The sequence below is a fragment of the Taurulus bubalis genome (genome assembly GCF_910589615.1).
Source record: "Taurulus bubalis genome assembly, chromosome: 4".
NCBI classification, from domain to species: Eukaryota; Metazoa; Chordata; class Actinopteri; order Perciformes; family Cottidae; genus Taurulus; species Taurulus bubalis.
The window spans coordinates 7,672,005-7,737,144 of record NC_136592.1 but is presented as its reverse complement, the minus strand read 5'-3'; the positions used below and the strand labels follow the sequence as shown (position 1 = coordinate 7,737,144).

The window sequence follows — 65,140 nt, the reverse complement described above, 5'->3', positions numbered from 1 at the left end:
ATGTTTGCAGCTTTTTAATTAGTGAGCCGTAGAGATGACTTTGATCAAAGTATTTCTCTGAATGCTTCTTAATAGTGTTAACTTGCAGGTTATTTATGTTGGATATGAGCTGCTCTACATAATTCATTTACATTTAATTGACTTTTAATATCGTGTTAATTATGTATACAAATAGATAAGAAATGGTCTTAAAAATGGTCCTAAACTTAAATTCATACTTGAGCCTATTCAGACATGATGTATTATTTCAGTTTTTTCACAAGTCTGGAATCTTTCCACATTAATAAAGCCTGCAGTTATTTAGAGACACTTTGCATTTTAAAAGTGTTGATACATATATTCTGTTTACTGAGTTTCATTAACTTAGCTGTCAGTGAGACAACTGAAATAATAGAAAAGGACGAGTGATGAACTCGTTATCAGTCAACTCACACAATGAGGGAAAGAGACATTACTGGTGAATAATGCTAATATTAAAACTATCCCTAAACCCCTCGGTGATGAAGATTTTTTAGTTTGAAGTTTTTTACTGTAGAATATAATTGCTTATTACATAACCTGCTTCTGTCATTAACCTAAAATACCATTTGGAATTTCTTTTATTACGTAACATTGATCATTTTATTGATCAGCTTCAGTTTAGTTAAAATCACAACCAAACAGATACTTCTTTATAGTCACCATCATGTCATGCATTTGTATTAATATTGAAATCAGAGAGACAGAAACATTTATTTGATTTTAAATTCAGTTTAATTCATGTATGAAAGGGAGACACCTGATCACCAGGAGAAACCCTTTCATGAACGATTGAAGTTGATAATTTAGAGTTTCTAATTAGCCGAAAGGGAATATTTTATTTAGCCAGCCAGCCATACAGCCAGCCAGACAGCCAGCCAGCCATACAGCCAGCCAGCCAGCCATACAGCCAGCCAGACAGCCAGCCAGACAGCCAGACAGCCAGACAGCTAGCCAGCAAGACAGCCAGCCAGACAGCCAGCAAGCCAGCCAGCCAGCCAGCCAGCCAGCCAGCCAGACAGCTAGCCAGCCAACCAGACAGCCAGCCAGCCAGACAGCCAACCAGACAGCCAGCCAGCCAGACAGCAAGCAAGTCAGCCAGACAGCCAGCCAGCCAGACAGCCAGCCAGACAGCCAGACAGCCAGACAGCTAGCCAACCAGACAGCTAGCCAGCCAGCCAGCTAGCCAGCCAGACAGCCAGACAGCCAGCAAGCCAGCCAGCAAGCCAGCCAGACAGCCAGCTAGCCAGCCAGACAGCCCGCCAGACAGCCAGCCAGACAGCCATCAAGCCAGCCAGCCAGCTAGCCAGCCAGACAGCCAGACAGCCAACTAGCCAGACAGCCAACCAGCTAGCCAGCCAGACAGCTAGCCAGCCAGACAGCCAACCAGACAGCCAGACAGCCAACTAGCTAGACAGCCAACCAGCCAGCCAGCCAGACAGCCAGCCAGCCAGACAGCCAACTAGCCAGACAGCCAACCAGACAGCCAGACAGACAGCCAGACAGCCAACCAGACAGCCAGCCAGACAGCCAGTCAGCCAGACAGCTAGCCAGCCAGACAGCTAGCCATCCACCCAGCTAGCCAGCCAGCTAGCCAGCCAGACAGCCAGACAGCTAGCCAGCCAGCCAGCTAGCCAGCCAGACAGTCAACCAGACAGCCAGACAGCCAGACCGCCAACTAGCCAGACAGCCAACCAGACAACCAGCCAGCCAGACAGCCAGCCAACCAGACAGACAGCTAGCCAGCCAGCTAGCCAGCCAGACAGCCAACCAGACAGCCAGACAGCCAGACCGCCAACTAGCCAGACAGCCAACCAGACAGCCAGCCAGCCAGACAGCCAGCCAGCCAGACAGACAGCTAGCCAGCCAGACAGCCAGCCAGACAGCCAACCAGACAGCCAGACAGCCAGACAGCCAACTAGCCAGCCAGCCAGCCAGACAGCTAGCCAGCCAGACAGCAAGCCAGACAGCTAGCCAGACAGCCAGACAGCTAGCCAGCCAGACAGCTAGCCAGCCAGCTAGCCAGCCGTTGACTACGGAGATCTGAGTGTCTGCTGAGTTGATTGCTAGATGGAGTTTATCGCAGGTTGCAACGGGAATATACAGATCTAGGGAGGAGACGCGGAGACATTCATTCTGACCATTCTAAAACTCATAGCGCCCTCCAAATGAAATATGAGAGGCTCTGCTACGCGCAAGGAAAGCCCCGACCGCACTTTAGCCCACCTCAGTTCACAACTGAACTGTAATCCTTCTCCATCCTTTTTTTGGGGGGGGACTAATGACAGAATGTGTTTTGTGATTGTATGATTGTAAATAGTTGATTCGTTATACTGGATATGTACAAATTGTAAACAGTTGATTTGTTATACTGTATATGTAAAAAATGCCAATGACGAAAAAAAATAAACTTCACTTTGTACAGACAATTATCTTTTACCTTTGATAAAAAACATGGACACAGCACAATACAATGTTGGAATCAATTTCTAATATCAAACTCTCATCTAACTCTTGGTAAGAAAGTGATAAGCACATGTCCCAATCCGTCAACCTCCTCTTTATCGATTCATGTTTCTGAGAATTTGTGTTACCGCCAATCCACCCATCTCTGTCCCTCCTCATTCCTTGATTGTATTCACCAAATGTACAATCATCACAGGAGTATGACTAAATTAAGCAGATCAAGCAGGGAAGCTTCAGTTAAAAAGTTAGAGAAAAAAGCCCTTTCCATGACGATGATCACTCCAGGCGAAGCAACGTTTTGCATGACTTCAAAACTGAGTTGATATAGAGTTTGGCTTGCAGTGAACACTTGTGATGGACACACGGTACTGTTCCAGCCTAAAATGGGAGGTGGAGCTGGAGGGCAGAGAGGAAAGCCAGTCGAGATGGTGACTAAGTATGTATGGAATGGTGAGAAAGGAGGATGGGATGTTTTCGTAGTAGAAAGTCTGTAATCATGTAAATAGGAAGAGAACAAACACATAGCTGTGCTTGTGCCAACCATACAGCCAGCCGTGTCTCAGCATGCCCAGCATGCGTTTGGGTGCAGGAGCGGTGGAAACAGATGGTACGCTGTCTGCACGTCAGTACGCTTACTCCCACCGCCGTTTGGTGCTAGAATGAACTGGAGAATAAATGCTCGTTTGCGACTGGCAATCAATACAAGGATCAATATTCAATATCCTAATGCATGCTGCGCTTTCTATCTTGGAGCTTCAAAGTGTGTGTCTAAGCATAAAATGTGAAGAAAGAAATTAAGACAGCTTGATGAATAATTCTCCATGCGGCACAACGTGTTGTCTCTTGGTTGTGTCTCTCACACACACACACACACACACACACACACACATACACACACACACACATACACACACACCCGTCACTCCCATCACTGCATCACAGTTAGAGCCCACCAGCTGGTCTCTAGCAGGTCACACAGTTGTCACCATGGTGACAAAGCCCGGCAGATGAGGACCCATGTGTGTTTGGTTTATTGCTTGTGTGTGACGTTGGTTTAACAATCTTTCAATAATGCATAAAGGCAGACTGTGTGTGTGTGTGTGTGTGTGTGTGTGTGTGTGTGTGTGTGTGTGTGTGTGTGTGCGTGCGTGTGTGTGCCTTCACATCTTCTTGACCGTATTCCAGACAGAGACAGACTGTACAGAGATGAGAAATGATACTGGCGAGACAAACACAACATTGATGTTGTGTGTTTCATGTGAGAATCTGACCCAACCAATTGTTGTCGGATTGTGAGCATTTTATACAACAGTATAGCGCAGCACCCCATAGCCTGCCAGGATACACGAGGGAAGGAATGTTCTTAAAATGGGGGAGCTTGAAAGAAACAGGTTGAAGGGAACAGAAAAGGGAGAGGGGGTTATACAAGGTGCCGGACTGAGAGGGATGCCGGTGGAAATATAGGGGAGAGTGACTCCTAAATTACTCCCAAATGGTGGAATGAGCTCCCCAATGACATCAGGACAGCAGAAAGTCTCTATCTATACATTCTATACATATCAGGTGGAACTGCTGTAAACTTCTCATGGTAACAATTGTATTTCTGCTCGAGGGTAAAAAGACCAACAAAACAACTGTGGAAGCCGAGGAAGACCAAAACTATTTAAATGATATACGTGTCTGCCCGTGAGTGCCTACTTGTGAAAATGAACCACAACTGAACACTTAAAGGAGCCAGATCTGACATTGGGAGCCTTTCGGTTGCCTTTTAACAGGTCGAGGGCATGCCGGTGGCTCATAACCAACGGTGCTAACAGCGTTAGCGCTGAAAGAGCTAACGGCGTTGGCCTCAAGGTGAGCTGGAGGCAACAGTGCTGCCGGGTTGGGACGCCGTTATCAGCTGTTACTGCCTTACGAGAGCAGTGCACAGGGCGGCCTCAGTGCATGTCCACGCTCACATCCACTGAAAGCAGCCCAGAGCCTTGTTACGTCAGAAAAGCAAGGAGAAGCACGGGTAACACACTGATAAAAAAATGTACTCAAATCATTAATCAGGACAATCTTTAATCTTTGCAAAGAGGAGCAGAGTCATAATCACAACATGATATGTCAATTGCGTATCCTGGACTGCTCAATGAATGAACAGAGAGTTACCTCTTAAATACATTAATGACACAATCACAGAAGCTTTCATGACGTCTTTAGATTACCTTGCATCGGCATGGTCATAACAAGGAACACAACGTTCTTCAAACAGAGACATGAAGGCATTCACAGTCTCATGACTATCAGAAGGTTACTTGAAAAGCATACGTATGTTTTAACAGGAAAGTAGGTCAAATGAGAAGCCACAAGCCTTTACACAGTATATGATTAATGATTTTATAATATAACTGTGAAACAGTAATTGATTAAGAGTAAATACGTTTTTTCTTCCAACACACACCCAGAGGGACAGCAGCATTATTCTCAGCTCAGGTAGCCATGCCTCCATTACATCTTTACGTTGAAAATAGTTGTTGTAGATCTTTTTTTAAATCTGTAAATAAACTCACTTAATCTTCAAACAAAGATAAACTTAAACCCATAATAATTTCAGCGGTATTTAACTTTTTCTGCTTTCCAAGCCTGGTACCAAACTTGGTAAAAAAGCACTTGAGCAGAAGTTCGCTCCGTCTAATATTCTGTTCTGGGACTCAAAGACACCTGAGGGGCCTCAGGGAACTACAACTAAACTAAACTGTAGTTCCTCTTTTGCAGACTTCAGAGGCCTTAAGCAAGTTAGTCACCCTTCAGAAATTCTCTCATGATTTATTCTGTATGCTAGTAAGACATACATTAGGACTTTTATTCTACTGGTAATAGTTGTTCCTTTTGTTTAAACTTCTTTTACAAAAGTTATTTTTTTAAGTGTTGACTTATGTCTGTATACCTTTGTGTGAACTTAGATTGTCAAACGTTATAAATACAATTAGAATGTGTCCTTTATGCTTCCAGTGGAAATTAAAGGATACCCACTGTAAAGAAAGTAACACCGAATTATCTATAGGTCGATGTGAATGGTTGCTACAAACATTTGAAATTCACCTGAACACAAAACTCCCAGGATGCACGGCTGAACTTGTAACAGGGGAGAGCTGATTTAAAGCCCCGTAAAGCTGTTGTGTTGGTGGGGAATGCTGGCCTTTTCACATTTATGACCGAGCTGGAAAGTCATTTAAAGTATGGAGGGTGGCGCGCTGAGGTCCCAAGAGGCTCGAACTATTGTTGGTGAATTTAAATCAGAATCAGAATTTTTATATTTGCCATACAAGGAATTTGCAAATACAAGGAATTTGACGAGGTGAAAGGTGCATAACAATAAACAAAGACATAACAAAAAATAAATAAAACAATCAATCAATACAAATAATAAAAACATTAGACAATGCAATAATCAAGGCAAAATTTAAATATGGTAAACAACAAACAGATAACGACACACACAGAGGGAGAGTGCTCAGGTAGACGTGACTACTCAGCGTAGCCTCATACGAGGGTTCGTATGATGTACTACGAAGAGTTACTCATCTGGAGTGCCTTTTACTGTGAAAGCCACGGCTCAATTTTGGCTCGTTACATGCATACAGTCTTTTTTTTATTTTTTATAAACTTCCACAGGAAACTCAGTTTGGTTTCAGCAACAAAGCCACTTAGTTAGGTTTTTGGAATAGATGGTCGTTTGGGTAATAATAACCACGGACGTGTTTTTACTGAAGTAGACAACTTATGTGACAAAAACATTTACGTGGAACAAGCTTCGGTCTTTTGCTTGTTGGACGCTTCAGCTAGATCACGTGGATAAAAGGGCTCCTGTGAGCATCTCCCAAAAAAAAACAAAAGAAAAAAGAAAAAGATACTCTTAAAGGCCTTACAAAGTGTGTTGTAGTTTCCCAGCACACAGTGTATCATGGGTAATACTTTTGGCAATGTTTCACCCTGGGGTGTGTGCGGCCCTTCACAGTGCGGCTTGTTTGCGCTGTAAAACAAAAACACACACATTCACAGACAGAACCCTGCTTGTATAAGCGTGTGATATTTGACGCAAAACATTGCGCGCGCAGACGGGACGCATTTAAGAAAACTGGCTTTTGGGAGTTATCCTTCAAAGGTTGTCGGTGGGAAACTATAATTACAGGATGTTAGACCGGCTAAGTGACTGAATCACAAAGGCGCTGTGTTTTATGTCCTGTCGGCCCCGCACCTGTCACCTGATGGCACAGTTGGGGGGTTTTTGGACAGGAGAAGACGTTGCACAATAAAATATAGGACATACTTGCACTTTACCCTACTAACGGCAGGCCTAATGGTTCATCTATTAGGGAAGGAGTGCTGTCACTCAGTGTCTGCCATGTTTGTTTGTTTTTTATTTTACAAGGAGATGGATGGTAAGATAACTAACTTGTGCTGAGTGTCTCATGCTGCTGTTTTTTTTTTTTTGCTGCCGTCAACCTGTCTTTCACTCTCACTCTGTGTGTGTGTGTGTGTGTGTGTGTGTGTGTGTGTGTGTGTGTGTGTCAACACGGAGACAGTGGGCCCTTTATTACCCAAGCCCTCGCAATTCAACTGACAAATCCTGCTCCAGACAAACACACATGCACACACACACACACACACACACACACACACACACACACACACACACACACACACACACACACACACACACACACACTTGCACAGACACATGCATACTTTCAACCACTTACGTAGACAGTTGAAACAGAAAAGAGGAGGCAGGTGCTGAATAGACATCCCCCCCCCTTCCTCTTTCCACCTCCCCCTCTCACTAAACCTCCCCCCTCTCTTTCTTCTTCTTCTTTAGCACAGAAGAAGATATCAGCCTACATCAGAGAGTTGAAGTTGTTGTTGGTAAAATGTGCTTTAAATCGTCGGTTGAGCATGAACAATGACATTGAGATAGCGCCCTGGGCTTAAACATTAACCTGCGTTTTCAACACCCGCGGCTGCAGGTGCGTCACGGATACTTTAGTGCAAAGCAGAATACAAATATATGCACAGGTCTTGCAAAACAAATTCATAAAAGGTCCTTCCCACGAGGCCAAAGACTACTTTGGCCTTGACTGGAAGGCTGTGTGGCCAGAAAAAAATGGTTTCTCATTCCGGAAAAAAACATAAAAAACACTGCAGAAGAGAGGATCAGGAAAAAACAGCTATATGTGAAATAACAGGAAATGCCATACATCATGTGCAGTGTTTAAGGGGTCCCAGTGATGTTTGTGATTCTGTTTGGGTTTTTGTCATGAAGGAAGTAATAATCTGAGATGAAGCTGATAGCAAGTTTCAATTTTCCATTCAGACTTTTTGCTATCTGACTACTCGACACTGTTTTCACATGGGATTTCACACTTCTCCCAACGGGGCTTCATGTTTTCTAGTCAATGCTTGTTTTTTCGGAAGCAAAATATTTTTTTGCTGCTTTTGTTTTTTTGGTTCAAAGCCGAACGAAAACGAAGCTGTGGTTTGTGGTAACATTTGAAACCTGCAAAGGTGCCAGCTACCTGCATTGAAGTAGTGGAGCTCAAACACTATCTGATATCAATGCCACAGACAAAAATGAAATAGGCTATTACATCAAGCATACTGCTAAGGCTTTTGGAGATAATCGAGTCAACATGTTCCACTGGGATAGCTCCGAAAGTGTTCAGGGACTCATGAAGCACTTATTTGGGAACGTGCAACATCCTGATGAGCTCTTAACTAATAATCCAAGGGCCTCGACGGAACGGAGCCGGAACCTCATGCATTTTAGGGGATCATAGAATGTGAAGGGGTTCAATCACATAAATGGTTATGTCTTCATTAATAAACAAACACTGCCATGTCCTTCTGAGGTGTCTACTTCTGGGGTTGAGAGTGGCTTTGAAAGTGAACTGACTGATTGTACTCTTACTTTTCCACACTTCTATCTATAATACTTGTTTATTATTATTATTATTATTATTATTATTATTATTATTATTATTATTATTATTATGTCTCTTGTGTGCACTGCTGCTGTAATCCTGCAATTTTCCCACTGCAGGACTAATAAAAGATAATCTTATTTTATTTTATCTTATTTTACCCCCCTATGCTCCCAGACACACTTGTCCGTCTGACCTCCCGTTTCACACTTTACTCGACAGCCATCAAGTGAGAAGACAATAGACCATAACCAGGAAATGACTTTGACTTCAAAATAAAGGCGCAATATGTTTTGACAAAACCCCCAGTGCAGTGAGAAAGTGCAGTGAAAGTGCAATTCAGCCAAATTTGAATTGGCATAATGTAGGTGTTAAAGAATAGGTTACACCTCGGCTAAACAAGGGAGTGTGTATTCGTGTGCAGTGGAACATACATGCAGGCTACAACCTGTACAAACTGGTGGTAAATCTGTAACATTATAGCCGACAGATTCAAGAAAGAAAACGTTTCTGGACAGGAGGGAATATTAAATAAAATAAAAAAGTGAGAAAAACAAGCAGATTTCTAAAGCTCCCACACTGGTATTATTATATTGCTTATTGTGAAAATCCTAACCGGAAGTGGAACTCCTTTCATTCGAGCTGCCTTGACTGCATGCTCCGGTCTCGCGCCTCAGTCCCGCTGACAGTCCGCCCGCGAGCTCAGTCTCTCTGTGTGTGTCTTTGGACTTTCCTCTTAAAAAAAGAAAAAAGAAGAAGAAACAAATATATAGAAATAACCCGAGGAAGAGCAAGTGGACGCGAATTAAGTTTTTTCTTCTTCTTTTTTTTCTTCTTCTCTTTGGGCAACCTCAGTCGTTTTATGTGGGTGACTGAATGAGCGCGTCCATCCCCGCGGCGTGTAACGTGAACACCACTTCTTCTCTGATCCGGTTTGTGTGGAGTAGTGCGTGGAAGTTTTAACCTGAGGCTTCAGAAAGTATTGTAGGAGACGAGACACCCTCCACGGCTCCCAGGAGAAGTCTTCAGAGGTGAGGCTCCACAGCCCGAGGGCACGACACGAAAGTTACGTTACACCTGTGAACAAGCTAGGCTCTAACATACATGTTACACGTTAGCACGTTTTTATTTATCGCGAGCACCTCCACCAGAGACCTTAAAAATATAGGATATCACTTTTAAATTGTGTTATTGTTTTATGTTTAATATATATAAATATATATATATATATTATATATATATATACATACACACAAATATACAATACATAATGTAATGATCACAATGTGGTCTATAAAAACATCAGCTAACTGTCTGTTATATATATATATATATATATATATCTAAACAGACAGGTAGCTGATGTCTTGTGATTATTAGATTATCTATTGTATATTTGATATATATGCACACACACCACTGTTATAGTTTAGATTTTTTTCGATGCAATATGAATCAAAATAAAATAGCCTGGTCCTCCATTATTGGTGCTAAATCGCGATAATCCCATGGATCTTATTTATTTAATCCGACAATACGGTGTTTTTATTTATCTGGTCATGTTTCTGGGGTCATGAAGGAATCCTTATCCTCATTTACAGTGAAAGGGTTGTACCAAGGGGTTGTGTATTATTGTTCCCTTCATACGGAGGTTGGTGTTCGGGTTCATGGTGTTGACAAAGAGACAGTAAAGGCGGAGATGCTCGACCTCGTTCTTCTTCCAGTATGCGGTTTCCTGACTGCACAATCAAAACACCTCACTCAGTAAAAAAAAAAAAAGAAAGACTGAAAACGAACCTGTTTAAACATCTGTAGACCATGCAGATCAGATGAGCACTGGAAATGAACAAATGACTATCGTGGAGTTTTTCTTAACATCCCCGTCCCTTGAAATTGAAATGTAAATGTTGCATAGGATGTGTGACTCATTGCAGAAACCTCTTCTCCGTTGTGCTGACTTCATTTTTTATAATGAGGAAAAGAAAGCCCCTGATGGCAGACTAAACCCAGTGACCCACACCTAAGGCCACGCTGGGGGTGAATTAGGCCCTAATAACATGCGGGCTGTTGTCTGAGCATGTGTGTGTGTGTGTGTGTGTGTGTGTGTGTGTGTGTGTGTGTGTGTGTGTGTGTGTTGTTTTATTGATTTATTCACAGCCCCCAAAGGACATATCTGCAGCATTCCACCTGCTCCTCCAATTTCCTCACAGAGGACTGCAAGATCCAGATAAAGGAACACAAAACGTGCATCACTGTGGCGCTTTTTGCAAAGAATGCAAGTTCTGAACACAAAGCGTAGCCTCGGGAACATTCCACATCAGCCACATTACATCCAGTCTCCAAGTCGATACGTTGCTGCAGAGCCGCGTTTGATTTTGGTTGGCTTGCTGCATTCTGGTGTGAAGAGGGAAAAATAAATCAGAGTTATTGTGAACACTTTCAATTGGATGTCACACGTTTCACTTTCAGCTGCTCGGTGTGTGACCGTCACCTTATTCCGCTTTTCACTCGCAGGTCCTGAAGTGCGTACGCAATGCCTAAAACGGCAGACACAAAAATGCCAGCTGCTTCTCGCATTGCGCCTCAGGAAGACAAGCACATTATCTTATCTCGTAACCGTGTTGGCAGCAGCGCATCGACACAGTGTGGCACAGTGCAATGTTCCCACAGCAGCGGCTTTGGCAACGAGACAAATGAGGTCAGCCTTTTTCTTCAGAGGGAAAAAGTGAGAAGAGACTTCATTTCTGACCGGTTTGGTCAAGGTCGTGTTTTAAAATATATATTTTGCTTCTCTGATATTTTGGCAGTTTTTTCCAGAGAGCTAGAGCTGTTAAATGGCCTTTTAACCATTGGTTTAAACAGCCTCCAAAGCAGCCAGTGATCTTTGACCCTTATTCACGCTCCCTGTCACTTCAGCTCTGAGGCTTGACAACAAAGAGCAGCTTTTGTTCCTTGAATTCCTCTTCCGTGCGCATTCTTTGCTCCCTCCCTCTGCTGCTTGCAGAGCGAGTGGGACGAATGCGAACCGAGACTCTCGCTGCAAAGTCAATCTACTGTAAACGTTGTTGCAAGACAATGTGTGTGAACTCTCATTTGAGTCAGGATTCGTCAGCTGAAATGCTGCGCAAGCAACAATTTATTCCAAGAGAGAACTGAGACACGATGAGCACCAGCAGAACGGACAATATGTTGAGCAGGGGAGCAGTCAGCAGCAGACATGAACAGCAGTCAGAGAAAACGTGACATTCAGATGCTCTAACGTCTTGGAGAACAGCAGGAAGTGGTATTTTTTAAAGGTAGTCTACTCTACTGTACAGAAAACAAGTCCTCTGTATCGCATGAATTGAAATTTAGAATCCACAGTCAGATCTGGCAATTATCTCTTAATTACCTGGGTCCACTTAGCTACCTGCAGCACATTCGAAGGTGTGTGACGTGCTAGCAGCTCTGTGAGGCTGGAATCTTGCACTGCGCGATAATATCACAAGGACGATGCTAACATGCTAATGTTTAGCGGGTCTACCATGTTAACCATTGTGTTTTTGTGTGTGACAGTGTTTGCTAACATGCTAAGACTAGCACGGGACACAAAAGATGGTTTTGCAGGGGGGGCTTTGGGTTGTAAACACAACAAACCACTGGACATCGATTTGAGTCAATTTGGTCGACTAAAAATGTTGTTCGGTTGTACTTAACTCCACCCCCTCGTTTCACTTCTGGTAGCAAAATACCATGATGGCGACGGCCAGTAGTCAACAAACCGACGCCTGACATCGGATTACCAGGTCCACTTCTTATATACAGTCTGTGGGTGGTGACCAAAGTCATGTCATGGCAACCCATCCAGTAGTTGTTGAGACATTCACTAAAAAAATAAATAAATAAACAATGCGAGTAAAGCGCATCCTTCGAGATCTCATGGATGTTTGTGGCAATACATCCAGTAGTTGTGGCTGAATATGAAGATTAAAACTCAAAAGCTCCATAAAATGACTCAGACATTACTCGCTGATTCATCATTCGTCTCTGCCATCTGTGTCACCCATTGTTTTGGCTGCCGAAGTTCCACTTTGCACGCAGTCAAACAAGACGGTGTGAGTCAGACCCGTATATGAAGCCGTGCAGCGATGGGAAGGCAATATTTTAGTTTTACTGGAAAATGCAAAGCGACAAGACTGAGAGGTCGGGGGTTCACGGTGGCCCGTCTCATTCACATGTGCGTGGGTTGCTGGAGGTTATGCGAGTATCAGCGTGTCAAGGGCTCTGTATCCTCCTGTACGTGCGGAGGAGTGACGAGTGCAGTGAGGCAGCAAGTTTCGGGAGCGTGGGCCTCACAAAAAATGAGAAATGTTAAGTCTACGAGCGGTGTTCCAGTCTCGCACACACATCCGTTTATGCCAGTCTTTGCTCTGTGCCTTTTCTCACACACACACACACACACACGCGCGCACACATGCACACACTGGGAAGTGAAAGAAAAGGGGAAATTCTTGTGCTGAATTGATGCCTGGGCGCCGCGCAGGGACAATAGAGAGGGTGTGGGGGTAGAGAGAGAGTTAGCTTACGCGTCAGTTCAGCAAATCCAGAGAAGGAGATTATTGTGGTTTGAGCTGTTCGTAAAGTTCTGTTTTCGAGGCCCATACAAAGGATTGGACACTTTTAAATGTCTGCTACACATACATAAACGCTACGGAGTGGCAACACCTTTTATTCTTTTCTTTTTTTTGACATGTTGGGCATGTGCGCGTACACAGAAGGGGTTTGTCTTGGGGTTGAGGACATTCTCGCCATCTCTCGAACACTTCTAGAGAACTGAAGCCATCGCTTGTAGCTAGCGGCCTGTAGCCCGGCCACTTCCCCTTAGTGCATTTGCGAATCTTGTTGATGAGTAACGTAGTTCATCACTTCAAACCCAAAACACGGCCGTGTGCGCCTGGGTCGGTCAGAGGGTTGTCTAATGAGTGAAAAGGGGTTGATCCTGAGATTTGTTTATCGAGTGTTCGGGTTTCATGTCGGTAAAGTGAGCTGTGCGGACAGTTTTGAAAACGTAACTGTCAGAGATGTTGGTACACCACTTATACGGAGGAAGCTCTCTCTTTACCATCAAGTTGATGAATTACCTTGATTTTACATGTATTTTACATTCCAATTCAACTGTTGTCTGAAACAGTTTCTGACTTTAATGAACCAAAAAAAAAAAAAAAAAAGGTTTGCTCAGCTGACATGGAATTGAGAGTGCGCTTTTGCAGCCCGCCTTTACGTAATAGTTTGTGAAGGGCAACCACAGCAAGTCTCTGCACGTTCGAGCCTAGTAGACCGCCACCACATTTGTAGGCCCCTTGGCTGCATGCACTCTTTTGGTTGTTGAGAGCCGATCGGGTCGGAAACAATTCTGTTCTAACAATATTACATTAGTAATAACGATAAATCATTGTTTTCTTTGCAGCTGAGGCATGATATTGGTCACGGGTGAAGTCCACTGCACCTTGCTAAACCGCAACAAGCTGCGAGAAGTGTGTGTGTGTGTGTGTGTGTGTGTGTGTGTGTGTGTGTGTGTGTGTGTGTGTGTGTGTGTGTGTGTGTGTGTGTGTGTGTGATAATAGTGCTATCATAAAAATTCATGAAGGCGCACCACAACACCTTGCTTTTTAAGCAAGCGTTATATTGACGCCCTTTAATTATCAAAAAAGGGAAGTGCCAAAACCACAAAGATCCAAGTGATGGCGTGTCAAGTATAAGAGGTTACAGTTTCACACGGGCTCTGTGTGTTTTTACAGAAGTGGAAGTAATATCTGTCATGTTTTATTATAGTGTTTTGCTTTCATTCATTTATGTTGTCCATTATATTGTCATGGAAATGATAACACTATAAATGTGAAGTCTTTCTGTTGGAGACGGTCAGTGCAACCGAGTAATTTACATTGAAAAGTCCAGGGAAACAGTCAATGTATGCTGCGTACGAGTTTTATATTGAGCCCGATCCAAGAAGTCGACTCGGAGCTTAAAACCGTCTGATGTCAAAGCTGCATGATCCAAATGCACGTTATCAATTCGTAATGAAAAAGACAGATGACCACAAAGCAACAAATGGTCCTCTTTTATTCTCATTCATGTTTTAACATGGATCCAACGTATTTACAGTATTTATATTGGTTCCAGTAACCCAAAGCCAGTATATTTTATGTTAGAAGGCCATATTTGTGCAGAAGCTTTCTGTTGGATTGACACATATTTAAACCGTGGCCAATGCCAAGTTGTGAGGCCTGTTAAGACTTGCACCTGATCGCTGGCCTCAACGGGACCAGGTCAAGTGCTGCAATGCAGATAACTCCCCGACTTCATAAAGACGCAGTTGTCTGACGTCGCACAACAATGTAAAACCTGATCTGCATGTCAGTTATTATCCAAAAATGTCTCCCTAGTTATTGGGTTGCTGCTTACTGTCAACGATCTCTTCTCCGTTTATCTTCCCGGCCCAAAACGTCAGTGAGACTGTTTGTATATTTTGCTGGATGGGAGTTTGCAGACAGCTTGTTGAAAGATTGCTTTTCTCGGAGCAATTAGCCCACGAGAACACTACACCAGCTAAAAGGTCGGCATGTCACCCGGGAGGCCGACGAGAGCGCCGCTGAGGCGACACACGACATCGCCCCCTGAATTACTTTGATCACAGGGAAATATAGAACTTGTTGAAAGTGTCCACGCGAGCTCCCGCCATCCGTTAAAGTGCTCCGTCGCAGCTCGTTGCTCTGTGTTGCTCTGTGTTGCTCAATGCCCATTTTTTGTTGTGTGTGTGTGTGTGTGTGTGTGTGTGTGTGTGTGTGTGTTTGTTTATGAGTCTGTCTGAGTGGTTGTCCAAGGCTCAGGTCCTTCTCGAGTATCAGGTGTGTGTTTCAGAGTCCATCGTTATAAATAGACACCCCCCCCCCCCTCTCCTCCTTTGCCCCTCCAGACTTTGCAGCTTGATGTTTTCCTCTGTATCTTTTTGTCTTTTTCTGGTCCGTTGCTGTTCCTTTCTGCTGTGTCTATGTCCATCTCCCCCCTTCACCACAACTCCCACCAAATCAGCATCTGCATCTCTACGCCACACGTTTGTTCGCTGTGTTTTGAAGTTGCGACGTGTGGGCGATGACCGCTGTCTATACTGAGTCTGGTAGAAACCAAAATGTGTGCCTAAGGTTAATTGCCACACGTCTGTGCAGAAACAATCACATGCGTCTTAGTAAGTCTCACGTAATGTTAAGTGATCTGTTTGTTTTTCAGGGAAATCCTTACTGTCTTCTCTTTTTATCCAATTAATATAACATGTTTATTAATATTGAAACGGGCCACATTAGCCATGTTTTAAAAAAAATGTTTTACTTGCTACAATAAAATCCACTTGCTAAAGGGAGATGGAAAGACTGTGTGTGTGTGTGTGTGTGTGTGTGTGTGTGTGTGTGTGTGTGTGTGTGTGTGTGTGTGTGTGTGTGTGTGTGTGTGTGTGTGTGTGTCATTTGAAGGGGAAAGACTGTTTCCATTGATAACAGCACAGAGAGGTCCCTGTGTGTATTTTGAGCAGGAACTCATTGGTATTCATTGATAAGAGACTGTAGATAACAAAACAGGCATCTGGGTAAGAATAGTATCATTAAAGAAATAATAAAAAGTGTGTTATGTCAAACCTGTGCGGCCTCTAGATAGGGACTGTTTGTTTTATGTCGGATGTGTGTTTGCTCGTAGAAATAAAGTGAGAGATACGTTTGTCTTTGTGTCTGCCCCCCTTCTACTTTGCTGTACTGCCAGAGAGACGATACAGACACGTTCCTCTTTTACAACCGCATTTCTCTCTCGTTGTTTCCCGACGCAGTTGTTTCCAATGGAGCCCCGGCTGACAGACAATCTGAGAGGGGTGTTCGTCTTCATCGTCCTCCTCTCCACAGGTAAGATAATCACGCTGGGACAAAAACAAACACCTTTATCTGAAGGGGCTCTTTAAGCCTCGTGTTGATTATGTTGTCTTGTGTCGAGATATAAAAAAAAAAGCGACAATCTAACATAGCGTATGATTACAAACAGACAAAACACAACGACTTTAAGCGGCCATAACTTCTCTATATTTACGGACATGATGTATAAGTAACAGTATAATATATATTTGTCATCAGACTGTCCTTAATGACCCAGTTGCCATAGTGTGTTAAATTCATGTTTCATAATAATAATGTTGTATTCTGCCGACAAAAGAGAAAAACGACACACCTGTAGTGGGAAGGGTGTGGGCTCCAGTACGGGTCAGGGAGACTTCTAGCTTGTGAAGTGAAATTGTTCTGAATCATATCTGTTGTCTCTTTGTAAACTTGTGCCAAAACTTTAAGACTACAGACGGTCAGCAGAGAGCAGACTGTGAAAGTCCCCACGCAGATATATATCTATATTTAAGTTGAATTCTACACTTTAATTTAAATGTGAATGCGCGTACATAATCTGTAATATAAATTATAATAATAATAATGTTTTCTGTGTGTAAACCTTACAGTGTTGTTTTTAGTATGTTAACCCATGTGCCTCAATAGGGACATGTTTGGCTTTTTAATTTAATTTAAGCCACTGTGTCAATTGGCCTACGAGTGTTTGTTTTTTCAAATGTTGTTCCTCAGCTCCAATTATTATTATTATTATTATTATTATTATTATTATTATTATTATTATAGGTCTATAATAAACTATGTAGACAAAATACAGACCCTGAAGTACAAATCACAAGTATTGATCCCACAGCCATTAGAGTACAGAAACATGCATTGTGTTATATCAGGCTTTCAATCTAGAGCTTTGAGTTTGTAGTTTTTAACTATTTTCCACCAGATTTAGTAATTTTCTCATGTTTGATGTAATGCTTCAATATTAATGTTGCTAATTAAAAAACTATAATACAAATTCCCCTAGAATGACGCATACATAACATAATGAAATGTTTGAAACCTGTTTCACAACAAAATGAATGAATCTGTGGTAGTTATGAAGAGGGCTGAAGTGTGGTTTTCTGGCAGCATGTTGACACAGACATGTCTGTCCTCTTAGGAGCAACCTTCTTAAGGTTTGAGTCCATTATTCTTCAAGCAAACCAAACACAGAGCCACCTTTTGTCACTGTGTGCCTTCACATTTGGTCTCCTTCAGGTTCAAGTGAAAATGACACCGACTTGGCTTTTTGCGGGACCTGGCGCCATGGCAACGGCTCCCTGAGCCTGAACGTCGGCCTCTCCCCGGGCTGCAGCGAGATCTCCATCTCAGCAGATCAGAGCTCTCTGTCCGTCAACGGGGATATCACAGTGCAGTGCAGGCGGTCTGAAGTGATTCCCCTCGAGCAGCTCGGCCTCGACTCCCTGGAGGGAACTCCATTCTGTCTGTACTGGGAGCCACTGCTGGACCAGCTGAAGCTGCAGGTACAAGACGCTCCCATGCAGTGGAACATCTAAAAGCCAACCTAGCGCGGGTCATTTTGAAGGATAACGTGTTCCCTGCCTTTTTTTTAAAGCTGGTTCCCCGTGAGACGATGGCAGGGATTCACCCGTTTCTGTCTTCTTTCGCTGTACAGGTCGGAGGGAAGAACCTCACTCTGTGCTGGCCCGCCAGCCTGCAGGACTCCTGCTGCACCGATCTGTCTCACGGCGCCAACACACCCGAGGCAACCTACGGCATCGCCGATGGCAGGGTCAAAGGCGATCTCATCACGGACAAAATCATGACAGCCTACAAGTTCAGCGGACGTTCCATCGACTGCAGTAAGAGAGAACGAATGTGATCCACATGTGTAAATGTAATGTATTCAGAGGGACGAAGGGTCCACTGATTCTCTGCGTTAAGTCACTGTTTCCACATTGATCGTTAAAATATCCTTCAGTGCAGTCACATTCAGGTAAGACTCCAATCTTCATTCAAGCAGCTCTCAATGAACAGAAGATGTCTGGTGAAGTGTCACAGTTTAAAGTGTCGAATTTAAAACTGAGTTGTTTGCTTGCTTGTTTTTTGCAGAAGCATTATGTGATCAAGAGAACCAGGGATCCACCCAAGTCAACATGTAATTTCCTCTCTCTCTCTCTCTCTCTCTCTTTTTTTCTCAAATGCGCCAACAATGTTTTTATCATCACATTTTTTTCACATGACTTTGTCTTAATTGTCGATTCCACTTCATGTAATCGCGCTTCATGTAATCAGGGAACTTTGTCTACAAACAAGAAGCTAAAGTTAATACCATGTTATGGAGGGGGTGGGGGGTATACTCGTGCTTCTTTTTGAAAACCCTCTGAAGCCTCCATTTCACATTATGGCGGGGTGTGTGTGTGTGTGTGTGTGTGTGTGTGTGTCTGCGCAGGACTATGTCCTCTGCCGTCTGGAATATGGAGCATCCGTGCGCTCGCAGCTCTGAGGTGGACATGAAGGAGGATTTCAGAGGCTACAATGTCACGGCGCCGGTAAGGATAACACACACAAACACACAACCACACAAAATAATTCAAGTTTGCGCAGTCAAACAACAGTCGAGAAAAACAACCTCACGACCGGGTGTATTTGGCATGTATCGACGTATAAACTACCCTTCGCCGCAGTCGACACAGGCCACATCAGCAAGACTGTGGTGCCTTTCAGCTGCGTCGTCGAAAGCCAAGCGCATTTCCTCTGCAACGCAGACAGAAAGTGGAACACGCGCATACATTTTTGTGTGTGCTCCTATGTGTTTTGCTGGAACAACAGTACATATACTGTTGTTCCATGTGTAATAAGCAGAAGGGATCCGAACACTCCTTATTTCTAAGTAAGTGACTTGACATCTCTCCATGTCGCTAGTTTGGTTTTGGGGAAATAAAAGAGAACAACAACTGCTACAAAGATGAAATCAACAGTTCAAATGTCTGCTCCACAGTATAAAGCAGCTCAACTGAGGAGGCGGCCACACTGCTGTGTTTGTCCACATCCATTTTCTTTAATCAGGGGCTCCTTTTTATAGCAGGTGTTTAACCCAGTGAATGAGTAGCTGCCTGAACAGTTTCATTCAAGTCCGGGGTGGTGGTGATTCAGTGGAGGAAAATAGGTGAGAGGGTAACCACATGAAAAGCGAACGATGGCAGCGTTTCACTGACAAGTAGAGGACGGATTTTGATAGCTGACATTTTGCCTTAAAATAGGGGCGTGTGTGTGTGAGCGCCCGGCAATCCACATGCAGATCCACTGCAGTAATTACACACCCGTGTGACAGCATGGGGCGGAGCGGCAGGGTGGTTCAGCAGAACGCGACGCACATTTTACCTTGTTGACAATGTTCCTACATGCTATTCAATGGAATGATGGGGAGTCGGTGCCTCGTGGCGAGCCGGTTGGCGGGCAGTGCTTTTTCAGCTCTCTTTTCACGCATTGAATTGAGAGTTGAGAGGGATCCTCCTCTGTTGTGCTCCCAAAGGTTTCTTCCCTTTGTTCCCTTTCGAAAGTTTTTTTTCAGTTTTTTGGGCGAGTTTTTGGATGTGAGGTCCCGGGACAGGGATGTCGTATGTGTGCAGATTGTAAACCCCTCCGAGGTCAAATTTGTAATTTGTGACTCTGAGCTGTACAAAATAAACTGAATTGAATAGAGTAGGTCGACACAAAACCCTGGTGCGCCGTCTCTAACCGTGCAGTGGTCCGCTCTCTGTGGTTACTCACTTTAATTGTTTGTTTGTTTGTGTGTTTTATTCAGTCAATCAATACAATATTCTATATAATATACAAAACAGAAAGACTGAAAAGGTATAGGTAGAAGTAAAAAATGCTTATATATTCCTATCCTAAATTATTATCATTATCAATTAAATCAGATAATTAATTTGAAATAAAATAAATATATACATACATACATCTTCCATATACATACATTTCATTCACACTTGTAACTCTCAAAAAAAAAGGATATATACTTTTTTATTTTATTTTTTATTCAGCCTGTATATTCAATATTCTTTTTTATTTTGTTTTTATTACTGTTTTAATGTCTATTTCTATTACTTGATTTATCTTCTATTTACTTGTGAGCAATGCTGCTGTAATCCTGTAATTTCCCCATTGCGGGACTAATAAAGGATTATCTTATCTTATCTTATCTCTCTTATCGTATTCCGTGATATAGGCCACCAAAGGTGGAGCCGCAGAGTCCAGTACCGCCACCGTCCACCTCCCCACCGCTCTGAAGCGAGCTGCGAAAAAGACCAGCAGAGTCGTCTGCACTTTCTTCAAAAACAACTCCCTGTTCCAGGTAAGGATCCGTTTGCCCTGAGAGAGGCCAGCGTGACTTCACAGCACACGTCTGTTTATCCAAGCACCAGTTCTACTGACTGAAATACTTCAGTTCTTCTGTGTATAAATACGTGGGCTGCATTGTATCAGCGGTCGGGTAAAGGTGTGTGTGTGTGTGTGTGTGTGTGTGTGTGTGTGTTCCAGGAGGGTCACAAGGAGGTCAGGATTCTTGACGACGTGGTGGGAATCAGCGTGGAGAACGAGGTCATCGCTGATCTGTCTGAGCCAATCAGGATTGACTTTCACCATGGCGTCATACCTGTAAGTTTGTGTGCTTTTTGTGCCTTCATTGTGTCTGTGACCGTGTGATCGATTTTTCAAATCCGGTACTGGAATCTGGTGAAACTTCTTTCTTTTTTTTTTTTTTATGTATTTATTTTGATTTTACAACTTAACAAGACAGAGATCCAGAACTTTATGGAAACAATACAAAGTAAAAGGAGAAATTAAGAAAAAAATCGAATAAACAACCACAGCAAATAATATCACATTTGCACATCACCAGTCTGACATAAGTACATCTTGGTAATATCATTGGGTCAAGTCAGCATCGGTACCAGTGTTTTTAATCTGGCAGCGCAAAATCCAGTCCGGAGGGGTCGACCACGTCTAAGACCGGTTTCCATATCTTGACAAATCCATGACAACTTTTCCAGAGGAAGAACTTCCAACATCCTCTTATACCAATAGAAATCCAGAATTTAAGAATTGTCTTTTGTGCTATATACAACAGTATTGCAATCAGTTCAGCGTTGTTGCTACTCCTTGCACTGCTCACTTTAGCTGCCAAAATACAGGCACATTTTTTTTTAAATTTCAATTACATTTATTTTGCGTAGCCCAAAATCACAAATCACAGATTTGCCTCAGATATGTTTACAATCTGTACACATGCGACATCTTCTGTCCCGGGACCGCACATCGGTTCAGGAATAACTCCCCCCAAAAAAACATGGGTACAGAATGAACAAATAACAGAGTTACAACACATTGGATGCTAAAAACACACCTATCCCAAATTCAGCAAGAATTTGATGCTACATACAGTGAACTAATATCTATACATTTATATTAAATAATATAAATATTTTGATGGTTCACGTCTTTTTCACAAACTCCAAATGTGGGTTTGGTTGCGGAGACTGTTTAAAAAAACAAGACGCACTTTTTCATCTCTGTGACGTCTTCCTCGTGATAAACAGGGAACACGCAGAAACCACTTGTTCATACGCTGAGGCCATCTGTTGCTTCCCTTCTGCGATGGGACTGAAACTACTTGTGGTGGTGTTTAGACACGCAGGAGGCAAGACAGAGTTCAACTGGTAACGAGACGATGACTCTATATGACCCACAAACGTAAAATCCAGAAGATTGTACATTTCTATAAAGTTATTGTCATCTATGCCACCGGGTCGGAACACAAAATGAAAGTTTCTTGGAGTAACTTTAAGGCAAGGCAAGTTTGTTGGTATAGCACATTTCAACAACAAGGCGATTCAAAGTGAACATGAAACCATTAAACGCATCAAAACATAATGCAGAAGAAAACAGGATTTAAAAACAGTGAAGAACATTCATTAAAATATTTAAAAAAAAAATATATATATATATATATATATATATATAAATGGAATAGAAGTTGCAGTGCAGTTTAAGAAATAAAATGAAGTACTTCATGTGTCTATAGTAGCAGCCACTGAATCAAATGATGCAGTCAAAGTACCTGAAATGTTGTTCACATGAATACAAACAGGCAGCATCTGAATGGGAAATTATTCCAGCTCACATCTCTCCTTCCCCTTTTTTATTTCAGAAACTGCATTCAAGGAAATGCGTGTCATGGGACACCAGGAAAGGTTGGAACACTTTTAACAAAAACAATATTCATATATCTGTACTTCCCTGTTTATTTGGCTGTTACTCCCGTAGATGGTAATTAAGCATGTTTACGTCTGTATCTTCTCCGTGCAGATCCGTTGCTGGTCAATTGGTTGGTGGATGGATGCAAGACTCGACAGAAAGGAGTGAAACACACCGAGTGCCTCTGTAACCATCTGACTTACTTCACTGTACTGGTGGTGAGTCGTGCAAGCAGACACACACGCCGGGGAACTGAGAAATGAATATACTGAGCATGAGCAACATTGATGAGTCAAGGAGGTCCTCATAGATATGTGATGTCACACACATGTCTTGGGAACGGAAAACAGCTGTATTTTGATGTACGGGCATGTTTGCTCTGTCTATTACAGCAAATGGAGCCTCGCCCAGTGCGCCATCTCCTGGCCCTGACTGCCATTACATCTCTGGGCTGCGCCGTGTCTGCGATCAGCTGTGTCGCTCTCATCGTTTTCCTCTGCAGGAAGAGGTACTACTACTTTTACATATGCAGTTTCTCAAAAAAGATACTTTCTTATTTCATTTTTAAATGAGCTATTAACTAACCTACTCATTTCCATCCCACTCTCCCTCTAGCAGGCGCTCCAAGGAGCAGTCCATACCCATCCACCTGGGCTTAGCCGTGTCTCTCGGCCTCCTCAACCTGCTCTTCTTCTTCACTGCGGTCCTGGCCAACATGGGAGGGGAGAGCGTGTGCGTCTGGGTGGGGGCGGGCCTCCACTACACCCTGCTCAGCTCCTTCACCTGGATGGGCATAGAGGTTTTCCACACCTTCTGGTTGGTCCACATGGTTTTCAGCCCCTCCCCGAAGCCCTGTGTGTGGAACCTGGTCGGCTTCGGTGAGCGCAATGAAGTTGAATATTTCTTTCGTGGCACTTTAAGGTGAACGTGATGCTAATGTGTGGACGCTCGATCAATCCCCTTGCAGCTCTTCCTGCCGTTCCTGTAATCATCCTGGCTGCAGTCGGGGACATTTATGGACTGAGAGAGGTGGTGCCAAGCGATGACGTCACCAATCCTTATCGGATGTAAGCACGCTTTATTATTAGGACGAAGATATTTGCTGTGGAGAAACAGTGCCTGGATAGTGTATGAATAAAAACACAGTGAAGTCACACTCCCCACGATTACAGCAGCATTCAGCAGGAATGCAAATTCAATCTCAACATTTTCTTCGTCCTCTTTCGGGATCGTGCTTTTTCCTCTCTGAATGCATTTTGTGTTTCCAGGTGCTGGATGAAAAACACCCACAAGGCCTTGCTGGCCCACTATTTCACCAACATGACAGTCCTGGTCATCCTGGTGTCCTCGGGCATCGTGATGCTGTTCCTGGTCTACAGGAAGATCCACACCAGGGATGAATGGAGGCAGAACCGCGTGGCTTTTCTCAGCATCTGGGGCCTCAGCTGCCTCTTTGGGACATCTTGGGGTTTGACCTTCCTGGACTTTGGGCCCCTCTCTGACGTCGTCCTCTTCCTCTCCTGCATCCTCAACTCGTTTCAAGGTCCGTGCTCGAGGTGCACTGCGCCAGTTAGTCTCTCCAGACTGTTTTCAGCAGACTTTAAAACGGCATTGTTGTCACCTGGGCAAATATCCCGATGATTCAAAGGGGAGAAAAAGACATGAAATAAGCCACAAGCTACATATTTGTGTATTGTTATCATCATCTTATCATCACCACCTTCACAGAACTATATATAGTCAGGGGTTTGTTGGCTGTTGGCTCAGAGATTGCTGACTGTATCTGGAGCCAGCGGCCCATTGTATCAGTGTGGGAATGAGACAATGGTCGTGGTTAATCAAGGTTACTGGTGCCTATCAGAAGAAAAGCTGCTTCCCCTCTCATGCTGGTGCATTGTTTTGAATCAAGTCCAGAAGCTCAACTTGTGAACCCCGTTTTTGCTGCGCATTGGTAGTTCAGTAAGAGAATGCTCTCTCTGTGGCCAACGGGACAGTTTTAGGATACAACAGTTGTTCCATTTGAGTTTTATAGGAGGTGGGTGGTGTAATGTGAGCTAACCTGAGGCTCCAACACATTCCACTCAGCGCGTAAAGAAATACTTCATTTGGGAGAGACATTTTATTTGATTTCTTGGTAAGTTAGATGAGAAGATCGATGCTCCTCACAGGCCTTCAAGGTAAATATGAACCTGCAGCCAGGAGCCTGCTAGCGCAGTCACACACAATAAAAGTCTATTTGAGGCCGGCCTCGACTGTTTTTTTGTGCACAAGTGACCCTGAAAAAGTGATAACTAGATAGAGAAAACAAAGAGGGTGATTGAACCTTGTTTTATTTATTGTTTTTGTTGCCCTGCTCTCCCAGGTTTCCTCCTGATGCTGCGGTTCTACATGCTGAACTGGATGCGGAAGCAGGCCGGCGGCTCTTCTCTGGGCAGCACCAGCACCGGGTCGACCCGGCAGCACATGCTCCAGCCGCCGGAGAAGAGTTAGATGGACGGTGCGGTGGCACGGCAACGCTCCAGGACTCAAGCTTTTTATGTAAAAAACAAACAAACAAAACCAAATACAGTCTTCTTATCAAGGTCGAACTGCTCGCTGTAGATTTGTTCGCCTCAGCTGGCAGGGAGCGAGCTCTCCGTACGTCCTCCCCGCCTCACAGTCCTGCTCCACCTCATCGGAGCACCCGCTCAGCCAGTGTCGCGGACGTCGTCATCCTCGTGGGTGCAAATGGTGTTCGTCAGTCATCTCTCATCAGACGTTGGATCCATTTTGCAGTAAGTGTTGTTTGTGTCATTAGAGCTGCAGATTGCACTCGGATGAAGATGAGCTAAATGGGATCAACGCCTCGCTGGGAGAATTTTTAATCAACGCCATCCGCTTAGCGGTCCAAACCGGCTGAGAGGAGAAAGAAAGAAAAAAAGGACTTGATGGCTTGATTCATCTTCTCTGAAGAAGAGAGGAGAAGAGAGGAGACTGTCACTCGGGAAGCCCGTAAGTGTAGAAGGCCAGTGGGAGAAGGGAAAGAATTTATTTGAGATTCTAAATTATAAACTGGACGTAAAGTTAGACTTTGTATCCAGACAGGGAAACATTTTGTCTGTAAAGAAAGAAAAACATATATATATATAAATATATATATATATCATAATCATTATTATTATTATTATTATTGAAGCTCTCCTTGAACCTTAGATAAGCTTTTTATTTTTATATTTGTACTTTACTTTTTAGCACTTTAGATTTTCAATCTTTTCAAAAAATGAAACAAAAATAGCTCAGTGGTTTGTCTTTTGTATGGTTTTAATTTGCACAAGAGATGACATTTCATTTACAGTGTGTGTGCATAGTGGAATAGATACTAGCTGAATGTTTTGTAATAGATGACTCCAGGATCACTCCATTTTTTTATTATTATTGGTCCAGGCCATATTCAGACCACCAGTCAAAAATAATGAATGTCAAAAATAATAATTTTCTTGATCTTTGAAATGGACCAAACAAGAGTTCATTTAAACTCTCATTATGGAAGAATGGGGTCCGATTTTAAAATCAACGTTTTATCTTCATGTACAGTAAATATTATTTTGTTGAATATGAGATTTATTTTCGGTGAGTTTTTAAGATGCTGTGATATTTGCACTTTTTTATTATTTTTCTAAGTTGACATTATATTAAATCCCTCAAATGATTGTTTTTGTTATGCGAAAGCAGAATAAACCGAACATCTTTTGGTTAAAAGTAAGTCATCCGCCTCCTTATCTTTGCCCCGTGCATATCCTCCTTGGAGTTTTTATTTATTTATTTGTATTTCTTGTTCTCTTCACAAACATGCAGCTTGTTTGCGGCCAAGAACTCTCCATGTATCTGCCGCTCTGTGTGCACGGTACTCCTCCAAGATGCTGGTGCTGAGTGTTGCAATGAAAAGTGTCCTCTCTTATACGACGTGTATCACTGCCAACCGACCCAGACCCAGACACACCAGGCAAACGGGACCTCAACCTAGACCCGTAAATACGGGAACTCACCGGCTGTGCAGTGGCTGTTCCTCTGCTCCAAAGAGAATCATTATTGGTACTTCGATTAGTTTCGCTGATGAACCCGGAGTCCTGCACATTGAGGCCCACGATGAAAACAAGTCGTGCATTGTGTCCTCCACAGCTGTGTGTGTGTGTGTGTGTGTGTGTGTGTGTGTGTGAGAGAGAGATTTGATGTCCTTCCCCTCTCATGGTGGCAAATAAGCAGAGCAACGCAATCAAATGTACTTGAAATATCCACATAACAGCTCATTGGAAATTTTTGTGGTTCCCTCCTTATAAAGGAGCGGCAGCCGACGAAGCACGTGTCTCCTGGGCCTTCTTATTGTCCTGGTAAATACTGACCTGAGGTGGGAAACCCAGACCCTCCAACATGCCCCTGCACTCTACCCGTCATGTATCTTACCTATAGGACTGCCGACTGGGTCCTGTGCTCCGTGCACCCGATTGCTCTGCAAAACCTGAGTTTTGTGTGTGTACATCTTTGTTCCACCATCCCCGACTCCTCACTCACATGATAAAAGAACGTAGTGTCCAGGGGCCCGGCCCCTCGGCCCCTAGCAGGCCCGCTCTAATTACACTACTGCTCTCCAGCGCCGGTGGCACGGGCCTGTTTATGGGATGGAGGGGAACGTGATGCGGGCAGATGCGGCACGTTGGCCACTGACCACAATATGATGATAATGTGTAAAAAATTAAAAAAAGAATCCTGATTTACATTTTTAGAGAATGTACACTGTGGTGTTCTGTTATTCACAAGAGATTTGTCTGTTTCACAATGTTTTCCTTAGAACCATTTTTAAACATTTATTTTTTAGGAAGCTGTGATGGAAATATATTGCACAAATATGTCTCGGATAATATTGACTTTCCTCACTCGTGCAGCTATAAGTACAGCATCTCATTAAAAAAAAAGACAGACTGAATGCAGTGTTGTGTTCTCAAAATAACCCCGACCCATATGAACGCATCACCCACCGACGCGCCTATAGCAGCGGTCACGTGACGGGGCCCCTCTGAGCAGCGGCGCCGGGCCGCCTGTTCGCGGAGTCTGGTCTACGGATGCATTTGATCCGGGAAGCCGCGTTGGCTGGCTGTCAAACGCGCTAAAGGCCAGGAGGCGAAGCAGCACAGGTAAGACCGGGGACTGTCGGGGGAAAAAGATGTCTCTGACCGAGCAAGGAGGCGGCCGAACCGGGACGTCCGCGTGGGTCGGTGTTTTTCCACGCTAGACCTGTACGGTACCTGAGTTTAGACAACGGTTATGTCACCGGGACCGTTGGTTCCGAGTCGCGACAAGCTAACGGCAGGTAGCCGCGATGCTACCGGAGGCGAGGAGGCTCAAATTCAAAATTAAAGCCCAAATTAGCCATTCATCGCTTCTTTATTTTATTTTTGTGTGTGTGTATATATATATATATATATATATATATATATATATATATATATATATATATATATATATATATATATATATATATATATATATATTTGTGTGTGTGTATGTGTATACAAACGTGCCGACGAAAAAGAAAAAAAATACATATTATATTATTAATGTGATATAACGTTATTATATAATATGTATTTGTCTGGCCAGAGAATAAGCGAGTCGAACTAACGGTACTTAGGCTAGCTAGGAAACGCCCTCACGTTGTAAGAGTCGGTGCATGTCATTATTAAGAGCCTGCAGATATTATACTCATATTTAATGTTCGATGGAGGAAACAGTAAATGTCATTGTGTGTCACATAATGGCCTCGTGGTCCGTTGAGCCACGTTATGTGACACACAACGTGGGTTTGTTTTATACACGTTACATTCCACTTCCACATATTCATTACAACACTGTTTGAGAGCGAGAGATATAAACAATATAAAATAAACTCTTCTATATCTACTGTAGTTGCGACCGGTTTGACTGGGGCTTTATTTTGAAAGTCATACGCGGAAGTCATGTCTAGTAGTTAAATGTAACTTGACACCGGAGGAAACGCCGGCCCGGGATGCTTTGTTGCGTTAAAATAGTTTTTTTTTTTTGTTACGTGTTCCTTATTGTGTGGCATATACGGGTCTCCCAATACACATGTAACATTGCGCCAGTAAATAGACCGATCCCAACGTGAACGGTAACCACACAGCGGGCTAGTAGCAGCGGAGATGTCATCATCACTGCCCGCCCTTTAATTTAGCGTCTGTTGTTTGTTTTAATGATTTATCCGCATCTTTTTGGCTCATAATCTTCTGGCATACACTTGAGTGTGTTGCATTCGTACGGAGGCCTGTCATAACATGCCTTTTAGAATACATTTCATTATTATTGTCTATTTTCATCCACTTTTCCACTTCCCATGAGGCCCAAGTTGGACTGACCTCAGTGCTTCTCTCTGATCTCAGTAACAAAGATCAGAAGCTGGCACAGTTACACATTTTCACAGGTTAAACCTTCCATCTTATATAGAACATTGAAGTTACAATCGGAGGAAATGTGTTTTTTTGATTTAAAAAATTTAAAGAAAAGTATATAAGTAGAGGAATAGCTTTCATTATCAGGAGATGTGTCCTGTGTACCTGGCTGCTGCTGCTCTTCCCCCCCCCCCCCCCCCCCCCCCCCCCCCCCCCACACACACACACACACACACACACACACACACACACACACACACTTGGGAATAATAGAAATACAACATGACCAATGTAAGGAGGATTTTTATTATTATCTTCTTCTTTAGTCGATTGAACTTTGGTCTATGAATTGTAAGAACATTTTCTAATTAGTTTTCTAAGTCAAAACAAAACAAACAAAAAAAGACGGTTCAGAATCATTGTAGAATCTGGACCCATCACTTGTTTGACATGTCTGCTCAACAGACGACTCAGGCAGTTAATCGATTGTGGCCATTTATTGTGACCATTTATCAGAAGAAGTCCAAAAACACGAGGCTCCTCCACAAAGTGTGGCCTATTTTTCAGACAGGTGGTGAACGCTACATACGAGCGCCGGCCCTTTGTGAAATACTGACCCTTCAGCCCGATTTATAGTTCTGTTGTCGGCCTGTGAATTGCACACGATGCCGCGCTCTAGCCCCGCCCCCAATCGAGTTCTTCTTCTCTCTCCACATCACTCTTTGAGGTGGTATCGCCCTTTCACGCCATTGTATCCCTTTACAGCATTAAGTTAAAAGTTGTATGTGATCATCCAGAAGACGTCAAATGTCAAATAGTCTGACGTGTGTGTGTGTGTGTGTGAGAGTGAGAGAGAGTGTGAGAGCTACGACACTCGGTGACCTTGACGTATGGCTGTTGAGGTCATCACTCATGATTTTGCTCTAACAATTTAAATGGATCGACAGCATTCTGATGGACAGGGTTCGACACGAGATAAGGAACCATTGTGCTATGACCAGATTATTCTATAGATGTGTTTTTATTTTTTACTGGCAGTTAACTATTTTATTATTTCAGACTGGTTGCGTTCACATTGCGTTTTTATCCAGTTTCTGTTGATAAATACCTTTGTGGTTCATCCCATCCTGTTGCACAGGTTGTTCCTACGGTGACCGCAGTGTCCACAGCTGGGTCCTCAGACGGCACCATGGCCGCCCACGAGGAATCCAGGACCGGGGGCTCCCCCCGGCCCCCGGATGCCCCCAAAGAGAGCATGCAGCTCAAGAAGGAGATCTCGCTGCTCAACGGGGTCAGCCTGATCGTGGGCAACATGATCGGCTCCGGCATCTTCGTGTCCCCGAAGGGCGTGCTGATCTACAGCGCCTCCTACGGGCTGTCGCTGGTCATCTGGGCCATCGGGGGCCTGTTCTCCGTGGTGGGGGCCCTCTGCTACGCCGAGCTGGGCACCACCATCACCAAGTCGGGGGCGTCGTACGCGTACATCCTGGAGTCCTTCGGCGGCTTCATCGCCTTCATCCGCCTGTGGACGTCCCTGCTGATCATCGAGCCCACGAGCCAGGCCGTCATCGCCATCACCTTTGCCAACTACCTGGTGCAGCCGCTCTTCCCCACGTGCGAGCCGCCGTACGTGGCCTCCAGGCTCATTGCCGCGGCGTGCATATGCAAGTACTTCTGCTCTGTTTTTGCCTGCCGTCTTGTCTCGTTGTTGCCCGCCTGTGACGCGTGTCCTCTCCCAACTCCTCCCCAGGCTTACTGACATTCATCAACTCCGCCTACGTAAAGTGGGGCACCCGCGTGCAGGACGTTTTCACCTACGCCAAGGTGGCGGCCCTCATCGTCATCATCATCACCGGCATCGTCAAGCTGTGCAAAGGTGAGCGGGGATTCCTCACGGCTCACACAATTACGGGAGAATCCCGAGGACCTATCGTCCAGTCGGCAGAGTCACGGACATGTTGTTCTGTTTCATTGTTCTGGTTCTCTCTCTCTCTCTCTCTCTCTCTCTCTTTTAGGTTACACTGCCAACTTCGAGTCGTCCTTCCAGGGCTCATCCACAGACCCCGGGGACATCGCGCTGGCGCTCTACTCCGCCCTTTTCTCCTATTCCGGCTGGGACACCCTCAACTTTGTCACAGAGGAGATCAAAAACCCGGAGAGGTATGCTTTTCCTTTCCCCCTCCTTTTTTTTTTAAAAAGTCTGAGCGGTCACAATAATGACCCGGCGTCCTGTTGTTCCAGGAACCTTCCCCTGGCCATCGCAATCTCCATGCCCATCGTCACCATCATCTACATCCTCACCAACGTGGCCTACTACGCTGTTATGGATGTTAGCGCCATACTGGCCAGCGACGCGGTGGCAGTGGTGAGTAGACCCGGACTGTAAGACTGTAGGAGCGGATGTTGACCCGAGGCTGCTACAAACCGCTCTCTGTGTCCGCCCCCAGACGTTTGCAGATCACACCCTTGGCGTGATGAGCTGGACCATCCCCATCGCTGTGGCTCTGTCCTGCTACGGAGGCCTCAACGCCTCCATTATAGCTGCCTCCAGGTAGAACACACACACACACACACACACACACACACACACACACACACACACACACACACACACACACACACACACACACACACACACACCAGTTCAAACGGCACTGCATTTCATTTTCTTGTGAGCAGGGTAAGAGATCGCTACTTTGCAGCTCGGTGTTGTCCCTCTTAACAGAGGTTTGTCGTGTCCAGGCTGTTCTTTGTGGGCTCCCGTGAGGGTCACCTCCCAGACGCTTTGTCCATGATCCACATCCAGAGGTTCACCCCGATCCCGGCTCTGATGTTCAATGTAAGGGAGTGGAGCAATTGCTTGTTGAGGAAACCTCTACCTTATGATAGTTAAGGGTGTAAGGTGGAGTCTTCTCGTTTACTAGTCCTTGTATGAGCTAAAAAAAATTATTCTAAAAAATATATATATATATATACAAACACAACTGAAAATATCTGGCAGCTCTAAATAGAATACAAATTTAGAAGGTGGTGTTTTTTACTCAACGTTTCCTTCCTCCCTCCTCTGTCCAGTGTGTCATGTCGCTGATCTACCTGACAGTGGAGGACGTCTTCCAGCTCATCAACTACTACAGCTTCAGCTACTGGTTCTTCATGGGCCTCTCCATCGCCGGCCAGATCTACCTCCGCTGGAAAGAACCGGACAGACCCAGACCTCTCAAGGTGAGACCAGTTCAAACACACCTGTGGGAATCCTGTGCATCTATCTATCTATCAACCCACCTATCCATCCATCCATCAACCCACCTCTCCTGATTCCTCTCTCCAGCTGTCTCTGTTCTACCCTGTGGTGTTCTGCCTGTGCACTGTTTTCCTGGTGGCCGTCCCGCTCTACAGCGACACCCTCAACTCCCTGATAGGCATTGCCATCGCGCTGTCGGGGGTCCCCGTCTACTTCCTGGGTGTCCACCTGCCAGAGTCCAAACGGCCGCCCGTCATCACCAAGATACTGCGTGAGTATTTTTTTTAAACACGTCTTGTCCATGTTGAGGGGCATCACGCTCAGCCTCTCCAACCCGCTAACGTGCTGCTGTCGTCTCTCTCTCTCTGCAGGCTCTCTCACTCACTCCACCCAGTTCACCTGCTACTGCGTTCAGACAGATGCGGACAAGAGTGAATAGCGGGGATCCAGCATCCTCGCACAGCTGACTCTTCAGGATTCTTCTGTGGACGAGGGAGGGGAAAAGTATTTTGTCTCTCAGAATCCACAGACTTGTTTACGACACTGAAATTCAATTCAATTCAGTTCATTTTGTATAGCCCAGAATCACAAATTACAAATTTGCCTCTGAGAGCTTTACAATCTGTAAACGTACGACATCCCTGTCCCGGGACCTCACATCGGATCAGGGAAAACTCACCAAAAAAACTTTCACGGCGAAAAAAGGGAAGTGCTGCCGCTCTCAGGTTCGATCCCGGGATTCGAGAACATTGAAGACGGTCCGGCTGCTCTGCACACTGTGACACTTTCAGATTCTTCAGTGACCTCTTCTTGACGAGGGTTTTCCTCGTTAGGGCCGCAGGTCATCTGCATGCAAACCTTTCAGCAGTACGAGCCTGTGAGATATTACAGGGACCTGGGAATGATGCAAGTACATTTCTTATCGTCTGGATCGAAACCCATTTCAGCTGAAAGACGTCGTGTGCAGTATGTGAGAAAGTGCCGACAATTAAAAGAAGTTTGCTGAAGACTTTTTTTTTGTTGGTCTGCTGCTATGTGAAGACTTTAAGTCATCGTCTTAATGTTATTGATGTCAGTGTCCGGTATTTTCTGTCTGTCTTTTTATTTTCAGGTGGGTTAACTGCGTGCTGAATCTACTCCGTCCAGCCTTAGGAAGCTCTGAACTTCCTGTCCTTTGTTTCAATCTGTGTGGCATTCTCCAGTGTTCTATGTCCTGCACTGTTCAGTCACCTGACAGGGATTTAGTTTTTTTCTTTTTCTTCAAATTAAAGTTTCCCCCCCCTAATAGTGCGTACTGTTTTATATCCATGAAAGCAATACCTTGAACGGTGGAGCAGCGGATCTACATAACTGTTGTAGAAAAATGAAATGCAAAAGTATACTCAGTTCACTGAGGAAACGGCGTCTCTTGGTTTCAGACGAGTGCTGTGGCATTGGTCCAGTGGTCCAACCGTCTAGCGACATGTTGCATTAATCGTTGCCATTCGTTGTTTTCTGCAGCTTCCAATCAAACGCTCCCGTTTCAACCGCATGTCTGATGCTCTAACACAGTGGTTCTCAAATGGGGCTTGTAAAAAATATATTTAAAATTAGCATCCATTCAAAAATCCTTTAAAATGTGTTAAATTAATATTCAATAAAATATTCATGAACGGAATTTTAGATTCTATATTAAATCAGACTGATGGCACAGTGCTGTGCCTTATTTTCAACCCAAAAAGCTTTGCACTGGTTAGCTGGAAACATTTCACAAGGGATACATCACTGGAATAAGGTTGAGACCCACTGCTCTAACAGGTTGGGGGTCACTGAGCTTTTTCTAAATCCTGGACAAGAGGTGGTTCAGATTTGACTCCTGAACCTCTTTCTGCATCGACATGAGTCTCTGCTTGAGGCCGGCAGGGATGGAAGTACTCCAAACCTTTAAAAATAGCAATACCAGCGTAAAAGTCCTGCGTTCAAAATCTTCAAAGTAAATAATAGCATCAGAAGTGATCATGCAGGATGGCTCATTTTACAATATTAGAGTACTAATGTATCATTTATTGGTTTGTATAAACTCTTAAAATACCCTAAAAGTACCTCAAAGGTGTACAGTACTCGTCACCATGCTACCTCATGAAAACATGAGATTTGTGTTCCACCATGCAGGACAAACTCACACGAGCATGTTTAAAGTTTATTTTGAAAGCTTTCTTTTTATACACATCTACATATTTACAAAAAGTTTAATTCACCAAGCATCCAAGAACTTCAAAGGGGACCAAACTCACACAACAAAAACAATGTGTCACGCTTTCACATTGTGCCAAAAACCTAACACACACACTTATACCTGCACACGCACAAGCGCACACGCACACGCACACACACTACCATGCACAAAATGCAGCCTAAATTGCAACCCCGCGCAGTCCGAGACGTCTCACTAACGAAAGTGTTAACAGCACAAAGCATACAAGGCATATCACGCTAATGTGCAACATTTTTAAACACACGTCCACATTGAACAAACACCCACACACAAATTCACTCCACCACAATAAAAAAAAAAAAGACACTCTGGATCCTTCCGGAAATAACAGCTACTCCTTCACCCTCGGTGTGGGAGAAGTGGGGAGGGACTTCACTGTTAAAAGGAGATTTCAGATGTACGATGTGTATGCAATCTGCTGAACCAAGCTTTGATACTTGACAATTTTTTTTGTTGGAGTGTTGCCTCAAAGAAATGAGTCTCCCACAAAATGACCATTGAATTCTTGAAGAAATGTGTCTTGCTTGTGAGAATTAAAAAAAGAAAAAAGGTACTGCGGTGCGAGCAGCTAATGGTGATTTTGTGGGGAAATATTCCTTGAAATACAGGATGTCCTCGGTCATCTTGCAGCGTTCCTTAAATCTGATGAGTTGCTTCACTTTGAGACGGGATTTATTTGGATTTGCCGTTTCCCCTCCATCCTCGCCCACACAGAGGTCGAGGGAGTATGCCGTTATCTGTGTGGGGGGGAGAGAGATCCACTGACAGGTGCGGGTGAACCTGACGAATCAATCGGAATTATATTTGTCTCCGTCCTCCTCCTCCTCCTTGTCGGCTTCACCACAGCGGGCCAGCTCCTGCAGCACCTCCCTCTGGTAGCGACCCCAGCTCCTCTGGCTGTACGAGTGCTCCTCCTCCCAGTAACCTGCACAACATCAACCAGAGACCCAACAGTCACCTCGTTATGAATCCTGGAGATTTCTAGTCTGGTCTTCAGAGATACTTCTAGACTTCTCAGACTCATGTCTACAGCTCCTGTTTGGGTCAATTTTTTTTGATGGAAAGGAAACAATTTGCATGTTTCTGAATGGACAGAATCGTTTCCAATTTGTCGTCATCTCAATGGGGGGAAAAAAACATGAGATCCAGTAAAGATGGACAGGAAAGACCATCTTTACTGGATCTTATGGGACAAACCAGAAGAGGAGCTAGAACCTAGAAAGCCTAGAGAAACATTGTTTCCACCAACTGACAGATCTCTAGTCTTTAATAGTCAGACAGGAGCAAAAACCTCTCGTGCGAATTAAGACACTAGAGCGGTCCCAACCAAAGACTGGGTCAGGGCCCACAGGTGGGTCGCACCAGATTTTATTTGGGTCGAAATATATATTTTGCAGAATTTCTTCCATCGTCTTTTATTTAACATGAAATGCTGTGTGGGAGAAGGACCTAGCAAAGTAAGATTTTCATTGTATGGAGTAACTGCACATGACAAACAAATATCTTTAATATCTGCAGATCACGATGAGCCACATGAGGGAGCCAGATCTGCTACGATTATTGCAGCCCGCTTACAACATTCAACCTCATGTTTGTTTAACCTGAGGAAATTAATGAGAACCTGTTAACTGTAATGCGTTAATGAAACCATTCATCAAACAGCATCTCTTTCAAATGTCTGGTTTACCTATTCAAGATAATATAAAGTGATGTGGAATTTAAGCAATCATTAAAAATGACTGATTGATTCAAATCTGTATTCGTCTCAGCTGTCAATATAAACGGACCATGACAAACTATATAGAAATCTGTTTGGAGATGGGGCTCAGTCGTGCACGTATTGGGGTTTAATAATAATAATAATAATAATATTAATAAGTACAACCCTTCACCCGCCAGAGAGATAAATACGTACCGCCGTAGCGCTCCTCTCTGTCGCTGTCCCCATCACTCGCCTCATCAGGGTAGTCATTCCTCCAGTTGCCTTCCTCGTTTTCATCATCCTCGTCTTCATAAACCTCCTCTTCATGAACCACAAGGTCAGGCACCTGAGATAAACAACAAGCCATTTATCTGAAAGCCTCTTTTTTGATGGTTAATTTTTAGTTTAATGGTCTTCAGAGAAATTAAAAAGTATATCAAATGTAAGCCAGCCTCATGATTTAAGCCACAAAGAAGTATAAACACTTTGACAATCATTTTTTATTACCATAGTGAGTACTTCTGAGTGCTATGTTTTTTCTTTTTTTTCCTTCTTTTTTAAGTACCTTGATGGAAATCTTTTTGGCCCAAATATTACAACACAAATGTACTGGTATGCAAAGACCTGCTGCATGTGAGCAGACACTTGCTGATTTGTCCACATTTTGCGGTCAGTTAGCACGTGACGGATGTGAGACTTTCACCGAGTCTAATCGTTACTTCACCCATGTCTTCATTCACTCACTCCGAGTCCAGCACTCATTCATCTGTCCGTTCCATCCATCCACACACACCATCTCTCCCTCGTCGGCGTAGGCCCTGACGGACAGGATGTCCTGGATCCAGCCCGGCGTGACCGTCTCCTGGTAGTAAAGGTCGTAGACGTAGTCGTCGCCCCGGTGCTCCCCCCCTAGCCCCTCTCCGCTTATGCTCAGGCGCTCCCGCAGCATCTTGGTGCTGTTACACAGGATAATTTCCGGGTCCGAGGACGGCGCCTTTACAAAAAGTAGAGCGAGAGAATAAAATCAATACAAAGGTTATCCAAATTAGCAATGCCTTGAATTATAACCTCTAAAAGTTTAACAAAGGCTATTAACACATTCTACAACAAGGAGCTCAACAACTGTAAGACTTGGGTACCTTATGTACACAAGCACAGTTTTTGTATCCAAACTGTGTCAGTTAATTATTACATTATTTTGTTGATCCTCTGATAACGCAAGACAAAAAAAAAGAGAACATGTGATGAAGTTACAATCTTTTAGCAAACATGAAGAAATCTGCTGAAATCAGGATAGCCGATCTCCCCCTCCCCCCGTCATGTTGGAAATCAGCCGCAACACACCGCCGTCAACAAAATGTGATTGACACTACATCAGCAATAGTATTGGGTATTGTCCCACAATTACATACCGGTACCGATACTTTGAGTACCTGGCAGTACTTTTCCAAAACACATGTACATAAATCCATTTTACTAAATAAAAACAAAATGAATTAAACATTTCTTCTTTGTAAGGATGGGATTTGTATTGGTCATTAATACAACTAGTCATCTGTTCCTTTTCATGCCAGAAAAAGAAGAAACTTCGAACAGAAATGTCAAAGGGATTTACTGACGGTACACGCAGAGGGCCGGGTTGCTCTCAGCTTTAAAGTCTGCACAAACACACGCAAGCAAAACTCTGGCGACAGAGCTAGCTTTCATTTGTAGTTTTATCATAGAACATTTGATATGAGCCCTCGTATGGCTGTCGAAAATATACTTCCCATGTTGGGTACGTTACTGGAACCCAGCACACAAGCATTATTGTCACGTGGGTGTGAGCACATCAGGCACTTTTCCCCCCCACCAAAAATAAAAAGTATAATAAGGAGTATGATAATTGCATGAAAGGCCACAAAAAGAGCTCAGCTCACCTTGCCAGACGATTTGTCCTCTACGTCCTCATGCAGGAGATCAACCACCTGGATCTCACCCAAAACCAGGCATTTGTCCGGCTCGACCCCGGCACTCTCTGGAGCTTCCGTCCGCGGGGCTGGCTGCTCGGTGGGGCTCGACAGGCCTGACCGGTGACTGGACAGTATTCTGTAGCGCTCCTCCCTGCGGGTGCTCCACTTGGCGCTGCGCAGGTCCCCCGCTATCCGCTGCGAGCTGGCGCCGGAGGGGCGCAGCGCGTGGGCCATGCGAGGCCGTGCCAGCGCCTGTCGCACCTGGGTCTGAACGGGAGCATCCTGGGGAGGGAGACAGGTTGGGGTTTATGTCCAGGGTTCATACACATTTTGACCAATGGATTCCCATGACAGTATACCTTAAATGACCCAAATGAATGAGACAATAGTTTGATTAAAAGAATAAACATTTATATAGATGCCTGTATGTATGCCTGCTTATATTTTGAGCGTTTCTTTTAAACGCATATTCATTATTTCAAACTCAGCGTAAATGAACGACATGAATATAACACATTTCCATGACTTTTCCAGGCCTGGAAATAACCATTTTAAAATGCCATGACTTTTCCAGGTTTGCCATGACCGTAAGAACCCTGTATGTGGCTCACTTAATGACGGCATCACTAAAAGCACACGGTGGGGTAAGAACGTCACAGTGAGCAGAAACACGTTTGGCATGGGACCTTATGGTTAAATAGAAGAAATGAACGCTAACTCGTAATAACGTCATACCGAAAAGGTTTAGCGCTAGCTAGTCCCAGTGTACTAGCGTTGCGTTGTAATACAAGCTAGGCTAACGTGTATTAGCTTGCATGACAAATTAGTCTTTTTGACAGTGTGTTCCAACAGCTAAGCTAGCTAGCTACAGTTCCATGTTAAAGCTACGACCACTGTAAATTATGGATACGATTTATCATTTTTTGTTTAGGTCTGTAAATACGTCACAGCTCCATTCAACGTCAACAAAACGAGCGATAGCAGCAGCTAATGTTGGCGTATCGTGCTAACAACAATTAGCACAGCAGGCTCCTTGTTTCCCTGACAATCACCGCCGTTTAAAGTCGTTAACCTGAGTTCGATAACAGGCCAGTCACGTTTCCTCACGCGACACGTTCGTACCGACACGCCAGCTCGTGTTTATGTGCCTTTTCCACTCGCTGCGTTGACGCTGGCCCGCAGCGCTCGGTGAGCTAGCCCCGTCACAGCGGGCCTCTTACCTGTGTCGCTACGGTCGCCACGAGTTTGAAGACAGAGTTTTCCACCTCGGCTTCATTCGGCTCTGGCACCACTTCCCCTGAGCTCTGGGACGTCTCCGGCCGGATGCGCTTGCACGCCAACAGCAACGCATCCGCGGGGTCGGTGCCCCTTTTTCTCTTGACTCGCAGAATCGTTGTGTTCGGGTCCATGTTGTCCTTCTGTCTGAGTTCGTCTGGTCCGTCTGGCGCAGGGAGGATCAACTGGAGCGCTCCGCCTTTATTTCCGGGTATCACTCGGTCTATTGAATGAAGACTGGGGAAAAAGAATCTACTGCGCAGGTGCACACCAAACGAAGCCATGACGTCACTTCTTTCAAGCCTCCTCGGTATCACAAACGTCACAGCGAATGATAATCATGATTATTATTACAATAATAAAAACGCATGTCAATAACAATGATAATGACTATAATCATTACTTTCAAATGACTCTTTCCTTCGTGTAACTTAAGTAAATGCTATAACTTGTTCCGTCCTTTACTTCTCCTTCTTCACAGTCTAGATTGTGCCAAAATCTTTCAAAATGTTATTTTTGTGTGTGTTTGTTATCCAGTTGTATTTTTCTATGCGGTCCATCTCACATCCTCTGTGCTTAAAGGAAGGCCAGCCCACATAGCAGAATTACATGACTCTCATTTCATTGGACCGCAGCTCTTAAATTAGAAGAGTGATCATATGGAATATATCACAAAGAAGCATTAGTGTTAGGGGCATGATATTATTATTATTATTATGACTGATAATAATATTATCAATAATAATAATAAAGGAAAGACAAAAAAGAAAACCCATTTTGAGTACAGTATTTATTTATTTTTAAATTAAAATGTTGTGTTATAAATATTTTTTAAATGTATTTTCTGGGTATTTATTTACTAAGTTGTGGTCATCAGTGGTAGTTGATTCGTGTGTGAATGCTGTAATGTCGATGTTTTTATGGATGAATAAGTTGAACCTTGTATAGCCAGCAGATGGCGCTCCTGTGCCACTGTTCCATCCAGGTTGCATGTGCATTAGCAGCACATGCAACGTAAACGGCATGGGCTTTAGCTGAAACCAGTGTCTTCACAAGATATGTCAGAGGTTGCTACATCTTATTTGCTTTGTACATTGTTTTTTCATATATATATATATATATATATATATATATATATATATATATATATATATATGTATATATATATATATATATATATAACAGGTTTTAACTGTCACATCCACATATAAACCTGTGAACGTGGATGGATTAGAGAGCCAGAGACTCTGTGATATGACCTTTGACATTTCTTTTTGGAGATTCAAAGGCAACGGATAACAGCAATGCTGACCATTCAGGGAACAGAGAGTCAGGAAAGTCCCAAATGGAGGAAGCTTATTACCAAGCACCATCCACGTTTCGTTCCTTAATGGAGTGTCTATTTACACTCGGCCAAGTTGGATATATTACTTAAATTAGCAGTAGCTCGCTGGACGAAAGGCTTTCCGCCAGAAATATTTCAGGGTAATGAATAGGTCGTGGTGGATGAACGGGTCCAATTGCTGCACATCGCATTGTTGTTGGTGCTCGTCTCTGCTACACACTGGGTGATAAGAGCATCTGCCTTTATTTCACCATTATATGTTGCAAATGTGTCTTTTGAATAAACTGTGATCTCTGTCTCAGGGGAAGTAGCGCAGCGTGTTAAACCTTTTAAAATCTTTTAAAAACCAATCCCCAATAGGGGGGGGGGGGGTATATAAAACTGTAAATCATAGCTTGTTTTATGAAAAAAAAAGCCCAAAACTGCTGTATTTGGATGTATTGAACACCATAAGTAATATACAAGTGAAATATATAGTTTGGCAAATAAACAAATTCAAATGTCCAGTGTGCAAATGTGCCCCAATGCAAATTTTGGAGACCTCGTCTGAATTTTCTCTGTACTAAACCCTCTCTAACTTTGTTCTGCTTCACTTTATCAAAGTCAACCTTTGCAGAGAGAATGTTCACATATTGAGCTATGATTTGGGTTAGAGTTAGACCTCACAGCTACATCATTTCAAAGAAATAATCATCCTGAAAGTGATTTCTTTCTAGGCGGACCTGAAACCTTTTAATTTTTTTCTGTGTGTCATCTTCATTTACTCTTAACCAGTAACATATATACTGATATTTACATCTCTGAACAAAATCTCATGTGTGCAGCCTTTTATTATAACACCAACATTATTCAAATAGCCCTAGTGGTTGCAGAGATACACCCTTTTTAGTTTGAGTATGCGATTTTCGATGAAAGGGCTTAAAAATAGGTGGGTTTTTAAAAGTTAAACAGTGAACGGCTCAAAGCTTGGAGAGCTATCGTGAATAGTGTCAGCATGTCCAGTTAGCGTTGAACCAAAGATTTAGTGATGACACTCGTCGATGATTATTAGATGCAGTTAGTGCACTGGGTTTGGGTTTGAATGGGTTCCGTGATCACAGTGTCTTACTCAGAACAGGATGTGATTCCAGAGAAGTGCACACAGTAGATTCCGGTGGGGTGTGTCTGCTGAATTGTGTGAACGAATGAATACAACCCACCACTGGCACACGGTGTATGAGACGTGGTTTCCTCTCACATCGCAGATATGCTGTATTTTTTTTATCAAATCTATGCAGGCACTCAGTGGCAGAATAAAACTTGAGGAAACTGTAACCACGCGAGGTCCTTGAGCATGCAATCATAGCTAACCACCCACAATATAAATATTACTGCAGCACAATTCAAAATAATAATATTCTTTTATTCAGTGATTGCCCGGTCCACTTCTGATATTACCGTGACCATAAGAGTCATAACTGACGCAACAATAAATAATTAGAAGGGGTTACTGTTCATGACACGTTTGCCGATGCAAACTTAATTTAAAGAAGTTCCATGACATGATTAAGTTATTGTCATTTAACTGCATGTGACTGGAGTCCAAAGGCCAGTAAGCACCTAATATAGGCAACCGCTAATACGCTTGTGAATATCAGTTATTGAAACTGGTAGTCATCACTTTCTGAGTGGAAGGGTCTCTGGAGGAGGAGTTGTTGTCAGATCGAGACTTGCAGGACAACGCCACGGACCACAGGAACATGAACACACCTAGGAAGAGAGGACGGAAAAGCTGTGAATCCTTCCAGGATATAAAGAAAGTTAAAAAAAAGCCCAGTGGATGCCTTGAACGAGGGTCACGCACGTACTCACCCTGCAGGGAGTTTAGTACCGTGAACACGTAGATCCCTGCGAGGGAGACGTAGGTGGTGCTCGCTAACAACCAAGGTAAACCCAGCACGAAGCTGAGGCCCAGCACTGTGGCACAGTCTCTCCATAACTTCATCCATTTTTCTCTGTTCATCTTCTTCGAGTCGCCGCCAGCGCCTCGACTGCCCGCCCTCAGCCCCCACAGCTTAAACACCACCAGCCCCAGCATGCAGGAGTTGCACAGTATCACCAGGCCAGGGAAGGCCACGGTAGTGACGTAGCTGACCGAAAGCCTGTGGCTGCTCATCCAGCATCTGCAGGTTGTTAAAAAAAAGCGTTTTCATTTACATCAAGATAACTTTGAATTCCAAATGACCTGCGAGGAATAAAGCAGGATGCATTTGCCAAGAATTCTAACCTCCTGCGTGGTTGAACATTTCACATCGTAAAACAATGTATCTTGGTTTCTTACATCTCCGCTGTTGAATTGCGGTTGTTGGCATCCCTCGATTCCGGCTTGTATTTTCCGTAAACACCTGAAATCCCACAAACCACTGCAATCAGGGTAGGAAGACCTGCATGGAGACAAGACAGATACAGAGGTTCCTTCAACAAGACCCGGCTTCGGTTCAAGAAGCCTGTGTGCACACAGACAGAACAATAGAATTTTATTTTCATATTTACCAGCGTGTGGCTAGAATTGCGTTCAGATTGTGAGTCTGTATGAGATCCTGAAAATGTGAGGTAGGAAGGTAGTGGGACATGGGCTACTCCTCTGTGTGATGGAGCTTCACTGTTGCCCAGACCCTTTAAAAAAGCAACAATGTTGCTCTGGGTAACGCTTTCCTTTTCTTTTTCTCATCCTGCTTTTCTCATCCTGCTGCTCTATACTCACTAGAGCAGTGGTTCTCAACCTTTTTTCAGTGATGTACCCCCTGTGAAATATGTTTTCAGCCAAGTACCCTCTAACCGGCACAAACACAGTGCTGTGTCCTCAGACATTGAATTGTTTTCCGTGGGTATTTGAGAACTAAAGAAAATGTTGTTGTCTCTGTTGTTGTTATGGTGAGCTAGGGAGCTAAGATCTATTTGACTCTAAATGGACCATAAGGTAGTTGCCGCCTGGATTCTGCTGGAACCTCATTGTTTTTCTGATCTTCTGCAATGTCTGAAAAACTCTCCAACGTGTAACTTGTTGAAATAATGGAACAATAATTCATAAAACGACAATTATTCCATTTGAGCGCTTTTACTCAGGCTCCACTCACCCCATCCCACCACGCTGAGCTTGAGCAGGTATCTCCTGACGTAGATGTTGAAGACTTGGACAAGGAGAAGGTAGAGGTGGAACCCCTCCAGGGCCGTCCAGCTAAAGGTGGCCAGCAGGGACCAGTGCAAAAAGAGACCCAGACCCCGGCAAACCCAGTCTTCCTCTTTCCCGTTCAGCCACCAAACCCAGAAGCAGCACAGCAGGAAGCTGATGTGCAGGCAGAGCAGTGCTCCGGTTAGATGTAAATGCACGCTAATAGCCTTCTCGGGACGCCGCCGTCTGAAAGGGAAAAGGTTGATTATGACCCTTTTTTATTGCCTCTTGCTTACTGGTCACACCGACTTGAGACTTTGTCCTGATTCTGCTCTCTTTGACTTTTCTGACATACATATAGGGGCATGCTTACGACACACCTGGGAGCGTGGCATATACAGATGCAGACATCTTCGTCTTTCATTTGTAGGCATTCTTAGTGTTGCAATCGGTTCTATTTTAGTTATTTCCTTGTTTTGAGCTTTACAGGAAACTATCAACCCCAAAGCTTGTTTGACCCACTATGTGGCACCACAAAAAGTCTGCAACATATAAAACCCTTCTTTGCAGCCGTAGGCACAGAACTAGCATGCATTGAGACTCATAGTCCCAAGGGGTTACACCGAGCAGACGGCGGCCATCAAACCTTTCAGCTCATCAATTGGTTAAAGTCGATCAGTATGACGAAACACAGAAGAAATGAATCCAGTAGTAACACACACTAACAGTTACATCCACATGTAGCTTCACTTACTTGACCGAAAGCCCTGCTGTCATCTCGGTTCAGCAAAACATTAAAGATATTTAATAGTATCTTAATATAATTCACTCTAGACCCGTGAACATCATAATTTTAAGTCAAACTCACTGCAGACATATATAGACGATCAAGCTGATGACTGAGAAGAAGATGGAGAGCACTGATCCAATGTAGGTGATGTAGCTAAGGTTCACAGCATCGCTTTCCTCCACTGATAGCACAGGGTTCTGGAAAAAAACATGGAATATAAAGGAAATTTAAAACATAGTTTAAGTTCAGAAGCCTGATCTTCAGCAGATAGATTGTAGATATTGATTTAGATGTGTCTTCAGTAAAACTCTATTCATCTATAAAGTATGTTTCTATCTACCTGTTTTTATATGCATTTTCAACATGCGCATCTTTAAAAAAAAGAAATATCTCACACACACACACACACACACACACACACACACACACACACACACACACACACACACACAATTAAGTTTGGCTGAAGTGGCTGCGGTTCATTCAACCCCCTGCCTGGTATCTTTATCAAAAAGTCCCCAATGACCTGTGGGACAAACCACCTGTAGCATGTGGCTGATGACAAAAAAATTGCATTTTACCACAAGCACGGCAAAGAAGCTCAAATGGCTGCAGCTGCAAACAAATTCATTTCCAGTGTCACTGGTCTCACAGCCGTCTGTGCTCCAATAACCTAGAACACACACACACACACACACACACACACACACACACACACACACACACACACACACACACACACACACACACACACACACACACACACACACACACACACGTGATGCAGTATAACTCATCTTTTCATTGAAGAGCAAAAAAAGAGTGGAGGCCTCCATGTGTCGCCTACCTGTTCCATCCTCAAGCGGCGACTCCTGCCAAAACACACAAGCCCCATCCTCTACCTGAAACATAAAAAAAGAAAGAGAAAAGTGTATTCAAAATCAGAGGAAAGCAGAATGATACATTCTCCAACTGGGATGACCATTTGGGTTTTGTTCTTCTACCTGTTTGTTGTGTTTGAAGGTTAGTCTGATGGCTTGTGAGAGGTTCTGGACAGGATGGTTCCCCGCCCTCACTGCCAGGACTAACCCCCCCAGAACAGGCCTTTGCTTGGGCCTGTCTAGTGTGATAAGTCTCCCGCGAGAGCGGGGGCTCATCTGCAATGACAGAGAGAGGTGGATGAGAAGACACATGGCGTTAACGCGGGGGTGCGGTCAATAAGGTTTGAATCAAGCTTCTTTAAGCGACCGTTTCTTCATTTTCATTACCGGCCGACTGTGAGCTGCAGGGTTCATGGAAATCAATGCCAATCAGCATTAAGGGGGAAATGCTAGCTTGTCCACCCCAAAAACAATGTACATTGTATTCAGCTGACTCGGCTAAGAACCTTTCTGTCGAATGGCTTTAGGGAGAGCGAGGCCCCCGGAAAATAAAAGCACATCAGTGCCATCAGACAACGCAGTCTGATTGAGACATCGAGACGTGAGTAAAAAGGAAGGAATACAATATCCGCAAAACGTCAACAAATTTTAATGTATGTGAAGCATGTCTTGTTTCAGTTTGCGGGCTGATGGAAATCCAAACGCCTTTGTCTTTTGCTAAACAAAGCATTTCCTAAAGTCTCCCTGCACTGATGTGCGGTCATTCTTCCATTCGGCTTAACGCCGTTCGATAGAAAATGATTATTTTCTGGGACCAAGGGGCTCCTGGAGACGTGGGTGCTGTGTACAATTTATAGTGATTTTGGGTGAACTATTCCTTTAAAGAGGCCAGCGTTGCTGTACAGAAACATGAAGGCCCTCCTCCTTATCCACCGTCCTGAACTGCTTTTGATTTCCTCAAAGCTCGTAAAAATGTTTTTAAAAAAAAGAAAGAAAAAGAGGCCTTCAGAGAAATTAAATGTTTGACCTTCAGAGCTACTGACCTTGAAATAAGTGCTGTTGATAACGGTGGCCACCAGAAGCACCTTGTCCTCAGACTCGGCTCCTCGGCTTCTCCGGAGAGCTGAGGATGAGATTCGAACCCTGTGCTCTGGAGTGGGACTCGCGTCGGCCTAAAAACCACAACACAAAATATGGGCTTCTTTCCTCGCTCGTTCAAAGAAAAGACGGCACAGCAGACGCTGATGCCCTGATCCCTGATTAGTATGAGGAACTAAAATGTTTCTTCTGTTTTGCTCATTTGTTAGCGCATTTCACGCTCCAACTCCAGAGCCAAGTGAGACAACAGCCGGGAGCCCAAAAATATGATCTCACCTCTTGCTTCCAGTTCACCCTCTGATGAATGAAGTTCATCAAACGGATTCTTAGCCTGCAGCTCGCAATTCTGTCCTCATAGCACCTGCCAACGCATATTTCACACATTTCAGCAATCTAAACAATACATAGACTTATAATAACTATTGATTTTAGGGGACGAGACCAGTCTTTAATCCTTTGACATTATTCCACCTTTTTCCGCCTTTTCACTGTGGTATTAACAGGGAAATAACACATCATGTGCTTTTGGTTCCTAAAAGGCTTTAAACCTGTTGGCCCCAACAGTATTATGGTATGTTATGATCCTTTCTTATTTCTTCAGGGATTGTCAGAGCATTCGTTAGACAACAAGGAGCAGCCACATGTGTTCTTTAATGTAAAGGGTGTGGGTTACCTGGTCCAGGGGACATCACCTTCCTGACAATTGTTGAAGACATGTTCACAGTTTTCTGAAGCTGTGAGAAGTGACAGAGAAAGAACAATGAAAGAGATTGAACAATATCTGGACAGGCATATTTTGATCCCCACATACTCAAGGAAACTGTGGGTTTTTTCTTCTTCTTTTTTTAAGTGTTGCAAAATGGTTGAGTAAGAGTCCCCTGACCAGCGTAGGACTTTGAGGGACTTTATTTTTCTCTTGTTCTGAAACTCTTGTTCTGAAGCCCTTATTATTAAGACGGTTAAAGTGGCATTCACCTCATAATCCCACAGAAAAAAATAGAAAAAAAGCTCAATAACGATGTAGAAAACTCACCGAGAGCTTGGGTTGTAGACAGCCACGCGAGCGTGAGCGTGAAAAGAGAAGTCCACATCGCGCTCGGCCTCACACACAGATGTTGTGGCGGTTCAATGCAGAGCGGGGCTCTACATGCTTGAGGTTTTGCTTGATGAGCAGGCAGTTTCACATCTCCATACATCACATGCTGGTGGCGGAGCCGGGGGTGGACAGCTTATGTATCACAGAAGTGATACATAAACTGACGCGTCTTCTCACCAATCTTGCTCATGAAACAGCAAAGTGTCTCAATGATTTCAAAATTAGTGGTACTGAATTATCACTGAGAGAGAGAGAGAGAGAGAGAGAGAGAGAGAGAGAGAGAGAGAGAGAGAGAGAGAGAGAGAGAGACAGACAGAATAAAGACTCCTTTTTCAATGTGACTGAACAATACATTATATTTCACTTTGACTAAATCTCCAAGGTTGGAGAAGAAAGACATTAGAGAAAAGAGGAAATTTCCAAATGTTACAGTTTTCCTGTAAAACCCATGCAAGAAGTCAAAAACTTGTGAAGTCACAGTAGCCTACTGACAGTAAGTACTGATACTTGCAGCTGGCTGGGGAAGTGAAACTCACGCTGCAACCGCAACATGTTCTTTCAAAGCTGGCAGCACACACGCAATTATTGATAAAATTCTTCAATACAATTTCTGAATAATTCAAAGCCATGGATAACGATTTTGAGGACTGTAAACCACTCGCAAATAGCAACATGCGACCGCTGTATTGTGATGTACTAAGATTTTATTCATGAACACACTAAGGACACACTAAGGACTGAGCGATTGTTATATAAAACTGTAAATCATGTATTAGGATGTATTGTAAGTAATATACAAGTGAAATATATATTTGGTTTACATGGAAAAATTCAAAAAATTCAAATTCAAAATGAGGTCTCAAATTAGACCTCGCGTAAATTTTCTCGGTACTAAACCTTTTCTAATTTTTTTCTTGATCAAAGTCAACCTTTGATGAGAGAATGTTCACATATTGAGCTATGATTTGGGTTAGAGTCAGACCTTACAGCTGCATCATTTCAAAGAAATAATCATCCTGAAAGTGATTTTTCTCTAGGCGGAACTGAAACCTTTTCTTTTTTATCTGTGCGTCATCTTCATTTACTCGTAATCTCACATGTGTACCTTTTATTATAACACCAAAACTATTCAAATAGCCCTAGTGGTTGCAGAGATACACCCTTTTTAGATTGGGTACGCACTTTTCGAGGAAAGGGCCTAAGAATAGGTTGGTGTTCTATTGGTTGAATCACACTTAAAGCTACACACACACACACACACACACACACACACACACACACACACACACACACACACACATGCACACGCACACGCACGCGCGCACACACACACAGTATGTTTATGTGAGGAAGTTACAGAAAACAATGTCTAAATAAAAAGTTTTGGGGAATTTTCAAGCAAACGCGTCAGTAGCATGTAGGAGTTCAATGGTTACACAAGGGCCTTGAAGCCTGAACCCTCAGACACTGGGCTGACGTCACCCGAGAGACTGTAAGGGCTTTAGATGGTGTAAATACGTTGTTATATGCTATGTACAATTGTGGGTACCGGTATTTATTTCCTACTTTTTACTCCCTGATTTGAAAGTATCTCTGGCTCACAAGATGAGTTATTTATCAAATAGTCTATTTACTCAGCTTCAATGACAAAATGAAAAGAAATGGTTTGATGAATAAAGTTATGTCTCTAAATTGTTTTTATGTCCCATCTTTAATCTCAAGGTTTTTGTGAAATGTGTAATTGGCCCGGTTGAACGCCCAGCTGCCATCCTCTTTCTTTACCTTTTTGTTCTGCTTCTCTTCTCTCATGCCATTCTCCCTCTCCCTCACCTAATCAGTGTATTATATATATATATATATATATATATATATATATATATATATATATATATATATATATATATATATATATATATATATGTTGATGTCTGTGAGCATCAGCCGATAAAACAACATGCTTACAGACAACAAGCGGGCTATTATGCAACAGGAAGTTGAGTACCTCCTTCAGAATGACGTTGCTGTTCCCTGCTCAAGTGCCTGGAGTTCCCAGTCATTGTTTCCAGTCAACTAAATGTGCATTATTTAGTTTAAAATGACTAGTTGTTGAACCTTAGCTGCAAACACCCAACATGTTGATCCAAGTAAAAGCAAGTAAGTTCTCTTCACTGTCCTGTTTGACCTTGTGATGACGGATACTTTGCAGTTTACATGTGAGACCTATTTGACTGTAAATGAGATGCTTTCCCTGGCTCTCTGATTTACCTGATCAATTAGCACAACAGAATGTTGTGAGCAAGAGGAAAGACAATACAATTGAAGGGCTGCAAGGTGGTGTAATGGCTAGCACTGTCCCCTCACAGCAAGAGGGGCCCACTGTTCTCCCTGGCTATGAGTTAGTTCCTGAGGCTTATTGCCAAATATTAAGAAATTGTAATACAACTGTCAACCAGACTTATGACAAATTTGCACATAAAAAGGAGACCTCATTTGATAAATGGTGTCATGCATTGTCATTTCAAGGAAAAGCTGCATCATGCTTGTGATACCGTTCGTCAGTCCCTTGCCTCGGCTCAGTGTACGATGAGAAACAGATAAGAAAGTTGCAGCCCGGTGATGAGGTTGATGTCTGTGAGCATCAGCCTATGAAAAAACATGCTTACAGACAACAAACGGGCTATTATGCAACAGGAAGTTGAGTACCTCGTTCAGAATGACGTTGCTGTTCCCAGCTCAAGTGCCTGGAGTTCCCAGTCATTGTTGGTGGCAACATTAGATCAGTCTCCCTGTTGTGCTCTTAAAGGGCCACTTGTTACTGGTTGCTGGTGGTTCTTGGGAAGAGCACTCATTCACATGGAGGTTATCTTGCAAAAGATCAAACTGTCAGGTCTCGCTATATATCCAGGAAAGTTCTCTTAGGATTTGGATCATGAGAGGGAGAGTTTTCAAGCAGGACGAAATGAAGGCAACAAGAGAGTGGAACTAAACCAGTTGACAGTTTGGGATGCGTTTAGACCTGGTGGGGTGGTATTGGTTATGTGTTTAAAAAAATGAAACGCTGCCTTTTTGTCTCATAGTTATTAATACAACCAACCTGGCTCGGAGTGAAGAGAAGAGGATGTTCATGGATCTCAAAGAGCCCCACTGCAAATTTGTTCTTGTGAACCTCAACTTTGATCTGCCCCTCTCCATCCAAACAGATGCCTCATTCTAATTGGCTTCTCCCCAATATAAGCAGCAGTAGGCAAGACGGTCAAGGGAGACCGAGGTGACCGCAGCAAGACGGTCCATTAGAGCTGGAGCAAATTAAAACGGTTACGAACCGTATTACCTGATGTGCTGGTGTCATTGTGCTGAGGGGAAACTCACTGGGGTAACGGGAGCTCTTTACAGACACTTTTCTTCTTTATTTATTATTTCACTTTTATGTTAACATACTTTTGATAGACGTAAAAACAAGTGTATAATGCACCTTTTAGAACAGGGGTGGGTAATTAATTTTCCCAAGGGGCCACATGAGAAATTTGGACCGTTGTGGAGGGCCAAACCAATTCTGAACTTAATTCAATTCACTCAATATTAATGTTATTACTTTATTTAAAAAAAACTGTAAATTATATGGTTTTGAGCTGCTACTGGTAAGAATACATGTTACAATAAGGCTATGAAAATAAGTTAAAAAATGTAATGTAATTTTTTAAGATTTTTTTAAACCTTACCTTAAATATGTATGTTAAAGACAAGCAATGTATTAACTTTAAACAAAAGCAATAAGTGCTTTTGATGATTTCCAGTTCAGTTGTTCTTACTCGGTGAGTCCAGTCTGTGTTGCTTGAACAAGAGCATGAAGTCTGGTTGAATGAGGTGGAGATGAAGGACAGCTGAGAGAGAGGATCTGATCTGTTGAACTTCATCACTAGAATGTTTGTTCTCATGTAGGTAGATCCAAAGAGAACCAACATCTTCTGAGCATCTTTCCTCCTGTGAGGAACGTTCTCCTCTTTGAGAGAAGAATAACAATCCAGAAGTGATCCTGACCTAAAGTGCTCTGCCATAGTGGATCAGACCGCAGGTCAGATCCGCGGCGGCTTCGCACGATTAATTTTCAATCTGGAGGCGGAGACTGCAGCGCGAGGCTCCTTGGGAGGCGGGGGTCTCGCGACAGAAACTGCAGAACAATACGCTTTCACTTCAGTCTCCAAGTCGGTAACACTGCCAGATGTGGCCCGCGGGCCGTAAGATGCCCAGGTCTGTTTTAGAAGAATGTATATTTGTGTGATCTTACCCTTTGCCTATAAATTGTAAAGGTTCTGAAGGTAGAAGGGATGCGATCAAGACTTGCTAGCAGTTATTGTCTTCAGTACCCTCCCGTTGTCTTAGGGTCAAAATGACCCTAAGACACACATACATATACACTTGTACATGGGTCATTTTGACCCCAAGACAACGGGAGTTTAAAGATTTAAGAAGCTGGTGGTTCTAGGTGGACAAAAAAGCCTGAATGCCATTGTCGACAGTGATCTGACTTCTCGGTTGGTCTGGGATTGAAGCTCTGGGCAAGTTTTTCTGCAGAAGTATAATTTCTGCATTTCTCCTTCCTTCATAAAATACCCAGTAAGTAAGCTCTGCACACGGCAAGAGTACATTTCATTCATATTCAGATGACCAGATGGCAATATACAATAGCTGGCAGAGAATGTGTCACAGTCGGCCATTTAGACAGCAGCGTATTCTTAAGCACACTGACAAATTGTGTTTGTTTGAAAAGGTATGGCAATCAAATATGTTTCACCAATGTAAGACTAGTATTTTGACAAATGAGTGAAACGAGTTGACTTATCATGCGCATCCCTACTTTGTAATGCTATTATTGGACGCTAAACAAATACTGAAGCAATGTGTAAATCATGTATTTATCATATGTGCATTATTTAGTTTAAAATGACAAGTTGTAGAACCTTAGCAGCAAACACCCAATATGTTGATCCAAGCAAAAGCAAGTAAGTTCTCTTCACTGACCTGTCTGACTTTGTGATGATACTTTCAGTTTACATGTGGGATCTATTTGACTCTAAAAGAGATGCTTTGCCTGGCTCTCTGATTTACCTAAACAAATAGCAAAAACAATGTTGTGAGCAATTGGTAACATGCGTCAGTTCATTTTCTTAAGTACAGTGCACCTGACATTTTATGCCACATATGCTTCAAGATCATTTTACTCTTTACTATTATTTGTTTGACTTATTATTCATATAAAATATTTGAAATACACAGTGGTTGGTTGACAGTTTTAGAAATTCAACTTTGTAATTTCTTTCCTCACATGATAAACCTATCATCAGATGAAAATGTGCCCGTTGCCTCACGAAAATGTAAATATTTTATGAAATCAGTCCATCTCAATCTTCACTAACTATGACGTTGAAACGCTGCTGACATGTTGATGCATCATAATCCAACAATACCACAGGGGTCAATGTGTCTCAAGTGAAATCACTTCAATGGACGAGCCTGTGTGTTGTGTGTGTTCTGATGCAAACCTACCCATGTTAATGTGGACGATATCATTGGTCAGTTTGACGTTAGGGGAGTGACGGTGGGACTGGCCCAGACTCCTTATGTTGGGAAACTTGTGGTAATGATTCACTCAATGTGTCTGACTGAGTTGGTAACAACATAGAACATAAAGGTATTGAAGCGGGGACGTTAAACAGAGAACTCAGTGCCGAGATCCACACTGACCTGGTTACTTTTCAAAATCAGAAGGAATTGTATGCGCTGCAGAGTCCATTGGAGAACAAGACAACCTGTTCTTGGATTGGTCTCCATAGAGACAAAACTAATCGTGAAGTCTGGAAGTGGTCTGATGGAGATAGCACACAATTTAAAAAGTGGAATATAACTCAACCTAATGATTATAATTACACAGAGAATTGCGTTTACATGAGTTCTTTGTTTTGGCAAGACATGGGAGGGTGCTCTGGAATACTGCAGGAATCTTGAGATTGACTCCACTTCAAGTAACTTAAATCATCTCTTTGACCTCCCACACAGAGGGATGCCTCTGTCGGAGCTAATGCCATTCTGCCCTGCACCCGGGATGTACTGTGGGACGATGTCGAAGACGGGGAAGCTGTTGCCAACGAGGAACTGTTTGGAGAGAAGGAATTTTCTTTGCTCAAAACGTGTCTAGCATTTATGTAGTTCAGAGCCTTCACATGAAGATGCACGTTAAATCAGTTGATATGTTAGCTTTATTCTGTGTTTGTGCTTGTGGAAGAGGGGTAGATACAGCATCTGTATTTCTGTATTAGTTTTTAAAAACGTAACTTTTCCCTGATTTGAACGTCTCCCAGGCTTTTGCCTCACGAGATGAGTTATTTGTCAAATAATCTATTTACTCAACTTCAATGACAAAATGAAAATAAATGGTTTGATGAATAAAGTTGTGTGATATAATTTCTGAGTTGTGTCATTTGTGTAATTGGCCATGTGTTGTCTTCTTTGTTTACTTTTTTTCTTCTTACGTCTACATCAGGGGTATTCAACTAATGTTCAACAAGGTCCAGTTGGAAAAAATGTCCTCATGCAAAGGTCCAGAACATCACAGTAATGTTTAACTTGCGCTATGATTTAGTCCCATATGCATTAAAGTAGCCTGCAGTTCTTTCAACGTCTGTATGAAGTCAACAACTGACTGTCAAATCAAATAATTATATAAATAATATCTCAACAATATTTATGATCAAATTTAAAATTTAACTGGATGAATTATAAATGCTCTAATAATTAATATATATATTATTCTCTCATTTCATTTGGGATGTGAGTCGGTACATTTGCTCAAAAGAGTTGTGCTTTGTCTCGTAGCAAAGCTTCATATTGCGCTTTTAATGATCGTCTGAACACATGCGATATAAGAGATTTGAACTTCCTTTTGGAAGAATGAACATAGAAGAGTCTGGCTCAAGACTAGTCTCGCTGTCCACATTTCTCTTTTTGGAGAACGCCATGTGGAATAACTTCTCTCACTGGTGTACTGATCCGACTGTTCGGCCTCTCGTCCAGTCTCTCCCGTCTTTTACTCGGATGCTTATCCGAATACGCATATTTGATTATCTGAGTAGCATCACGTGGTGTGATTTACATGCATGTAATTAGACGGTGTGTATCCTGGACCTCTGAACGAGTGCCGTAAAGGCTGGAAAAGCTGCACCGTCTAGAATATAAGCGCCCTGTCAACATTTGATAATTACACTGTAACAAGATAACTGTAGAATTTACAGTAACTTTGCTGGCAGCAATAAGCAAGTAAGTAGCTGTAGTATATTTCACAGTATGCTTCCTGTAAAATGAATCACAGTACAGTTTACAGCAAATCCCAGTTTACTGTAACATGCATCACTGTATTCATTGTAATACTGTAAATTAATAACAGTAAAATAATTAAATACTGTAAAATGAAGACACAGTTTTTTTCAACAAAAGTCATTTATTTTAATATTTCAACATTTTAAATACAAATTTAACATGTTGTTTTTAGTTTGTAAAAAAAATAAGTTTTTAAACAAAAAATGTTATGGTATTCTTGAACATACAACTTTTTAACATGCTTAAAGTAATTTGACAGAAAACAATAACATTTAAGCACTGGAAGCAATACAATATTTAGGTCAAGGAAATGTATAAAAACTATTTGAACTGAAAAAAATACAATTTCAAACAATAAAAAGTCCATGACTGACTTCACTGTATTGAACTGGAATCCTCTCCCTGTCGGTCGTCTTCTCCATGAACTGGAGTCTCTTCCTGAACTAGAGTCCTCTTCCCTGCAGTGAAAGGACAGAGAGACATTGGTTACCGATTCCCATTAGAAATATCACAATATGTTTCTACTATGACGATGTCAGCCTATGTGGTATTTTGTCTGGTACTGGGATCTTACCAACATGATGAGGCTTGAGGCTCAGCAGGAACACCTGGGCCTCAACATCAGCCTGGTGGAGGTTTCCTGCAACACAAAATAAACAGACAATAGTACCGTATTTATTAGGAGAGACATGAAAGAAACCCATACTTTGATGTTCCCGGTGTATTTAGGGGGAAAGTGAGAAGATAAGCATTGTTTAGTCTGGAAGGTGTGGTATCATCTGATATCATCAGGTCTTGAGGAAATATAAAACACAATATTTCTGATGAATTAAAGTCGTAAACCGGTCAGATTAGACCCGAACACGACAGGAGGGTTAAACTAGCAACATTGTATCAACGTTATACCAGCTGGTGCAGTCTGCCCTGCCATGTAGCGTTAGCTCAGAAAACACACGCCATGTCGTGTTGTGTAAAAGTCTGACCTGTTGTGCTGTCTGACCGGTCGGTTGTGGCGTTCTGGTTCACTCACAACGTTCTGGTTCACCTTCAGTGGTGCTCGGTAACGTTACTCGTGCCACGTTGTGCCGCACGGTAGCTAGCTAGAGAAAAAGAGTCAAAACCTTTCCAAACAGAGCTAGCCTTAGCTAACTAGCGCACCAACACACACAAATACACACGGCCACGCTGTCACACATACACGATTCCAATTAATTTACAAGTTACACTAAACGCATGCTATTTATCAACTATATGAAGCCAAATGATTTATATCACAACTTAATGAGCAAATACTACATTTTGTTAATATTAGTTACACTAACGTTAGCTTACTAGTACAGGAAAGTATCTCTACTTTCCTCTTAAAGTCACATAGCGTTACACGGTAACTTTACTTGAGAAGACTGTGCTGTCTTTGTGCTGTAATTAACGTACATTTGCAAAATGCTGGCAAAAAGGAAATATGAAGGAATAATGAGGAGCTTTGTGAGCTTGTTGTTCCTGAAGTTGAAGTGAGGACTCTGGTCAGAAATGTTGTAGCTCTTGCTCCAAACTTGTGTCGAGATAAGCAGGTGTCCATCAGCATACAACATTTTAGTCTACTGTCATCGTTTATGTAACGCAACGGAATATACAATGTCGTTTTCCCCTCTGCGTGAAAATAATGCTAAAACAGATTATGGTGTATTGCTGAAAAAGGAAAACCCGCTCAAAATGACTATTGTGATTCACAGCAACATTTATTTACAGTAAGATTCATCCGCGAATTTGACGTCTCATTGCTATAAATTGTGGACAATTCCTCAGGCAATGCCTACAGAAAGGGTTGCAAAATGTCTGCGAGAGAGCCCTCAAACGTGATCGATGATTTTGACCGTGGGAAAGAACTAAACTCCTCACAGACAGGGAGTCCGTGAATGAGGAGATTGAGACCGGTGTCGTGTTCGGCCTTCCTCAGGAGAACTTCCTCAGCCATGAGGTCCGTCCACAAAATAGAGCCGAAACGATGGTTCCAGTTACAATACAAATGATTTATATAAAAAGTAAAGCGAAGACAATTACACATGTAATCACACTAAGAATTACACACAATATATCCCATGGGACAGAGATCCAGCACCCCCCATCGGGCAGACCGGCAGAAGGCACAAAGAGAGCTCCTGATTTTCAGAATGTCTCGGCATTGTAAACCTAAAGTCATCCCCCTTTCATCTGGTCAGCACCTCTTCCAGCCCATCAATTGGACAAGACCTCGTTCTCCTGTTCCTTCCAATCTGTTAGGTGTTGGTCAACCATACCTCCGTTAGCATAAACAGCAGCCCTCAGGCGTTACGTCAAGCAACGCCCCTCGCAGCTCTCATCCTGCTCCATTCTTCAGGCTGTGTCCTGGATTTACTCACATATGTTAGCCTACTTGGTGGGGGTTGATGTTTTCTGGATTCCTGCCACAATCACCTAATAAATCCCATAATTCTAATTGATATACTTGCATAATACATACAGTGTCATTCATTTAATATAATTGCATAATCCATACATATTATTTATTTTTCCTGACCCTCCAACATGTAAACTCATTATAATACACAATAGCTCTCACTAGGAGCACTATTAAACATAGTTTTCACACACTGGGCCTTGGATCGACAGCAGTCTAATCATGGTTGACTCCTGAAGTCTTCACAGGAGTGGAAGACAGTTTCTCCTCCATGTCTCTCCTCCTCTGCTTCTTGGCTGACAGACAGATCCACAGGAAAATAAAGAAACCTTGGACACAGAGATGCATTAACAGTATGAGTGGAGGTACAAGAGAAGATATCTGACAAAGACAAACCAGGTAGACAGGAGGAAGAACCTTTGAACAGAGAGGAGCGGAACGGCAGCAGACCTTGTGTGGAGTTGAGGATGCAGAAGAGGTAGATGATGGTGTAGTTGACGTATCCTGAGCTCAGGAAGGCCAAACCCCAGGTGGTCCCCATGAGGCAGGTGAGACCCATCACAGTGAGGCTGCTCTTGCAGGTCTCGCCGAACCTCACGGGGTGCCCTGCGTCGGGCCTTGAGCTGCTCCTGAACACCCGTTTCATCTTGCAGATGTTCAAGGCCACCGCGAGCAGTATGCCAGTGTTGAAGGTGAATATGAGGGTGAAATACACAAGGTTGAAGGAGTAGAAGAAGGTCTCATCCGTGATCCAGCAGCTGTGGGACAGACCCCCGGTGCACCGACAATGCAGAGGAATGCAGTACAGCATATGAACATAATGATAAACAAATAAAATAACATGATCTGAAATATCTAGAGTTACAATCCTTCCTTTTTTTAATGAAATCAAAAACGGTTTTTGATACTATTTATGACTGGTATTTGTTCAGCAGCAGCCATTCAGTGTATTTATTGATAGTCTCCAACTAACTATGTATAATAGTTTTATTTTTTTTCCATTCTCTCAGGGTATCATATTTGTCTTCGCTCACTCACACGTCTCAGTTTTTTACCAAAACTATAATAAAGATTTTGATTTTAAGGCCTCTTTCATACAGTTTTTGATAGAGTATGTTTGTATGGGATATACAGGAGATTTTTATCATGTACACTATGTCTCCTGTATGACATGTTTGTCATATGCAGCACAATCGAGTACATACATATGCGTATAAACATAAGCAGAAATGTCTTAAACCGTGTTTGAAAATGACCAAAACCCTCTAACACAAATGAGCAAACACGGTGTGAGCGTACATAGTACGAATTATGGATTGTGGTTATTCTTCATTTTGTGAAGGGTTTGGATTATTATTTTCAGAATTGATTAGTTCCGTCAGTTTGCCAGTAGCGGGTAGTAATCACTTACATGGCGTTGGTTTGGTTAGTATCAGCCATGCTCATTTGTGTGACTCCATAAAACTGTTTAAAGTCCTTCACTCCCAAAGAGACCGCCACGATGATGCCAGGGATCCCTGAGAAACACACAAACACACGCCGTGGTTTAACGTGGTGGTGATTCATGCGTATAAAGGCACAACTTGCTCCTGATGGACTTTTTTTTGTGCGCACAGTTTGATGTCAAACAAAGAAAAACACACGAAGGAAGCAGCTCAACAGACGAAAATCAAAGTCGCAGGCGGCAGAGAGCGGGGTTTGGGCTTCACAAGTCTGAGCAAAGTCTCTTTGGTTTTAATTCTGTCGAAAGAAGGAGTGAGACGATCACCGTGATAAACCTGTCAGTGTTTGCACGCTCAAAGTTCTGACGGTTATGTTTTGGTGATGTTTGGTGATGTTTGGACAAACCCAGTGTTTGGAACAAGTCTGAACTTCCCCACGAAAAACTTCCTCCGAGTTTTTTGTTTGCTATTGATTTGACAACAAAAATCTGGTAAATAGTCTGATTTGTGCTCATTTTATTTATTTATGTATTTGCATTTGAAGCGCCCTCTAGTGGTTGAAAGATCCAGGGGCATGTTTCAGGTACTCTGATGGACATGTCCTGCAAGTTTGGCTCTATGTGCTGAGCCACGTCCTTCAAAGTTCATCGGTTAAACATCTGGAAAAGGAAATAAAATGTCGAGAAGCTTTTCGATACCTTCCGCTGAGTTAAACTGCCGTCAATAGAAAAACGCAGGGTAGGCGCTCCTGCAACACTCACCCCATCCGGCGAGGGACAGTTTGATCAGGTAGTGTTTGATGTAGGTGTTGAACACCTTTATCAGCAGCATATAGAGGTGGAGGGCCTCTATGGCCATCCAGGTGAAACAGCAGAGCAGGGAGTAATGCATGGCGGCCGCGACAAACACACACACCCAGTCTGGCTCCACCGTGGCCCCCCACTCGCTCAGCAGGAAGGTGGTATTGAGCAGGAACAAGGCCCCGCTAAGCGATACGTGGATGGAGATGGAGAAATCCATCCTGTGGTTTCTGAGAAAGAGATAGGAGGAGGACGAGTCACTGGCGGCCCCCTCGGACAGCAGCTGAGCGCCAGCCGCACAGAATACACGTGTACCTACCGACTGAAGACAAATATCACGATGGACAGCGCGGTGAAGAACGCAGACAGGCCGCAGCCTATGTAACTGATGTAGGACAGGATTTCCCAGTGTACTTTTGAAATTGGGTCTCTGATCTGCAGAAAAATATGGGCCGGTGGATATTATTTCCAATTTAGAGGTTGACTTTTACCAAACGTCTGTGGACAAATCAGAGAGCGGTACAGTACTAAATAAAGGGGATCACAGATGACTGTCGCCTGCTGTAGTTTTGTTTTAGCGGGGAGCTAAATGAGTAAAGGGTTGACTAACTGGTTAATACATCATGAGGAAAGTCGATCAAATCAAGAGTGTCTTCTCACCAGGAGGACGGCAAAGGGTGTTGCATGGTTACACTTGCAAGTGATTTCAGTTTGACTGACATTGGTCTCGCATCCACCGGTTTTCCACCAGAAATCTGGAAACATGAACACAGTAACTTGGTTAACTCCATCAGGCCGAAGTCTGGCCGAAATTTGCACAAGTCATGCAGAAATAATAATTCTTTCACATTTAGTGCAACATAAACAATATAAATTCCACCTTAGATCACTTATCATTGCATGAATAAAAATAAAAAGCAAAGCGTGTATGTGTGTGCTAAATTTGTTTTATAGTCTGAAACGTTAAGCAGTTCAAATGCATGCTAAGCCAAAACAACAACAAAAATACAAATAATAATACTAATTGTTGTTATGTATATATATTATATATATAAAATATTTTTCCCATGTTATTATAATGAATGGTATTGTTATTATTATTATGATTAATATTTTGCTGTTTTGCTTGCTGTAAACAAGAAACTACATATACAACCTACCATTTTCATCAAAATAGTGACACTGTAACCAGGAGCCATCCTGTGAAAAATAAATAAATAAAGAACTCTTGAAACACAAAAGCATGAACACACTTCCCACATGCCATCATCAAAATAGAGTCAAGTCAAGTCAATCTTATAGACATAGCCCAAAGTTTGTCCACTCCTTACATCCGTACAATCTGAGCAGCACACTAAGTCGATCAATCGAAACAGATCGATGCTAAAAACATGACAGACTTACATCCATATCTGTTGGTGGAACTTGTTGGAAAATCATCTTGATTGGCAGTGTCAGATTATGAAAGTGTTGTTCGTCTAGTAGCTCTATCCTGAGAACCATGGATGCGATTTCTTCCTCTGCAAACTAAATGACAATATATATATATATATATATATATATATATATATATGTGTGTGTGTGTGTGTGTGTGTGTGTGTGTGTGTGTGTGTGTGTGTGTGTGTACTGTGGACAAAGCAGGAGTAAATAGGAATACGGATATACTTGGAACTGGCTGTGGTTTATGTAGCTGACCAAACAAACAACCCTTCTCTCCTGGGGGATGCTCTGCAGGGCATCGACAGGCAGCCAAACGTCGGGAATCATTGGCTTGTTCTCAGGCAGCAGCTGCTCGTGGAGAGAAGGAGACGAGGTTACGGAGGGCAGCTTGTGCTCCTCGAGGTTAATCTTGGTTGACAAGGTGAGTTCTGGCTGAGCGCTGCCCAAACTCCTCACGTAACCAAATTTTACACCATTTACACCATGTAATCGTGATTGTGGAGCAATAAGTCACATGTAGTGTCGACAGTAGCCCCAGTGGATCGCCAGCAGATGTCAGTATTACTACATGAGGGGAGATCAGTGTAGAATCAGCGAGATCATGAGAATCTCTGTACAAGATGGAAGCATAACACGCTGCGATTGTGTACCTAAAGTCATATTTGGGTATTTCACAGAACACTTTATTTAAATGTGGAGCACCATTCTGTGCACCGCTACAAACTCATCGGTGTTCCTTCTCGAGACATCGGCGCCGCCTTCATCGCGCCTCGCAATACCTGTGGAGCTTCTATCCGGATCCTGTGGTCGGCGGAGGCGAGGTCAGCCTCACTGACGTTGACCACATGCAGAGACAAGCTGGTCAGGTTGTAGTCCTTGGAGCTGCCAGTGTCGAACTTGGTTGTCTCCATGATGTTATGGATTATCTGTCTCTCCGTGCTGCAGAAAGACAATGGACCTCAAACTGATTTGTTCTTAAACTGCACATGCAATTGCTCAGAGAGGGTGATGGCTTTCCCCATCACCCTCGTATTAACCCGAAAATTCAATAGAGTCTGCCGTCATCGAGGAGAGGTAAGGAGAGGAGAGGACAGGTGAGGAGAGGACACGAGAGGACAGGAGAGGAGAGAAGAAGAGAGGAGAGGAGAGAAAACGGCCCTTCGATCAAAATCTGTTTATTGCTTGGTCGGCTGATCTGATGTTACAGAAACCAGCAATACTGTCGTATTAATAGCTTTGAAAGATCTTTAAGGTGTAGATTATAGGAAAACTATGTGTATGTGGAAACAGGAACCGCTCTATACACGTGTGGAGGATCGGAATTAAGAACTGAACGTTGTAACGTTGTTTACCTTTCCGTCATAAGCCAAAAAGCTTTTCTTGAAAACAAAATATATATACTAATTCGGCTGTAAGTTTTATTTTGAAAATGTACAGATACCTTAATGGCTTCCTCATATCTGTTCCGTTCTTCAGTAATACATAGAAATACTATTTGAGATACCTCTATCAGCCACATTCTATGATTCCCAGACGAGATCCTTTCTCCACATTTGACAGCGTGACCATTAACATGCGCTGTGATTGGTCAATGGTCCACCGTGACTTTTGTCTAACAGAAAACACTTGCAAGCTACAGTGCTCTTGAACACGTTTAGAATAATACCACCACTGACATTATGTTAACATTTTGCTGACAGCAGGACTGGAAACTCGTAGGGTAAAGTTTTTAATTTTTTTCACATCCTCTATTCATCTTCTGGGAACCATGAATGTCTGTTGAGATATCCCAGTCTGGACCAAAGCAGTCGACCGGCTGACGGACCGGCATTGCTAACACTAGAGCCGCGGGTGTGAGAACTAAATGTGTCTGCACAGCAGAGGAGTACCCATCCGGGTCTGACACTGACCGTATGAAGGCTTTCTTGACTTGCAGGTCTGTGCTGAAGAGGCATGGACACTTGTCCCTTAAGTAGAGGAGTTGCGTCATGTTCTCCAGGCCATAGCTGTCTTTCAAATCAGAAATCAGCGGCATGATGGTGCTGTTCTCACATTGGATTAACGTGCAATTGCAATCTGCCAAGTGAGAGAGGAATCAGACTTAATGTGCAGATATATTATTGAGCAGTTTTTTGAAAACAGGGCCGAGTCTTTTGAGTCATAGTGTAAAATTCAGCGTACTCACATCCTTTTATGAGGATCACAATCTCGAGAGTTGCACTTGTCCAGGCGTCGCTCGTGTCGCCCGTGTCGCTCGTGTTGCTCGTGCTAGCCGGCAAGCAGAAAGACGATCCGTTGAAGTCCGACCGCTTGATGGAGGTGCACCGAAGGTCGCAGGGAATACCCTGTGCCCTGCAGAGCAGGTCACTAGGCCGCTTATCAACGATTTCAAGATCCGCCACGTTAGTCAAATTATTCGGAATGGTGATGGTGATGTCGCCATCTGAGATGTTGAGACAAACTGACCACAGACAGGACATGAGGGACAACTCACTGAGTCTTACAAATATTCAGTAATAATGGCGTGAAAGAAAGTTTTTGTAGTTTCAACGAATGGAATTATATCACAATCAGAATCAGCTTTATTGATCATATACATATATATATATATATATATATATATATATATATATATATATATATATGTCACCATATATTTACATTTATTGTACAATAAATAAACATGGCCTTTTCACAGAAGAGATTCAGAGATGTTGAGCAACAGTGGCATTGTATTAGACCCCTTTGTGCAATCATGACTTTCAACACTCTTTATTTGTTTCTCTCTCTGCAGTACCAACGTTGTGTGTCCTGCTGTGCTAGATAACCAACGGTGTGCTGTCTTCTGTCCTGTTGAAACAGGCTGGGGAGTAGCTACCTCTCTTTTGTATTTTCAGGTACACTGTGCCTTTAAGGCTGTGAGAAGTCACAAATAAAGAGCAAAAAGAGCTTGGCACAAATAACTAGAATTTAATCATTACTCTGTCTTTGGTCAACGAAAACCAAAATGGAAAATAAAATCCATACCGTCGTCAGCCAGCGCTTCAGGCAGCAGCAGTAAGAGCAGCAAGGGAACCATCGTACTTCCTCTGAATATATCTGATAAAGGGATAAAAAGCAGGATAACGCTTTATGATAACCATCATTCATAAATGGTGAATTTAAAGTTCATTAGATTTATATATTACTGTTAACAAACAAGGAAATTACCATTATTTTATAACTTAATTTAAGATATTTTAACAGTTTATTGTTGCCCACATCGTAACAGTTGTAAATTATTAGAAAATGATGTGTAAACCTTTAAGAAATCGCTTGTACAACTTCTATGAACATCAACATTACATAAAAGATATTTGTAACACTTTGTTAATGGTTAATCATTGGTAGGTAAACATTATTTGGATGGCTAAAGTTGCAGCTGATGATTCCAAAATGTTGTTAAATGGTTAATAAATACTTAAATGTAAAGCATCTATCAACATTATTTGGACAGATACTAATTAGTTAATACTTTGTCAATGCTAATTGGTTTCTGGTTCATCGTTCAATGTATTGTTTAACATGTTTTACAAACAATTTCTTAAAAGTCAACAAATTATTTGGTGATTATTAACAAATACTCAAAATAATATATCAAATATAATCAGAATGTAATCGGCGTCATCTCTTATCAGCTATTGTACAATATAACTATTTCATATTACACAAACTAATGATAGCAATAATAAGTAAACATGATTAATGCTCACTAACTAAAATGTAATTAACTATGAATGTACCATTTATTAATGACGGCTATATTAAAGT

General features: G+C 42.9%; 4 protein-coding genes across 4 annotated transcripts; 2 read left to right on the top strand and 2 right to left on the bottom strand.

Annotated features, from left to right (window-relative positions):
• Nucleotides 1–16,308: 16,308 nt before the first annotated feature.
• LOC306735908 (adhesion G-protein coupled receptor G5-like) lies at nucleotides 16,309–26,332 on the top strand (the record flags this gene model as incomplete). The annotated part of the gene is made up of 13 exons (XM_079217478.1): nucleotides 16,309–16,372; nucleotides 17,612–17,877; nucleotides 18,030–18,232; nucleotides 18,807–18,906; nucleotides 20,589–20,714; nucleotides 20,900–21,016; nucleotides 22,569–22,611; nucleotides 22,727–22,833; nucleotides 23,008–23,123; nucleotides 23,234–23,493; nucleotides 23,583–23,682; nucleotides 23,884–24,158; nucleotides 24,978–26,332. 13 exons carry the CDS (start codon nucleotides 16,309–16,311, stop codon nucleotides 25,103–25,105), a joined length of 1,905 nt encoding a protein of 634 aa, XP_079073604.1. The 3' UTR covers nucleotides 25,106–26,332.
• Nucleotides 26,333–30,310: 3,978 nt separating this feature from the next.
• Nucleotides 30,311–32,735, top strand: slc7a6 (solute carrier family 7 member 6; the record flags this gene model as incomplete). Its single annotated transcript, XM_079216651.1, has 9 exons — nucleotides 30,311–30,723; nucleotides 30,810–30,931; nucleotides 31,071–31,215; nucleotides 31,297–31,420; nucleotides 31,503–31,606; nucleotides 31,798–31,894; nucleotides 32,128–32,277; nucleotides 32,384–32,567; nucleotides 32,668–32,735. 9 exons carry the CDS (start codon nucleotides 30,311–30,313, stop codon nucleotides 32,733–32,735), a joined length of 1,407 nt encoding a protein of 468 aa, XP_079072777.1.
• Nucleotides 32,736–34,461: 1,726 nt separating this feature from the next.
• On the bottom strand, nucleotides 34,462–39,613 carry slc7a6os (solute carrier family 7 member 6 opposite strand; the record flags this gene model as incomplete). Its single annotated transcript, XM_079216652.1, has 5 exons — nucleotides 34,462–35,475; nucleotides 36,466–36,598; nucleotides 37,046–37,246; nucleotides 38,172–38,486; nucleotides 39,425–39,613. The coding sequence occupies 5 exons, from the start codon at nucleotides 39,611–39,613 to the stop codon at nucleotides 35,339–35,341; spliced, it is 975 nt and encodes a 324-aa protein (XP_079072778.1). The 3' UTR covers nucleotides 34,462–35,338.
• Nucleotides 39,614–42,247: 2,634 nt separating this feature from the next.
• Nucleotides 42,248–47,147, bottom strand: adgrg3 (adhesion G protein-coupled receptor G3). The gene is made up of 10 exons (XM_079216654.1): nucleotides 47,021–47,147; nucleotides 46,690–46,818; nucleotides 45,770–45,922; nucleotides 45,613–45,667; nucleotides 45,347–45,438; nucleotides 44,844–44,962; nucleotides 43,941–44,221; nucleotides 43,145–43,247; nucleotides 42,676–42,986; nucleotides 42,248–42,573 (listed from the first exon to the last, which is right to left on the bottom strand). Exons 1-10 carry the CDS (start codon nucleotides 47,126–47,128, stop codon nucleotides 42,458–42,460), a joined length of 1,467 nt encoding a protein of 488 aa, XP_079072780.1. The 5' UTR covers nucleotides 47,129–47,147; the 3' UTR covers nucleotides 42,248–42,457.
• Between the last annotated feature and the right edge of the window lie 17,993 nt (nucleotides 47,148–65,140).

Bases quoted from the DNA above. Each gene is read 5' to 3' on its own strand.
- adgrg3 (XM_079216654.1), bottom strand. From the start codon at position 47,128: ATGTGTGAAATATGCGTTGGCAGGTGCTATGAGGACAGAATTGCGAGC. The intron at 45,668-45,769 runs GTAGAAGAACAA...TTTATGTTTCAG, and splicing joins CCTTCAAACACAACAAACAG to GTAGAGGATGGGGCTTGTGT. The intron at 42,574-42,675 runs GTGAGTACGTGC...CTCTCTTCCTAG, and splicing joins GGTACTAAACTCCCTGCAGG to GTGTGTTCATGTTCCTGTGG.